This window comes from Solanum dulcamara, chromosome 6 (assembly GCF_947179165.1).
Source record: "Solanum dulcamara chromosome 6, daSolDulc1.2, whole genome shotgun sequence".
Taxonomy (NCBI): Eukaryota; Viridiplantae; Streptophyta; class Magnoliopsida; order Solanales; family Solanaceae; genus Solanum; species Solanum dulcamara.
The window spans coordinates 3,063,731-3,134,727 of NC_077242.1; the positions used below are offsets into that span (position 1 = coordinate 3,063,731).

The 70,997-nt window shown below is 34.2% G+C and overlaps 7 protein-coding genes and 1 pseudogene across 9 annotated transcripts in view; 1 reads left to right on the top strand and 7 right to left on the bottom strand.

The window, feature by feature from the left end:
* Positions 1-2,469: 2,469 nt before the first annotated feature.
* Positions 2,470-6,975, bottom strand: LOC129892367 (ubiquitin-conjugating enzyme E2 35-like). The gene is made up of 8 exons (XM_055967936.1): positions 6,817-6,975; positions 6,609-6,636; positions 6,296-6,382; positions 5,450-5,508; positions 3,416-3,457; positions 3,256-3,329; positions 3,014-3,111; positions 2,470-2,882 (listed from the first exon to the last, which is right to left on the bottom strand). The coding sequence occupies exons 1-8, from the start codon at positions 6,850-6,852 to the stop codon at positions 2,845-2,847; spliced, it is 462 nt and encodes a 153-aa protein (XP_055823911.1). The 5' UTR covers positions 6,853-6,975; the 3' UTR covers positions 2,470-2,844.
* A 2,122-nt stretch (positions 6,976-9,097) lies between these two features.
* Positions 9,098-10,414, bottom strand: LOC129892244 (anther-specific protein LAT52-like). Its single transcript, XM_055967806.1, has 2 exons — positions 10,168-10,414; positions 9,098-9,630 (listed from the first exon to the last, which is right to left on the bottom strand). Exons 1-2 carry the CDS (start codon positions 10,319-10,321, stop codon positions 9,275-9,277), a joined length of 510 nt encoding a protein of 169 aa, XP_055823781.1. The 5' UTR covers positions 10,322-10,414; the 3' UTR covers positions 9,098-9,274.
* A 7,869-nt stretch (positions 10,415-18,283) lies between these two features.
* LOC129893182 (uncharacterized) lies at positions 18,284-21,644 on the top strand. Of its 2 annotated transcripts, none has more exons than XR_008767400.1 (6): positions 18,284-18,875; positions 19,460-19,610; positions 19,730-20,017; positions 20,100-20,271; positions 20,375-20,519; positions 20,769-20,847. XR_008767400.1 is itself a non-coding variant. In XM_055968672.1 (6 exons), exons 1-6 carry the CDS (start codon positions 18,415-18,417, stop codon positions 21,109-21,111), a joined length of 1,335 nt encoding a protein of 444 aa, XP_055824647.1. In that variant the 5' UTR covers positions 18,293-18,414; the 3' UTR covers positions 21,112-21,644. The 2 variants fall into 2 exon arrangements, 1 of the variants encoding a protein (XP_055824647.1); XM_055968672.1 differs by lacking the exon at positions 20,375-20,519 and adding an exon at positions 20,928-21,644 and having other exon boundaries at positions 18,293-18,875.
* A 303-nt stretch (positions 21,645-21,947) lies between these two features.
* LOC129893183 (dol-P-Man:Man(6)GlcNAc(2)-PP-Dol alpha-1,2-mannosyltransferase) lies at positions 21,948-27,106 on the bottom strand. The gene is made up of 10 exons (XM_055968673.1): positions 26,692-27,106; positions 26,014-26,101; positions 25,730-25,889; positions 25,244-25,461; positions 24,472-24,767; positions 23,786-23,900; positions 23,569-23,707; positions 22,662-22,858; positions 22,461-22,550; positions 21,948-22,380 (listed from the first exon to the last, which is right to left on the bottom strand). The coding sequence occupies exons 1-10, from the start codon at positions 26,964-26,966 to the stop codon at positions 22,249-22,251; spliced, it is 1,710 nt and encodes a 569-aa protein (XP_055824648.1). The 5' UTR covers positions 26,967-27,106; the 3' UTR covers positions 21,948-22,248.
* A 983-nt stretch (positions 27,107-28,089) lies between these two features.
* On the bottom strand, positions 28,090-34,626 carry LOC129893184 (phosphoenolpyruvate carboxylase-like). Its single transcript, XM_055968674.1, has 11 exons — positions 34,440-34,626; positions 34,025-34,227; positions 32,751-33,142; positions 32,487-32,571; positions 31,561-31,783; positions 31,217-31,320; positions 31,018-31,105; positions 30,599-30,753; positions 29,210-30,208; positions 28,706-29,092; positions 28,090-28,607 (listed from the first exon to the last, which is right to left on the bottom strand). The coding sequence occupies exons 2-11, from the start codon at positions 34,190-34,192 to the stop codon at positions 28,314-28,316; spliced, it is 2,895 nt and encodes a 964-aa protein (XP_055824649.1). The 5' UTR covers positions 34,193-34,227; positions 34,440-34,626; the 3' UTR covers positions 28,090-28,313.
* A 4,189-nt stretch (positions 34,627-38,815) lies between these two features.
* LOC129893185 (cytochrome P450 CYP72A219-like) lies at positions 38,816-43,461 on the bottom strand. Its single transcript, XM_055968675.1, has 5 exons — positions 43,104-43,461; positions 41,493-41,710; positions 40,575-40,819; positions 39,922-40,306; positions 38,816-39,393 (listed from the first exon to the last, which is right to left on the bottom strand). Exons 1-5 carry the CDS (start codon positions 43,384-43,386, stop codon positions 38,968-38,970), a joined length of 1,557 nt encoding a protein of 518 aa, XP_055824650.1. The 5' UTR covers positions 43,387-43,461; the 3' UTR covers positions 38,816-38,967.
* A 1,751-nt stretch (positions 43,462-45,212) lies between these two features.
* LOC129893186 (cytochrome P450 CYP72A219-like) lies at positions 45,213-49,311 on the bottom strand (annotated as a pseudogene).
* Positions 49,312-67,982: 18,671 nt separating this feature from the next.
* Positions 67,983-70,997, bottom strand: part of LOC129891897 (cytochrome P450 CYP72A219-like) — a 3,589-nt gene continuing 574 nt past the window's right edge. Inside the window, exons 2-5 of one of the 2 annotated variants that reach the window (XM_055967374.1) lie at positions 70,294-70,511; positions 69,346-69,590; positions 68,858-69,242; positions 67,983-68,596 (exon numbers count right to left, since the gene is read on the bottom strand). In XM_055967374.1, coding sequence (XP_055823349.1) covers positions 68,171-68,596; positions 68,858-69,242; positions 69,346-69,590; positions 70,294-70,511 — 1,274 coding nt within the window. In that variant the 3' untranslated portion in view covers positions 67,983-68,170. The remainder of the gene's footprint in view (positions 68,597-68,857; positions 69,243-69,345; positions 69,591-70,293; positions 70,512-70,997) is intronic. The other variant, XM_055967375.1, reaches the window with a different exon arrangement.

The following is a 70,997-nucleotide window of genomic DNA, read 5'->3' on the forward strand; positions in this document are numbered from 1 at the left end:
TGACTTGCAAACGTTTTTTTTTTGGAGATTGGAGTTTTGAAATTTTAATCTTAGGATCAATTTATTTCATTTTTCAAGTGGGATAAAATAAAACAACATCAAATTTGATGTATAAATTTATTCAAAAATAAATTATATTATACCTTCAATCAAATAAAATATAAATAGAATCTCAAAACCTAATTTTGAGATATGGACTTCTAAAAGTATCCCATGTACTTGCAAATAGGATAGGGTTGGATAAAATTATTCCCATTTTAGTTGTCAATAAGTTTGGCTTTTTTAGGATGTGGGTGAGTAAAGAGCCCTCTTCTAGAGGGTTATACTTTTTAAGATTTCATCTTCTTCTTTTTTTCATTGTAAAAATCACATGTAAGCATTTAATTTGCCAACTTCCAAACAGTCCCCACTTCCCATAATAATAATAATGCCTTCCAATGAAATTATGCAATATTTGCGCCGACTTGCTGCCTTTGCCGACCTGTCAGTTGGAAGTTGATTTTTTAGGCTACTCTTTGTATTTTCTATGACTTGGGATTTGTTGACTTCGTAAGAGATTTAAATAAATATTCTATTCTTGAATATTACTCTAAAAAAATAGATATTAATAAATAAAATTTTAATTTTAAATAAATTAGAGTCTACAATATGAGTTTACTGAAAAGGCTAATACTAAAGTTAGAATGAATAGTTATGTATCTCTGCATCATCAAAGATTTTGATGAAATAATAAGTATTTCTTCATTTTTTTAAATAACAAGAAAACCGTCTTTTGCTAAGCTGATTGAAACCTTTGAAACTCAAGGATGGTGCTTACATTTTTACTCTTTTCTAATTAAATATTTTTGTCATTTCATATTAAGTGAATTTGTAAGTCAATGCACACATATTAAAAAAATATTTAAGGACATAATTTGAATTATACTTTTCACTATTGCCCTTTGTAAAATCATAAATATAACTTTGCAAATAAAGTGATTTATCTCCTAAAAAATATAAAACTTCAATAAATAAAAGGGCAAATATGGAAAAAGTTTCAAACTTCTATCTTGAACTTTGAACAATTCAATTATTTTGAACAATAAAAAATCTCTCAAAAATTCTCTTAATAAGGAATGGAGGGAGTATCAAAATTAGTTTGTTTGGTGTAAGATTCGAACTTGTGACCTAAGAGGTTAAGATACAAGTCCTCAATATTTGCCACTTGAGTTAGTGCCTAATTGGCTTAATTTATTTTAAGCGGCTTATAAGCTGAAAATGATTTCTAAGCCAAAAAAATAAGTTGGGCTACCCAACTTATTTTTTTTGGCTTATAAGTTGTTTTCAACTTATAAGCTGCTTTAGATAAGCTAAGTCAAACAAGACAGCCTGAAAAACTCCTCATATTCAGTGTAACTTGGGAGATATTGACATGACTTTGTGAGAGTTAATGCATGTATGAAGTACGTAAAAAAATAGAATTGGACCAAAATGTAACCGTTACTCTCATTGATAGTGCCGGAGCCAGAATTTTTAGTAAGGGGTTCAAAATTTGAAAAATTAGACACATGAACTAATCGAAGGGGGATCACATCTACTATTTATACACAAAAAATTATTTTAACCATGTATAAGCAGTATAAATTTTCGACCAAGGGAGTTCGGATCTCACAATAAGATGGCTCCGCCCCTGCTCATTGATGGCTCTTACTATGAATAACAACATATTTGATGTAGTTTTATAAGTGATGAAATCGGGAGAAAGTAGTGTGTATGCATAATTTTTGGGTCTAACTTAATATCTAAAGCTAGTTTGTGAGAGAATGATTGTACAAGCCATACATACGTGGGACTTAACAATCCATCTCGCGCCTAAAACTCTGATGCATGGATGATTTATTATGGGGCCAAATATCGATAAATCATAAATTGAAATGGGTCTGATTCAGTTATCATCTAAAAAATGATCTTGAACCTAACTCAACTTCAAAAGTTAGCTGGTGAGGGATATAGTGTCTGGATAAAATTTTATTTTACCCTACTGCAGGTCATAATCCTTCTCTTCTCTTTTCTTGCTTTTGATTTCTGTACTCTGATACTTGCAGCTGTAATTTTCCAAGGCAAAAGTAACTGACCTCTATTCACTGAACATACTTGACGTGACATGACTTGCACAAATTAGTGAACTTGAAGATTTTGATGGGGCATCCATCGTTTAGGCACGTAAAGAAAATCATTTTCTTATTGAAAAAGAATTAGAATAAGTAAAATTTTGCGAACATATTAACTATTCCTATTAGTTAAGTGATTATTTAAAAATTTAACCCCATTAAAATTACTCCTATCATATCATCAATATCCTATTAACCAAAATACTCTAATTGTTTCATATTTGATTGATCAAGGAGTTTAACAAGTTAATTTAAAAGGTCTTTTGAATCTTCTTATCTGATAAGACTAAATATAACGTTGCAGAATAGGGCGGGAAAGAAAGGGAAAAAGGGATCAAAATATAGATCTCCCTTTGGAAATTCATCTTGAAACAAATCTATGGAGATTGATACTGCAGCAACACTATTTTCCAATTCCAACCCACAGATCTGAATCATTAACTACTCTTGCAGTGACAAAATCCTTACCATATCCAGTTTTGTTGTAATAAGTTCATTCCTGAACATTAGAAAACGAAAGGGTGTCACGTTCAATTATACAATTTTAAGGGAAGGGAAGAGAAGGGAAGCAATTGTGGGGGAGATGATTGGAAGGGTTCAGCCATTAACAGCTATCCGGGTGTCATATTGATAAGCCAGTCAATAGATTACATTCCATGATTTTTGTTATTTTGAATATTTCGTTGCTATCTCTTCATGCACCACTAGCATATAGGCGTGTCCACTCCTTAGCTGGATCATTGAAGAAAAAAGAAAGTCAAATCAAGGATTGGACAAAAAATGTGTATGCAGATTTGCATAACGAGAAGATGTTAATGTTCTACTTTTGCAGCTGTACATTGGAAGACCAGAACACAACTTACCCGTTTCAACAGCTTCAACCTCATTTGACTTCCAGTGCTTTGCAATGTTTTCAGAGAGTGGATCATCCGGATTTGGAGCACTCAAAAGTGCTTGGATGCTGAAACAGGATTAAACTTTTTAAACTTCTGACACCTTAAAAGCTTAGTTTAGTTCTCATTTTCGTAGTATTCATCAGTCTTGCATCTTTTGAGGTACACGGAGATGAGCAAAATATTTCAAAGCACGATAAGTTATTTAATACCTCAAAAGTACAGTACGGATCTGAAGAGCAGGACTCCATTTGTCTTTAAGAATATCAAGGCATATCCTTCCAAGCTTCACATCAAAAGGCATAAATAAGCAGGGTATTTCATGGCTTATATCTATGTATGAATATGAAAGAGTTGATAAGGATAACAAACCTTATCAATGTTCGGATGGTAGATTTTGGTGAGGAATCGAACCTGTGAGGATGCAAATTGATCAATGACTATGCATAGCAAAACTTTGCAACATATTACATGCATAAAAAAAGAAACGTGCACAAACACATAACATCTGCAACTATTAAGATCAAGGATACATGTCATGTTTAAGTATTAGTCCACAATCATTTGAAAAGTAAGCTTTCTGTTCTAAGCAGCAGCACCAGGTACTACTTCATCTAGAAACCTACCATGAAAAGCACCCAGGAAAAATTGCAATATTTTACCCCAACAGTCTTTCCAGATTTAGAATCTTTATGCATCTACAAATAAAGGTATTGCCTTTGCTATAACTCCAAGCTTCTGCAGAAGAAGGGAACCCTAGCGTTTTACGGACTGAGTAACTATGTCCACGCCAGAATTCAGGTCATGACATCCTTTATCTTCAATTATCCAACAGACCATAAGTCTGAATACTAAGCATAAAAATCCAAGAAACCCTCGCACAGCACATGCCCATATGAACCACTGTCCTAAGTCATATTTAATTAAATATATCTAAATTAATCAACATAGAATTACAGCAGAAATCCAAATTTGACAAACTTCTTCTCAGCCACCACGATTCTAATTTTTTTGGTTGAAAAATCTACTCCTAAATAATAAATCTCATTACAGTTCTGTTTAATGACTGAATAGGGTTAGCAGAGTTCTCACTTATAAGTTCAATTGAAACCAAAGGTATAAACAACTGTGCCAAGCGGCTTGACTAAACCTTAACAATGAAAGTGAGATTTAAATTTGAGATCAGACAAGGCAGAAAATTAGAAGATGTCAACCATAAAGAGCAGTTCAGCAACAAAAATAATAGTCCATGAGAACACAAGCTACAATTTTCCTAATCACTATAGCAACCGGCTAATTTCCTTCAACAGCTGATATCCTGATCACGATGGACAATCAAATCATTTTCCAGAAGAAAAATCTAATCAGAGTCCTGAATCAAACTAGTCAATAATACAAAACAAATTGATCAGTTATATATATGGGTTCAAATCAAATTCTTAGATGAAGTTCCAATGGTATTTGCACATTGTCACTACTCACTACCACGTAGAACCAGACTTTAAACATCACAAAATTTTAATAATTTTGATCATTAGTACTTTGTTTATTCCAGCACTAACATGTATCTTGACTCATCGTCCCAGTAAAACCAATATCCAGGCAGCCCATGTGTACTATATTTTCACAACCCCACACTGCATATAAATGGAAGCAGTGTTGGGGAAACAGTCATCTAACCAGTACTCCAAGAAAAGAAACCTCAACATCTACAAAGTTGTGAAACATGATCCTGGATCGATAAGCCTGTCTCTTAGTTTTTCAGCTGTCATGAGCTTCTTTGTCATTGCATCTGACATCAAACTTGAGCATCTATTACTAAAAATCATGATCAAATTAATTTTACCTTCTTTTCTTTCTTTTTTTGATTAAGGCAACATTGTTTTACCTTCTTTTCCTTGTCAAGAAAAAAGTACAAACTGCATAAACACTTCACCTAACATGTATACTTAGGCAGCAGTAAATAACAGCTATTAACAGGGTAAAAGAAAGCAGCAAAGATTTAACAACTGAGAAGTTTCAAATCCAGAATGATACATCAGGAAGTTGAAATGTCGCAACATATTGCCAGACATAGAGACATCAGACTATAACTTCCAGCGAAAAGGCATATTCAAATTGAGATATAACACTCCACCAGGAGAGAGATGGTAATATCAACAAAAAAGAAAGAGCCACATATAACTAGCAAAGGGAGATCGGAACAAGGAAAAACACATAAGCAACAACAGCAACCGTCGTGTCGATTACAAGACATTTTAACCGTAGCTTGATATTTGCGTCCAGAAAATATCAGTCAAAAACAAATAAATCTTTATCCATTCCAAAGCTTTGAGATACCATTTCAAGAACCAAAAATCCAGAACATCAACTGGAATTTGTTAAATGCTTAATGCGTGTGTATACCTTAGGAGCAGCCATTGGGTACTCTTCAGGCAAAAATAGTTCGAGCTTGAAGACACCTCCTACACAAAAGAAGGTAAGCAGATTAGGTAACGGAGAAGCCAAGGGAAAAATGTGTGCTGCAGTCAGAACATATATTATTCAAAATACACCTCTAGCGGTATCCTCTGAATCATTATCCAACAAAACAAAGGAAAATCAGAAGACCTAAAATCATGCATTATCACAAAAACATTAGAAGGTGGTTGATGGGTGTATTGCAGCTGAATGCTAGCTATTAGCAACAGTTTCTACTAGAAAACAATATTCAACATTTTAAAATAAGATCAGCCAGCTTTCTGCTACGCTCCTGAGGATCCAAACAACATTAAGACATTCATAATAAACATGCATACAGTGATGCTCATATTACCGGTAATTACTGTAAAAAAATAATTCTGAATGCAGTACCAGATATCACCATCAGTAGTCTTATCAACTAGTCAGGTTAACTTCATATTCTGCAGGATTAAAGTCCAGTAAAATTAGCTGGTTTTTATATTTGGCCGATATAGTATGCAGCCACTGAAAAGGTACATAAGCACACCGGACTATACAAAGGATGAGAATAGAACAAATTAGAGGGAAAAGGTGATCAGTTTGGGCAAATTAATGCACAAGTAAAATGCTGGAACCAAAAAAAATAGCAACAAAGACAAACTTTGGCCAATAGAATACACCAGCCAAGAGACCATTTCAGTACAAAGGAATCAATTTAAACCACACAATATGAAGATCAACAAAAACAAGTAAACTCTGCAAGCATATATCCCTGCTTACTCAAATCTTATAATTGAGCTCATTCATTACCTTCATAAGGAGATTGTGTTGGACCAAGAATCATGACATTAAAGTATCGCATATTGTCTTCCGATGGCGACGCACTTATCCCAGGAGCTGCACCAGAGTTAAATCAGTATTAGATCATCCTAAACCTTTACTACCAACATAACTAATATACATCAACACTTATACTGAAAACTTCAATAAAAAAAACTCATACATACTGAAATCAACAATACAAGTCATATCACATAGCATTTCAAAACTCAGAAACGAAGCTCAAAATTCTATACGGCTAAAGGAAAAGAGCAATTCAAAACAAAAATTCGAGAAAATTTACCAGGTTCACTGAGAAGACGTTGAGTTTCCTGCAAGAGAATGAAAAAATTATCAGCTAAACCGAAGTTACAACAATTATCAATAGATCATAAACCCTACCGAATGAAGTGATCAAAGCTATCAGTTGGTTAGAAAAAATCAAAGTTTATGTATGAAATCTATATGGATCGAACGACGAATAGGAAGATCAACATGGAGAAAGAAGAAACCTTGATAATTCTTCGAGGAAGATTGCTGTTAGCCATTGAATTGAAAGCTTTTGGGGTTCTTCGGTTGCAGAGTTTACGCTAAGGGTTCTTTTTTCTAGAGAGAGAAAGGGTGAATGGGAGCAAGTGGAGAATAGTTTGTGAAAATTTGATAACTCTTTCTCACACTAACACTAAAATATATGTGATGAAAAGGACTCGGTTGAGAATCTTTAGGGGTGTCTTTTGTAGTTTTTACGTAATAGTGGGGGAGTGGTGCCAATAAGAAAAAGGTAAACCATACATTTAAGTAAGTCTCATGGTTCGGTTTGTATCGGTTATTGATTAAAATCATAACCAAATCAATTTAATCGGTTTTTAAATATCTAAAATCATAACCAAATTAAGTAAAATAATAAGCACCGGTTTGGTTATTGTCGGTTTGGTTCAATTTTTCGATTTATGATTAGCCGGGATAATTCAAATATTCTCTCTCCACATTCTTCAAATTTCTTATGAAACTCTTTTTTCCTCACGGCCCATAAGGGCGAACTTTGCTGCATATTGAGGGAAAGACATGCTAATGGCAAATCAAATGGACCAAACTTGCAACGCAGTTTAGATTTAAAAGAACAAGTCAAACAGAAGTTCCAAAATACAAACAATTTTGTCCATTAAAATGAAAAAATTACATATTTAAACTAAACTAACTAGAGAATCCATAATATAATCAATTTTATCTTTAATTAAATTATAAAAATTAATAATTAAAAGGTATAAAATATCTTAAATTATTTATGAAAAGCTAATATTATACATATAAATAATTATAAATCTTATGTATATAATTATCGGTTTGGTTCGGTTATTTATTCGGTTATTTTTTACTATAACCATAATCAAACCAAATATTATCAGTTTTTCAAATTTAAAATCAAACCAAACCAAACCAAACCAAATATCGGTTTTTTTATTCGGTTTGATTAAATTTTCGGTTTGATTTTGATTTTAACCAAAACTGTGAATAGCCCTACATTTAAGTATTTATTTTAAGTAAAAAAATATTTTTTTTGGTCTTGAATTTAGTTTTGTGGTACCTGTTTTGGTGTTTTGATTAATCTGAATTTGCGTAAAATTATTTTTTATTTTTTTGCAAAACTTATTTATTTTTGAAGTGGTATTTAGTGTAATTTACTTTGACCTATTCATTATTGTGACGCCTTTACCGTTACTATAATCACTCGGTCAATTCATACTACATATCAACTACATCCATCATCACGATTAACGCTGCCATTTATGGTTATCACCATCAACTATTAAAATCAACCAACTTTACCATTACAATCATTATCAACCGTCAACATCACGTTAGTCACTTCAACATCAGATCAAATAATAATTTTATTAAATTTATATACTTTTTAATATTTAATTACTTTTATTTGATAGTATATATTTATTGTGTTTATTAATTAATTAACTATACACATTCATATATTAAAAAATAAATATAATTAATCATTCAATATTCAAACTTAGAAATAACATTTTAATCATTTAGATTCATACGTCTTAATTTAAATAAAAATAAACAAAGCCTTAATATCGAATCTAGGATTTTAATATGATAATTTCAATTTCTTATTATGCTTTCAAAATTATCTTTTCAGAATCTAATAATTATTGGAATTTTAACGATTTTTCTCATATATCTATACTCTAGTCTCTATTTGTTTCTCAATATGCTACCTTCTGTGCACAACTTCATGAATGAATGAGAAAATTAATTGACACAAGAATCCAATTGAGGAACAACGTCAACGAAATCTACATTTGTGCAAAAAGGCTTAATTATATTTCCTAATTATGGGATTGATTCGTATGATGACCATTCAATTAATAATTAATTTTTTAAAATAATAATACTATTCGTTGAGTGGTGATCATTTAAGAAATCAACTTGATCAAGATCATGACATAGTAAGTATAGCAACAAAAAACATATTAGTCAGGTGAGTTCGAGTTCAAGTCTCATATAAAACGATCTCAGGAAAGTAATGTATATATGTTATATCTTAATTTTTACATACAAAATTATATATGTCTGTTAGACCGTGAGCGGCTGTACATTGTAAAAATACCAAAACTATTGTTAAGGAACGTTTTTCCCTTAAATAGACTTTAAGCGAATTCGAATTAGTTAGTCTCGATTCATATATCAAACATCGGGTGAAAAACCAAAAAAGAAAGTACATCCAAAAGAAAAAGAAGACAGAAAACTATGATCAAACACAAAAATTTCTAAGAAGCTATTATTGATCTTCTCATTCGAGAATCATGGAATTTCTTTTGTTTTTTGTTTTCCATGTTGAGTTACACATTCAGTAGAAATCACTATAGATTTATTCTTCTTCTTCTTTTTATAAATTGCGAAATGAATAAATTATGAAAGGTGCAAAAGCTATAATATTATTCTCTCTTAATTTTCTTCTTTGTCATTTTCGAGAATTGAGAGATCAACAAGCTCCATCTGCTCAACAAGTTCTTTGCAACCCTGGATAGGTTTGTCTTTTTGGAAGAAAAGTGGGTTAACAAAACGGACAGCATTGTGCATTCCAACATTTTTACTGCATACAACTCTGTTGTTAACCATATCAGGAACAATTTCCTTGCAATCATCTTTTGGGCTATTTACCAAAGTAACCTCACAAATGTCATTTTCATGGTCACCTTCAACTGTCAATGTGTATTTGCCAATGTAGTCTGTTTTCCCTTCAGTTGTGAAGGTCTCATTGTGTGTCTCCATGTCCCTGCATGTCAAGCGCACCGTGGCACCTATATACACACACACGCTAATATTAAATATCGTCAGAAAAACAGTAATTTTCAATTAATTGAAATGTGAATTTTTGAAAAAAACATGTATCGTAGTTAAGGGGTAGAAGACAATTGAACATGACACTAAACTCTGTACATGATTCAGAAAAGGGTGATCGACCATTTCAGGTCTATCATACACTACCTTATTTTGTATTTCTACAAAAATTTATGTGTTACTACTTCAAATTGTGTGATCTCATAATTATTAGACAATGATAATTCTTATTGTTGCGTCGAGACTCTAAATGTGCTTAGTCATTTATTAGTAAGATCAAAATTAGAAGTTATCAATAACTATAGGATCAAGAGCGATATTATGTGATTGAATTGAGAAATGACAATTCATGAACTAAACTTTCATAATGCCCGGAATTCAAAAAAGGGTGATCGATCATTTTAGGTTTTATCAGACGAAATCTTCTCTATGTATAAACCTATAATCTCAATTTTTACTGCTACTCCGAGACTCTCATATGGATAAAATGATAATACCTTCAATGGTATCGCTAAGGGAGGTGACGAATCCAAGACGGCATGTGTCACAAAAGACTTTGCCTTCGACATCGAAGATTTCAAAGTCGGCAACGGCGAAATTGGCAACGGCCAAAACGCAAAGGGCAGAGAGGAGAACAATAGCTTTTGCCATTTCTTATTTTTTGAATGTTTTTTTTTTTTTACTTTTGTGTTCTGTATGTATGTATTCTTTGTTTATTTATTCTCCTTCTCTGATGTGTGACTGCATTTTGATATACAATAAAATACCCTATTTATAACAAAATGATTTCTAGGGAAATATGGTTGAGCGTCATTTTTGGTTTTCTTGTTAGTTACTATATTGGATGGTCCTATTTTTTCTATGAGATTAAAGAAGTTAATGACCCGTTCGTTCTGTTTACACTTTTATTTTTGTGGCCAAGGAAGAAGCGGTCAATAATATTTTTAACTGCAAAAATGGAACAAATTGTGTACTCTAATTTGCATTGGAAAGGAGTCCATACAAACTTGTTTTCGTGAACTCATAAGTAGGTTTTAGATAATTTTGTAATTATTTTTAACAAAACCAACATATTAAGTGTACTCATACCTTAATCCTACCTCGCGAAGGTAAGAGAGGTTATTTCTAGAGGACCCTTGTTTTGAGCACAACAAACAAAGTTGGTATGAAAAGAAAAAATGACGGTGAAGAAAACATAGCAACTAAAAGAAAATAATAACAACAAAATAGTGCGATAAACGAAACACCATATTATGATATAAAACAAAAGCAAGACACTACAAGAATATGGCTAATACTATGATAGACGCCAGATCAAGCCTACATCTGTCGAAAAGCAAGATAACATTATACTACTTACTGTTGACACCCAATTTTGACCCTCCACAACGCAAATTAGCTATCGAGTTTCTTTAAATTTTGAATATTTTTGAAATAATTAGCTTTTATAAAAATAAAGATATTTTCATGTTATTCTTAACTATTTTTATCTTTTTATAAATTTTAGTATAACATACATTTCTATATAGTTATATCTTTGATTACTATTTATGTGGTTATTCAAAAATCATCTCAAAAAGATTTTATTTTTAACTAAATACAATGTTAGTTAGGTTAGTTTAATTATAGTTCTATTTTTGAAATTTTTAATTTTTTCTAAAAAAAATATATCTAATTCTCCACATTGAAAATTCATGAAGAATTTGAGATTTTTGGAGCCTATATGAAAGCTCATATTCTCATTAAGAAGAGGGAAGAAGTGGAGATTTTTTAGCCACCCTAAAGTTAAAAATTTTCCTTACTTGACTAGGATTTTGGACTCTTGTCCCCAGCCTAAAAGTTGTGAAATTTTTTAGCTTTTAATCTATATTTTCTTCAAGCAAAATAGGAGATCGAAGTTGAAATTTAGACTAATAACAGAGTTCTTATAACGTCTAACTCATGAAGGTTCGAGTCTAAATTTTCAATTCTTTTTTTTGGATTGGAGATCCATCAAGCTCTTGGATGGTGGTGCAGTCGTCTTTCACTCGTTGTCTTCAGTCTCGCTGCCCGGAAAGAGGTAAAAAAAATTCTTAGCTTTATTTTATTTAAGTATTTCATATTTTATATTTAGTTGATTCGTAATCTTATTTTTTTTTAGTTAGGATTAATGAGCTAGCATGTGTTAGGATTATTTTGTGAAAGTTCTTCATTTTGTTCATTATTTTTTCAAATAGTTTTCTTTGACAATATAGAGTTTCATGTTTTTAATTTCTTCTTTTAACATGATTTAGATAACAAAAATATTCTTAAATTATTATTTAGTTAGAACTTTCATGACCTAATTGATTTAATTCTTTCTTTAAAATTTGAGTTATTATAGCATGTATATTAATTTCATGTCCTTTAGTTATTTGAATACATTTCTTCTTTCCTTTCATTTTCTTTGTCTACATATATATATGTTGTTAGTCACCTCTAGGATGCCCATCAATTTGATACCTTAAAATATCATGACATATTTCTTGGTTTAGCTTAAAATGAGTAGATGCTTATGTAATTTTATTTTGGTGCATGAGCAAGCTAAATTCGTCCCAAAAGAGGGAAAATGAAATGTTATATTGGAACAACACAAGTCCGTGTTGCGGACTTCAGTGCGATTGCTTTAACAACGCATCTTCTGGTGCTATAAAGAGCACTTTTATATTTTTTATGAGAGCACATGTTCTTATCGGAGAGAGACTGAAGGAAGACGAGAGAAGACCTAGTTTGGTCATACTTTCTCCTTTCTTTTTCACATTAAATTCAAGTTTATGTTATAAATGTTTCATGTAATTGTCTCACAAGCTCTGAGGGGCTAAATTCCCTTGTTCTTGGGTTGTAGCCATAAGATGAAAGTTTAATTCTTGTTTGCTTTGGTTTAAAATGGGTTTCATATGAAGTTACTCTTATATTCTTGTTTTAATTATTTTAATGCTTGATCATCATTGAAATATATTTGTTTTCTATTCTTAACTCGGAAGATGAAAGGAAGATAGAACACTAGAATATAAGAAGCATGTTTGTTTTAGAGTTGTCTAGAATAGTTAGTGTATAGAATGATTGTGACACATATCTATACACCATATTTGGTTGCTAAACAGGATGAAAAGATTAATGCATTTTTGTTGGTTCATGCTTCTCCCCGCTCAACGATGTAGTTAAGCTGTTAACAAGAATAGGCAATTAGAGATTAGAAGATCATAATTGTAAAATCAATCCTGTAAATTAGTTATTGGGAACCCCTTGTATACCAAGGTAAAAAAGGTTAAGCCGGAAATCTTAAATTGCTACAACCCAAGGACTCTTCTTTAAATTGCTAACTCTATTTGACATCTTTTAAGTAGTTTTTACCTAGTTTTGGTATTATCATTCGTAAATATAAACACACTCAATTTTTTGAGACACACACTAATAATTCAATTCATTGCAAAGTTAACTATGCCTAGTTGCATATTTCCTGTGGGTTCGACATCCGACTCTCAAAAAAAGCCACTATATTACTTTTGAGACTACGTATACTTGTGTATGTGTTTGGAGAGAAACATTAGACTATGTGAAAGACTTAATAGATGGTGATGAACTTCATGTCTATGTGGTCCATGAAATTGATTAGTTAGAGAAATTGCTAACTCCAACTGGTCTTTTAGCATGGCTAGACTCTGTTGATGAATCTGTAGATGTAAATACTGATGGAAATGTGGAGAATGAGGTTGTTTCATATGTGAATGAGACTGAGGTTGTTTCAAATGTAAATGAGGCTCAAGCTGAGTCAGATTTATCGAGTAGTGACTTAGATGTAAATGTCATTCCTGATGAAGATGGTTCAGATGTTGATAAAGAATTGAGATCCTTTAGAGCTGAAAAGAGGAACAAAAGAAATTCTAATCCTAGGAGAAAAAAATACCTGAAGAAATATCAATAGGTGAAGCTGGTATTGATAGAGGATTTGAAGATATTGGAAGAAATAAGAAGAATAGATATGTTGGCAGATTAGGAGGAGATGAAAAGTATATTGATAGCTCAGACTATGATAGTGATGATAGCACAAATGTGCTAGATGTAGAAGCTGTTAGGGGTGTTGATCAACCAGGAAAAAGGAAGAGTAAAAAGGTCAGGTATGATTATGAATGTGAAGTTTATATTTTTGAACTTGGAATAATTTGTGAAAATGCTAAACAATTTAGAAAAACTTTGGCAAATTATACAGTAGATTACAATTATCAGATTAAGTTAAAGCCTAATAAATCTCAGAGAGTGAGGACTAAATACAAATTCAAAGAAAAATGCAAATGGTTGTGTTATGGTGCAATTGATAGAGATTCTGGTAACTTTTTAATCAAGAACTACCATTCTATACATAAGTGTTCTCCATCAAATAAGAACAAAATATGTACAAGTAAATTTCTAGCAAATAAATTCAAGGATGAAATAACTAAACAACCATCCTTAAAGATTTAGGAAATATAAGAATTGTGTAGGGAGAAGTTAGGATTGTATGTGGGTAGGACCATCTATTACAAGGCAAAGCTAATGATTCTAAGAGAATCCATGAGTGACTGAAATATGAAATTTGTAAGATTATGTAATTATGCTGAGGTTATAAAACAGATCAATCCTGATAGTTCTGTTTGGGTAAGAATGGATAGAGAAACTGCACCAGGAAAGAATTTATTTATATACTTCTATGTGTGCCTGGATGCATTGAAACTGGATGGAAGAAAGGATGTAGAAGAATAATAAGATTTGATGGATATTTCTTAAAGGGTGCTTGCAAAGGTGAACTTCTAGTAGCAGTTGACAAGAATGAAAACAATCAAATGTTTCCTATAGCCTGGACAGTTATAGATAAGGAAACGAAGCATAGTTGGAATTTTTTTATCAATTACTTGAAAGAGGACCTGCAGTTGGGTACTAGACAGGGTCTTACTGTGATGACAGATATGCAAAAGGTAATTACCTATTACATTTGCTAAAGCTGTTAAATTATCCATTAAGTATTGAATTGCATTTTATTTTCTTTGCAAGATTTTCATCCAATTATTGATGAACTGCTATCAAATGCTGAAGTTAGAAGGTGTGCTAGACATATTTGATCTAATTGGAATCAAATCTAGAAGGGAGAGGAAAGGAGAAAACAATTCTAGAGATGTTCAAAGGAAAGTTTTGAAGTGAAGTTCAAGGAAGAGCTTCATAAAATGAGCAAACTTGATAAGGATATTTGTGCCGATTTATTGCATTATCCAAAAGTGTCATGGGTTAGGGCATTTTTTCAAGAGCATTCCAAATGTGATGTGATTGAAAATAACATGTGTGAGACCTTTAACTCATGGATCATATCATGTAGATACAAATTTATAATAATCATATTAAAAAAAATTAGGAGAAAGATAATGACTAGAACTGTGAACATGACTAAGTTTGCCAACATTTGGATATCTGATATTGCACCTATGGCTAGACTTATCTTAGAGGAGAATAAGGATAAGTCCAGGACATGCAAGGTACTTTAGAATGCTGATTGGGTTTGAGATTGGAGAAGGAGAGTATAGGCATACAGTTAACTTGGCTGATAGAGTTTGTAGTTGTAGAACTTGGCAACTGAGAAACATTCCATGCCAACATGCTATTTCTGCTTTGTGCCACATAGAACAGGAGTCTGAACATCTTATGGAGCATTCGTATAAGAAAGATACATTCTTAAAGGCTTATAGTCATTTCATCCAACCAATTCCAAATATGAAGATGTGGCCTCAAACTAACAATCCAAGGATTGAACCTCCTGAACCTAAACCAATGCCTGACAGACCTGCAAGAAATAGAAGAAAGGGCAAAGACGAACCAAGAAAGAAGTATGGAAAAATATCCAAACAAGGGGTGAAACAAACTTGTTCCATGTGTAAACAACAAGGTCATAATAAGAGATATTGCAAGGTAACATAATTTATACTTGCTTGTGTCTTTTTTAATCATTTGTTGAATTTTTAATGAACATATATTTTGTGCTTAAATATTCAGGTTACTGATCAAAATTCAGAAGCAGCTAGCCATAATTCACAATTTACTGGTCAAATCTCACAAGGAAGTAGCCAACCTGAACCAACAACATTCAACCAATCTACATCAATAACATCAAGCAAGCATACTTCTTCAACAACAGTTTGTGCTGATACAAGTAGAGTTAAGAGGGTGAATGAATCTACAAGCTCAATCCAACCACTATTATATGTGGATACACGTATTCCTGTTACAAGAAGAATAACAAGTCAACTACCTCCGAGGAGAAAAAAGATAATTGGACAAAAAAGATAAGGAGTTGCAACTGGAGAAGATTCTGCAAAAGGGGGGGGGGTCAAAGAAGTCAACTAATGGTAGATCAAGTAATGTTGGATTTGGCATATTCACAAGTGTAAATGGAATCCAAATACTCAATGTATGTTATTTTCTCCTTTGGTTACGGTTACATACTAATCTTCACAACTACAACTTACTTACTAATTTTGGTTTCTCTTTTTTTGTAAAAACAGCCAGGGACTTCAAGTCAAAGAATTCTACCAGCAGATTCAAATTTTAGGGATGCAAATTCAACAGGAATAGACCTTGGTTTTAAGCCTAGAGTCTTGAGATGGAAAAACAGAGATGCTATCACTATCTCCCAGTTACAACAAATGGCAAACAAAAAGAAGAAGTAACAACTAAACGAGCTTTGAATACTTTTTGCTATGTAATGTAATCACCAAACAATTGTTATTTTTGCTTTATTCTGTTACATTAAACACTTTTGAGGGTTGTAACCTTGTTAAACTGCTCTATTGATCTTGATATTTAGCATAATGCTAACTTTGAGTTCATTATGGAGCATGTTTTTGAGTTACATTATGATATTAATAAATGTTTTTGGTATTAAATTATCACGAGTGTTGCTATGTTTTTAGAATATTTTTGTTTATATCTTGAGTGACAACAAAGTTGTGAATTGTATACAAAAATAACATCAAAATACATACAAATATGGCCTAGCTAGAAATTTACAGCAACAATAACAACATGAAGTTTCAGTTCACCCAAAACATAGATAACTTTACAGCAACAACAACATCAAAATAATACTAGACTACCACCTATACCTAATGATAGACCACCACCTATACCTGAACAACACAACACATTTTAACAATTATGTTTCAATGTCCATATTCCAAACATTACCAACCCAGTAGCGATGACACCAACAATAAATATATTTCTTGCTCGATTTATTTTTTCATCAAAAGCCTTGACTTTCTTCAACAAACCCCAGATCACCTTATTTGCTTGAGGAGGATGTCAATCTTCATACCAATAAAAATAATCACAGTCACCCATTTTCTACAAAATCAATTAGAAAAAAAAATTAGAAGCCACAATTAACTATATAATTAACTTTAAGAAAAATAAAGAATTACTTTACCTTTGAAATTTTACAAGTAAAAAATCTACGACTTGAATTTAATTGGGTCCAAGAAGTCTTTAATAATGCTTCATTACCACATTTACAATATCGACATTCATCCAAAGAGGCCATGGAATAGTTGGAGAAGCTCGACATAGAAGTGTAGGAGAAGCTCGATATGAAAGGGAGAGAAACAAAGAAGAAGAGAGAAAATTGATTTTATTTTCAAATCAGAGAAAGAAGCTAAGAAGCTAATTTAGGGCAAAATTAAAGAAGAAAGGGTATAAATACATAGATGAGAGAGATATTACCGTTATAGGCCAAGTGTGATGCCACATCAGATTAAAAAAGAGCTTCTATGCGCCTCAAATAGGTGCAAAACATGCGAGGTGCCAACTGTGTAAAAAGTGTCAAAATGACACAGCGGATTCCTCTATGAGGTGTCTAAAATGAACATCTCCTGGTTTAGGTGTCTAAGTGAAAGTTGGTGCCAACTTTAGAAAGCCATCGATGAATTTCGCCTAATAAGAAATAATCTCAGCATAATTTATCCATGATAACTAATTTCAACATAACCTATCCCATCATAACTTGTATTCAAACCAAACGGCCCCTTAATAACTAGATTTAATAGTAATAGAAGAAGTCCAGAAATTCGTTAGTGTGAATATATGCTTATTATGCTTTATCGCAATCCTTGACAAAGAGTCCGTTTGGATGTACTTAAAAAAATAACTTTTATGTATAAAGTGCTTTTAGAACTTTGAAGTGCTGAAAGTTATTTTTATAAATAAGCAGTTGAGTGTTTGGATAAAAATGCTTATGTTGAAAATAAGTGTTTGAATTTTAGGGTTAAAAGAATAAAAAGGGTAGTTTGGGATTTAGTTAAAATATAAGGAATATAAAAGTAATTTCCATGATCAAACAAAATGACTTTAAGTACTTAAAAAAAGTTAGAAATCCTAACTTTTCATTTTTGACTAATTTTAAGAACTTTATGACTTAAAGTTAGCATTAGACAAATACGTTCAAAAACTAAAAAAAGACTTTAATAAGCCCATCCGGGCTCAAAAGTTGCAATTTTTCAAAAAAAAATAGCAACTTTTGAGAAAAATGACAAATTTTCAAAAAAAAATCACAAACCTTCATCTTACACGTTTTAAAACCCAAGACACTGACAGTAACTCATAGACGTTCTCTTGAAACTTCAACTCCTCAATACCCCAGATCTTCTCTTTGGCTTTTCTCATTTTTTGCTGTAGCTCAATGTGTACATTTTGTTTTTTGTTCATCAATGACTTCAAAGTTCAATCTTCCCCAAGTTGTTCCACCTCCAGACCCAAAACTTGTTGTTAATGGTGGGTCCAGACTCTCTGGCCATGTCACTATTAGTGGGTCCAAGAACTCAGCTTTACCTATTCTTGCAGCAACCCTTTGCTGCTCTGGATCTTCAAACCTTAAAAATGTACCCTGTTTATCAGATACTAGAACAATGGCTTCAATCCTGGAGTCTTTGGGTGCTCAAGTTATGAGTTTTGGTGGAGATATTGTTGTTAACACAGATGGGATTGTGTCTGTGGAGCCTGATTTGAGTGATATTGGAAAACTTAGAGGTGGGTTTTTCGTAATAGGGCCATTACTGGCTCGATTTGGTGAAGCTACTGTCGGGTTGCCTGGCGGGTGTGACATTGGGGCCCGACCCGTTGATCTTTACATTCATGGTCTACGTGCTCTTGGTGCTACAGTTGAGTTGAGGTTAGTGAATTTCATTCGAGTGGAGGTGATTAGACACGATATGATGCATCTTGAGCTTATCGAGGACATCACCTTCTTAGATAAGAGGGTTCAGAGGTTGCGGATTAGGGTAGAATGTTAGTTGGTAGCTGAGTGTTCTCTCACTTTGATGTGGGATAAGATTGGTGATAGTATTTGGACTTTCTTTCCTCTGCATGTTGTGTGCATATCCCTTTTCACATTATTTCTTTGTTGTTACTGCTCTCATTTTATCTTCCCCGATCCCACTAGTTTACACTAGTTATGTTGTTGTATCTAACAGGGATAGGTGATTTTTTTGAATATCTCCTCTAAAAGTTTAAGCTATATATAATTCCCACAGTGGAAGCGTCCAATTAGGGACTGAGATTGGAACTCGTGACACTATAATTTGAAACTGTACTATCCTCCCTGAGGACGGTTGAAAGTCTATACGAGGAGTTTCCGTTTACCTTTTTTGACATGGTATTATGTCCATTGCTTCCAATTTTGTTTGCGCCATTACTGACAGAAAGTGAGTTGGTTCTTATAAATAAGTAGTGACTAACTTCTTAGAGTCCACATAGGGATGGAAAAGTGCAAGCACATGTATCAAATGGTAAAGGTTTGATTGGTGCAAGCTTCCGACTTGGCTACCCCAGTGTAGGAGCTACAGAAACTCTTATGATGGCGGCGTGTATGGCTAAGGGAACGACTGTAATCTCAAATGCAGCTCAAGTATGAAAGTGTACTGTCTTTTCAACTTATATGATAGTTACTTGAAGTGCCTCTTTGATAAATCTACAATCTTTGTAATTAACCCTCAGTAGTATGTACTTTGATATGTACAACAATAGGAACCCGAGATCATTGACCTTGCTGGCTTCCTAACAAATTGCGGGGCAGTTGTGAAAGGAGCAGGAACAGACATGCTCTATATTACTGGAAGGAGAAAGTTGTATGGTTCTGAGTATAGCATAATGCCAGACAGGATTGAAGTCGGCACCTATATGTTGGCTGCTGCAATTACTCGATCGTGTATCTCAATTTCACCTGTGTCGTCCCTCAGCAATTTAACTTGTTTAGTAGACAAGCTTTCAGGTGCTGGTTGCAAAATCTTACAGCTCAGTGATAACACTTTGGAGGTATACTAAATGTAGCTAATCTCTTGCTTTTCTTCCATTTCGTGCACTGTGTTCTTATGATTATTCTGGTTCACGAGACCAGCTTTCAGCTGTACCTCGGACAATTGGAGATGATTTGCGGGGGTTCAGTATAAAAACAAATCCATTTCCAGGATTTCCGACAGATCTCCAGCCTCTGACAATGGCATTGCTATCTACATGCAAGGGCGTCAGCGTCATTGAGGAATCTGTCTTTGAAAATCGTATGAGCCATGGTATGTGATAATCATAACGCCTGGCTACTTTTAGTTGTTCGTCTATAGTCTAGTTTCTTTCCAAATCGCTTTCATAGCTCATGTTGGACATTTATCCTCGTAGAAGTTATTCTACAACAACAACAACAACCCAGTGAAATTCCACAACGTGGGGTCTGGGGAGGGTAAAGTGTACGCAGAACTTACTCCTACCAAGGTAGGACGGCTGTTTCCGAGAGATCCTCGGCTCAAAAGAAGCATAAAAAGAGGTCAGATAAGTAGAAGTTATTCTACGAGTCTGGATTATTAACTTGCCATTCTAGTTGACTCTTTCCTAATGTACTACAAAATCTTAATAAGTTGACATTTTAGTGGCCAGATCTTTCATGATCAACTTAGTCTCACATAATTGCTAAAGAATATCTGGTCAGAATGCCTATAGAACTGTTTGTTGTTTTTTCCACTGATAATTGTATTCGATTTTTCTTTCAAAGGTTTCGTGATCTTCTTTTGTGCAGTAACTGAGCTACAGAAAATTGGAGCTGAAATTCAGGTCTGTGGAAGCAAAGCAATTGTTTCTGGGAAGGGAAATGCAAGGTTAGTTTATAGTCCTTGATTTCCTGAATGATCTATAAAAACGAGATCGTGTATTGATGTTGTTACGGATCTTTTGCTAGTCTATTACGTGGTTCTCAAGTTATCGCAACTGATTTGCGTGGGGGAATGTCATTGGTTTTGGCGGGTCTGGCTGCTGAAGGAATTACCGAGATCAGTGGAATCTCCCATGTTGATAGGGGTTATGAAAGTTTGGAAATGAAACTTCAGGGTCTAGGTGCCAATGTCAAAAGGATGACTACCTGATGATGGACTATATTGGGTATGTTGTTGTTGTTGTAGGATGTACAAGCAAACATCAAGTTACGAGAGTGCTTCAAAAGTTCAAACAACAAGTTTGAAGAATAGCTGAGAATGTTGAAATTGCGAGATTATTCACCACAATGGCCAAATTTTGCAGCTTTAAACAAGCCCCATTTGTCGATTTCTGTAACTAGCTTAATTGTCACTATAAATTGCCTCTCTACCTCCACGAGGTAGGGGTAAGGTCTGTTTTCACTCTACCCCTGCTTGTGAAATTACATTACTATGTTGTTGTTGTTGTCACTATAAATGGTAACAGGTAGGATCAATTTAGCTTAGTTTGTGATGAACGATAAATTGATGAATGCTCTTGTGAGCCTTAGGATTTAGGGTTAAACTTAGTTCTCTTTGCCCCTTTTGAATTACACCATGTATGGGTAATTCTTGCATGAGTTCTCTATCTGTATCTTTGCTCACTCCCACGTCCCAACCCTAATCCATTATTCAAGAAATCACTCGGGATAGTGTTGTTTTTATTCTTCTGTTTGCTTGTGGAAATACTTCAATTATCTTCAAAAAAGGTCTTGAAGTATCAATTTGATTTCTTAATAGGCATAATCCATAAACATGTTTTTTAACTTAACCTCAATTGACATCTACGTTCTTCAATTTTGGGTGTGCACAAATAAACACTGAACTTGTATAAAGTTGAACAATTCGACACACAATGGATCATAACTCGAATCACGCAGTGCCAAACTATTTTGTCTTGTTTGTTTTGTAGCGAGAGTCCACCCTCTACAATTTCAACTTCCCAGGAAAAGATGAAGATATAACACTACTGTAAAGCCTTCGGATTTTCAACTTTACCAAAGCAACAGGCGGTAAAAAATGATCGGTCCCAACGATAGCAATAAGAGACTTCGACCAGTTGCTTCCCAACAAAAAAAAAAGGTACAAAATCTCACTTCCAAATTAATGGAAGATTTGATCCAATAACTAAATTCAACTGGCTATCCTCGTAATAAGTGTAGGCAGTATCAAACTACAAAAACTAAGCTAGTCAACATCAGCGTACTAATATACTCTAGAGAGTCAAAAGTTGCTTGGCAACAGAAAATTCAGCGTGTACACCTGCAATCACTTATGTATTCTCCTAAGTAATCTGTACTGGCCAAAGACATTCTTCTGCTGCCATTGATTTGGAATATAGAATGACCGATACATTGGAGGAGATAGTTCCCTGTCTAGATATGGAAGTGCTGCAACAATCTGTAGGCAAAACTCTCACAAGTTAATAACATGCAGCACGGGGAGGAGAGAGAGATGAGCTTATGAGGATGAGCCAGTACCTCCCATGTAGACAAGTCACTTCCTCGAGTAGGATAAGGACGTTGAAGTTGCAGCTCTATCAGGAAAGTGCATTGCTCAGGATCCCTAAGCTATAACATTATTACCAAACGAAGCTAAGTGTCATCCTATAGTTTAATATATTGCACACTAAAATAAATGGACACTCTTTCTGGTTAAACATAACAGGAGAGTCTGCTTACATATTGCCTCTCTGATGCCTTGTTCTTATTATTGAAGTAAGATGGTGCTGCTGAGGTACCACCCAAGCTAGAATTGAACGGAATTGGGAGAAGGCCCGTGAATCCATCATCCAACCATCGAACTTGGCCCACATAATCAGGAATGAAGAAGGAAGAAGGGAACCGGTGCCACTCACTACCAACGCAAAGGACAGAACCTGAACCAATATGGGGACGTTTAAAATATACACGGAGAAATGGATACTGCATGAGTCTTTCAGAGCATGAAAAGATGATGTTGCATCCAGCCTCATATGCTAAACAAAGCACCAGAAATGCACCCATCTAGCAAGAACAGAATAAATGGAGAAGCAAGAACATAGCGGTAGCTGTAAAATGGGGGAAAAAATCACACAGTGCCCTGAGGAAACTTGTTGCTCACATTTGACAAATGCTCATATTATAGGGCGTTGATCTAAAGACCAGATAAACGGAGAACCACATGATAACAGCAAATCAACGTCTCATATGTCGACCTGGACACCTTTTTATTCCTTAATAAGTCCATCTAGGTTCAAATAATTAAAGCAGGTATTCACTTTGAAATTTCAACCCTATGCATTAAAGGCACATCTTCGGCTCCAAAATATCAGATTTTAAAAGAGAAATCATTTCACCTTCTCGGTTATCCACTATTGGCAAATGTTACCGGATAAAAGTACTCTTTACAACAAATTAAGTTCCAAGAAAAAATTATATGGTAATCGTACAAGTATCTCAATGCCGAGATCATACAATACATGTCATCCTCTGAAAAAAGACTAATTCATGCATCAAGATTCATAAACCATTAATCAGATTAAAAGTTCTGAAGATGAAAATTTAACAAGCAGATGTTGAGTTTGTCATTAAGTAGGCTAATCCTCACCTGTTCCAGCGTCATCATGGTAGTCCAAATGCTTGTAAATCTCAATAGGAGCTGAATAACCATTAATAAGTGAAAATGTCCGAGCGTGGGAGGCACATAGAATCAAACCAAGAGCTAGAGGTCTGACAATTTTCGCTATCTGCATAAACAAAGCAAGTGAAAACTATAGGTACTGCTATTGAAGCTTGCCAAATTCTCTTCGGACATAGGAAATTACCATAACTAGAGTGGATGTACCATTGGGATTATACTTATCCCTGAACAGGTCAGGAAAGCTCTCAATCACAGCAGAAGCAGCAACACAGATAAGTGGATATATTGGGTACAGAAATCTGCACAGGCAGTAAACAACGAGTTGTTATATCAGATTTTATTTGCAATTCATGTTACTTTCAATCTCAGATGCAGTAAAAAATAGCTTCATGTTTCTTGGCTACAGAAATGGTTGACCAAGGAGCCTTGTCATGAGCCTTATCCAATCGTTTTAGCAACGACACTAGCATCTTCCAGGCAATTGTCATTTCGAGTTTCGGGTAAAAAAAAAGCGCTAATACATCAGATATCAAGAACACTGCCCAAAATTCAAACGAAAATAGGTGGATTCCAGATAACCAGGACAGACATACAAATTCCTGACGGGGTCGAATTTCAATATAGCACTGCAAAAAAGATATCTGAAGAAGACAATTATAGCTTCACTTTTACTATATAAGGATTTTAGTAGAGCATGCCGACCAAAAATATCTTTCCAGCTAGCACACTTGTCATAGATGAGCCACTATAAAGGTCTTTTTTGGGTTGAGCTCAGAAAATCAGGAGTTTCGGCATAATATTCAAGTAGACATGTAATATATGAAATCTATATATTGTCGTGACAAGAAGAAAAACTCATAGAGGATTAACCTTTCTTCTTTGTGTGGCTGTAAGGACATAAAGGCAATCCAGAGATAGACAGGTGAAACAACAACGAGCAACTCAGGAGCATACTTCTTCTTAGCAATGGGTAGTATTGCTAAGAACAGCAGAGCAAACACAAAGCAGAAGTTGAAATTGTTAAAGCCATTCCTCAAATAAAACGATGCCCCTTCAGTACCATAGAGATGACTTTCACCACCTCCTAAAACATTGTACACCAGCAAGTTGATAACAGAGGATGTCCACTTCTTATAGTAGTCGTAGTCAACAAGAACTGAGAGTACCTAGAACAATTTGTACAACAAGTCGAGTCAATAGGCGGCATGAATAGGTGTTCCGGGGAGGGAAAAAAGCATGGCAGCAGCACTAAAACGGGTAAAAACCTATTAGGTTAAGTATTTTGAAATTTCAATATAGGAAGACAGACTTGCATATTAAATTTTAGCAACATGAACATTTGGTCGATGATCTTTGTGCATTACGGTAAGTATGAATAACTCTATATATTGGAAATTCAATACTTAATTTTTGTTCCCTTAGAGAAAACTTCCCAAATTTTAAGCTTGAACATGAAAACTCAACATGGCAGGAGACTTAATATAAAAAAAAAAGGGCAGCCCGGTGCACTTAAGCTCCCGCTATGCGCAGGGTCCGGGGAAGGGCCCGACCACAAGGGGTCTATTGTACGCAGCCTTACCTTGCATTTCTGCCAGAGGCTGTTTCCAAGGCTTGAGACTTAATATGATATGATTAAACTTACCATAAGGACGATAGAAGTGACAACACCTGTAAGAAACACAGGTTTGAAGCTCTTAATCAGTGAGTAAATTGTCAGTGGAAGAAAAGCAAGGATCGAAAATGGCCAGCCCAGAATCACTCCAGCGGCAGCAACAGAAACTGCCATGGCAGGCTTATTAAATAGAAATAGTGCTGAAGAAAGAGACATTGCATACATTGAAAATGAACTCGGAAGGAAACCTGCATAAAGGACACGTAATAGGCATTAGTATTATGAGAAAGTCGACACAGGGTATTGACAACCAACATTAAGGAGTCACCCACACATATCTAAATCACATAGTATGAATGCACAGAGAAAAACAGTGAAATTTAAAAATCATTAAATTGTTTACCACCGGTAAATAAAAACCTCAAATAGTTTAATGAAAGTAACACACTCGTGCTTCATTAATTGTTTACCACCAACAAGGAAAAGCCTCAAACATAGTTTAGTGAGAAAACATACTCGTGCTAGCAAAGAAACAACCACTTCCTAAGCATAGCATTGCGAGTGCATATGATGCAAGGCGCTTTCCATATTTCCGGGAAAGGGCTACAACTAGAGCAGCATCACTGATGACAGACAGCCCTGCAAGAAAAATTCTCACAGCATAAAATACTCTCACCTGTCACGTTGAAAAATGGAGAAATTAGAGAATGAATAACTGAAATGAGTAATGATAAGATTATTTCTTTAAAATATCAGTGAGTAATGATGAGAAATATCTGCGGGAATAAAAATAATATCACCTTTTCCTCTCCAAACCACCAAGCAGCAGGCCAACCCACCAGTTTGTGAAGCAGGATATACAGATACGACCGCAAGGCAAAGTGCGAACTGCAAAGACATGTAACCTAACTTTGTAAAGTAATATCATAACAAACTGAACTCTAGTTACTAAAAGGGAATCATACTAATATCATCAACCAGTCAACTGTGCTTCAATCCCAAACAAAATTCAGGTTGGCTATAAGATTCCTTCATAACCATTCCTCTCTATTCGACCCTAAATCATTCCAATACCAGTTTGCTAATAAATAATTCATCTAATATGGCAAATAATGGGTTCTCTAAATCACACACATACTCTCCACACTGGCACACAAGTCTCTAACCAAATTAGAGGCCCCTCACCACACATCGACCTAATTTATATGCAGCAATAATGACTAAACCTTAATCTCAACTAGTTAATACCCTCTAATGAATCGTTAGCTGCCAAATCTCAAAATATATGTCCAGGCACATGTACCGAAGGATGAAGCTGCAAGTAAAGATTAGTATCACTGGATACTGCACCAACTTTGTTTAATGGAGCAAAAAAATGATCATTTAGGGGAAATTAAAGCAAATGCTACATATCAGCTATTCCAAACCAACATTTGACTATGCAATCATTGTATATCATAGAATTGAAGATGGTGAACCTGTATTCCCAAGTTTGGAAGCCAGACTCGTAAAGCAAGTAGTGAAGAGGCTCCCAGTAATTGAACACCTCGTCACAATCGTGAATAATATTTGACGTAGCGCTCATGTGCCTCAACATCCCTAGGCAAATCAACGGCAGAAGCCAACCTAGTCCTCTATCGACGCCTTCATTTTCACCGTCCGATCTCTCTGGCTTATCTACCTTTGAATACGCCGGAGATGACGCCGTCTCCGGAGGATCCAACGGCAAGGCTCGTCTCTGTCTCGTCGCCATAGCTATTTCACTGCTTAGTCTCCTTTTTCTTCTGGAAATTTCTGTATTTTCTTCTCTACATTTGGCGGAGCGGTTTTTTTGCAGTTGAAAGGACTTTCCGGTTGGGGGAATCCGGTTCAGAGAGATCCTTTGCTTCTTCTTAAAGTTTTAAACTCATCTTTTAGCAGAAAGTTGGAGAAATTGACAAATATGGTCCCTTGTGTTTAGAAGTAGGTTCAAAATGATACTTAAAGATATTCTTGAGTAGCTTTGGTCCTTTAAGTTCGTTGAAAGTGAGTATTTTTATCAATCAAATACCAACAAACTTTGGTTGTTAAATTTTAAAAACAGTAACAAAAAAAGTTCTTTTTATTCTTTACAAAGTAGCTAGTGTTTTCTTATATTCTATTAAACTACATAGATAAATACCCTAAAACATTTGTTTGATTTGAGTGAGTTGAAGAGTTAACTCTTACATAAAAATCAACATAAACTTATACGATATTTAATTGGGAGATTTAGGGGTTCTAATCTGCACATAGCACTAGTTAATACAATATTTGGTTCCTCTCTTTTATGTTTCATATAAATAATACCTAGCATTAATTATGCGGACATCCATATATAGTTTTATGCTAATTGATAGAATGTGGAATAAATGTGGTATATTAACAATACATGGAGTAAATGTGCTAAATTGATAAAAGAAACCATCGTTACAGTGAGTAGGTCATATAACAACAAAAATGTATACGGTGTAATTTCACAAGTCTAGTCTGAAAAGAGTAAAATATACACAAACTTTACCTTTATATTTATGGTGTAGAGAAGTTATTTCCAATATAATCCTACCAAATGGAGTCTGAAAAAGATAAAATGTACGTAGACACTATCTCTATTTTTGTGAGATAAAAAAACTGTTTCCAATAGACCTCGATTTAAAAGAAATAGTGAGAAGATCATATTTTGTTAAAAAAACAAACAATGACATGAGTTTAAACGGAGATTCATGATCTTGTGAAGTTTCATATAGCCGATCCAGCTTGTTTAGGAATGAGATATTGTTCTTAAAATTTAAGTAAAACCTAGACCCATTGCAAAGCATAAGATGCTAAACTGAAGTCTGAAAGGTTGGAACTGAGAGTAATTGTAAAAAGAAGCATTTGGTAAATGAAGAAAAGTACTCTTTTGCAGCATAGTTTTATTCAAGAAGCTAGTAAACAAGGGGGGTATAATTATTCACCCATTAGATGGGGTAACTAAACTAGAAGTTGCAAACAAAATGAACTTGAGGATACATGATTCTTAATGTATACTTTAGGATGGGCAAGTACTTCACCAACCATCAAAACATAAAACAGAATAGATTTAACCAGTATTCTGCATTCCAGCAGCTATACCCTTCATGGTCAAGATGAGTGTGTCTTCCAAGCCGGGAGCATAATCACTTCGTGGATTCAGGCTCACGAGTTCAGCAGCAGGCTTCGATTCAATGTATTCCTTGGTAATGTGAGGCCTCAGAATGACGTTGTAGGTTGGATCACGAATTCTCTTTAGTGTGTAAGCTTGGCACACATTTAAGGTAGTAATATAGGAATCACGCAACCTGAGTCGTTGCTTTAAGTAGGGGTCTCCCTCCAGAAGATCCTTGTGTCCAGCAATCTATACAAAAGCAACATAAAGAACACGGATATCATGTGATCAAACATGATGAGTAACAACATGTGCCAAGTGCAAGAACTTGGTCAAAATTAATTTACCTGAAGCAGGAGGCTCTTTGTCTCCTCATAATTGGACCTCAAAAGCTCACCGAAGGACCACAAATCTTCAGAAACCAGAAGCTTGTCGTACAAAGCAGCAATGCCGGGGTCTCCCTTGGCAAACACCATCTCAATCAAATCAGCAGTAACTCTAAAGAATGGCCATTTTTTGTGCATGTCCTGCAGCATATGGAGGTTGTTTTTATCCTTGCTAAGTGCATACTTAAATGCTGCCCCAAAGCCAAGCCAGACTGGCAGATGAAACCTAGTCTGGGTCCATGCAAAGATCCATGGAATAGCTCTAAGTGTTTCAATGCCTCCACTTGGTTTACGCTTTGATGGACGGCTACCAATGTTCATTCGACCATACTCCAGCTCGGGTGTTGCCTACAATTGTGATCCAAAAGAAAAAATTAACTTATTAAAGTCAGAGAAATATTTGTTATCCTTTGCTAACACCTATTGTTTGAGAAGTAATATAATGCATTTTCCTAGCACACTGACCAGGCGGAAGTACTCGACAAATCGGGGTTCCTTGAATACTATTGACCTATACTTCTCTGTAGCAACGACAGCAATTTCATCCAGAAGTGCACGCCATTCTGGCTTTGGGGAGAGAGGTGGATTCATTCCATGTTCTAGGGTGGCAGAAGTGAAACGCTGGAGTGTCCTAAAACACAAGTGTTCCTCCCCAAATGATTGCTCAATAACCTCACCTTGAACTGTTACACGAAGAGATCCCTGAATTGTATCAGGTGGCTGAGATAATATAGCAAGATGGCTGGGACCACCTCCTCTTCCAACTGTACCACCTCTGCCATGGAACATAATTAGCTTCACGCCATATTGTTTGGCAACTTTTATAAGCTCCTCTTGAGCCTTATATAGCTGCCATGCTGCCGACAGCCGACCAGCATCCTTTCCAGAGTCTGAGTAGCCAATCATGACCTCTTGCTTCCCATTAATGCGGTTTTTGTACCACTCAATAGAAAAGAGACGTGCAACAGCAGCAGGAGCAGCCTCCAGATCATCCAATTTCTCAAAAAGTGGAACTACCCGTAAAGGTTGCTTCACGTGGCATTCACGCTGTAGAAGCTCAACAGCAAGCACATCAGATGGTGCAGTGGCCATTGAGATGATGTATGCCCCAAAGCAGTCTGATGGAAGTTCTGATATGACATGGAATGTATTCAAAACATCAGCAATTTCTTCAGTTTTTGGAAGATCGGGTCCAAATAGAGGTCGCTTGCCGCTGAGTTCAGAGAGAAGCCACTCTTGTCTATGTTCCTCAGACCACTCTCGATATGAACCAATTTCCAAGTGCTGGGTAATGGCATCAAGGACATCAGTGTGGCGATCCGACTCTTGTCTTATGTCAAGTCTCACAAGTGAGAGTCCAAAGGTGGAAACTTGTCGTAGAAAATCCAGAAGGCTTCCGTCAGCAATTGGTCCATCCCCACAAGCACAAAGAGATCTGTAGCAGAGCTCAAGAGGTTCCAAGAACTACACAAAATGTGCAACCACTTTAGTAACTTATCTATTCAGGCAAAAGAATCAGTTTGTGGGGAAGAAAATATAAATACAGACAATTTTGACAGAATACAAATGTGCATGCCAATGCTCACACAACAACAAAGAGACATGGCACATTCACTTCTCTAGTCCCTTTATCAGGAATAACATGTCAAGTTGAACAAAAAATAACAATGCTGCTTAATTATAGATGTTCCACTTTTACAAATGGGGCATGGTTAACAGAGAAGAAGAAAGATAACAAAATAATTAAGTGTTGCACAAGAGTAGAGGAGTGGACCCATCCTCCACAGAGAACCATGAGCCACTGACCCTTGGGGATTTCTAAAAAAATACTAACAATAATGAAGTGTTGCACACCTGCTCGATGTTAGTGTATGTTGCCTCCTCGGGAATTTCAGAGAACCCATTGGATAGCAGTTGGCGAGTACGCTCACGTGTATGATATAGCTTATCTCTCACATCACCAATAATTACACGATATGGTTCATTGGGTGGAACTTGTTTCCAGAATTCTACATCAAAAGTAAATTTTGAAGGTCAAGAGTTATGCAATTGCTCTGTTGGAGAGGTAGAGAGAAATTCATGCAGCTTCTGAAGACTGACTAAAGCACCAGATGCTGAAAATCTTTTCTTTTTAAATCAGAGACAACACCACACCTTTTTCTCACTTGAAATGGAGAACAGGCAAAAGGTTACCTTAAATCAGTACTCCGAGCAGTGCTATCAAATTTATTTGGAACTAGCAAGTTATTTTAATTAGCATTCATTCTAGTTACCTATATAGTGTTTTTCTTCTCTCTTTAATGAACGGTGTTGTTCATCTGCCCGAACGCGAAGCTCGTCATTGCAACGCCACATAGATAACTGAAACAACGTTCTAGTCAGAATCATCTATAGGGCGTAAAAAATGATAACTTTTCAAAATAGACAACCCAAGAGGAGAAGTCAGAAAATTATGCAAGTGTTGTAAATTACCTCAAACATTAGATCATCTATCTGAGAATAGTACAAATTAGCTGCCATCATTCGGGCCAATAAGCAAACATCTCTAGTGACCTCAGGAGTCACTCTTGGATTACCTGCATTTAGTGGCAGACATATCCTGAGTGACTGATGAAAGCAATATTTACATGATCTTCTATCAAAGAAATCTATGTAGCAATATCTTTAGAAGATATCTCGAGAGAAGAGCTTAGAGAGCTTTGCTTCTGTCCAATGCCCTTCTGAATGTATCATGATTCAAATTATCAAAGGTTAAAACTCTCTACTGCCAACTAAAGTAACTGTAAACAGCATTGTTAAAAGGAGAGGAAATGTACCATCACGGTCGCCACCCATCCAAGACGAGAACTGAATAAGAGGAGCATTATAAGGAACTCGCTCATTAATCCCAATGTTTTTAAGAGCTGTGTCTACACGTCGTAGAAACTTCGGAACACCGTTCCAAATTGTTTCATGGAAGTAGCTCATTCCAGCTCTCATTTCATCTTGTGGTGTTGGAGGAGTCCTTCTGATTTCATCAGTGCGGAAAGCAGCTTGAATCTGCGAGGTGGTAAGCAGGATGCATTGTGAGAAGAGAACATATCCATCTTATAGAAACATTATAATTCACAGAATGTTCAAGTTCGATGCTTGAATCCCATATAATTTCTTCTCAAGTGTCACTTGTAACGTGTGAGAAAGGAAAAAAATAAATTAGCAGTGCTTCAATTTTTTAACTTTATTGGATTCATGTAACATAGTATGACAAGAATTACTCAATATTTCCCAAGTAAAATTCAGTCACCCGTTACATATTCCACAAGTATCATGAAAAATGGAAAAAGTGAAGCAAATGGTGAAATCGTTGGACTAGAATATAGAAAGAGTATGAGTATATGTATGTATATACCAAATAAGAGAGGCTACGAAGCAGTTAAGCAACCCGTATAGATACATAGATATCATCCATATTCTGGAGAAAGACAAAAGTGGCATAAATTCTAATCAAAGACAAGGAATCCTTCTGTTCATATAAAGGCCATCTCATTTTTTAAAAGCGCAACTTCATCGTGATTGAATTTTGAGTGAAAAATAACAATGTCATATAAACTTCTCAAACCTAAAGTTCTATAGAATTATTTTGTGTGGAGATGAAATTTGACTTCCTAACGACTGAAACAACAGATTGGTTGCTATGTTTTTGGTCGAAGTGATGTCTCTCTGTTTGGAATAGACCAAATAAGGGGTGAACACCAATATTTACCTCCCTCTGTAAAGCTTCATCAAGTTCCTCTTTATCGTCAGGTGTAATGTCTTTACCATACAACTGAGCCAAGCAATTGCGGATTCTAAACAGCAGAAAAGTCAGCACTAAAGAAGTAAAAACAGCTGAACAAAAAGGGAAAAAGAAGACTTCCATGGGTTATGACTGATTATGATAGAATTAATAAATAAACAAAATTCAAACTTGTAAAAGAGGTGTAACAAAAGATGCCGATTTCTGAATTGTAAAATTTAAAGACCAGACCTTGCATGCTTCTGAAGCAAAGATCTCCGGGTAGATTGAGTCGGATGAGCAGTAAAGACCAAATCCACAGTCTGATTCTTCAGAGCATCAAAAACTTCTTGAGGAGACTTCTTCAAGTCCACTACAAGCCTCTTGAGCGTTTCTTCAATGTCGGATTCAGTCATCGCGTTGCTTTCATCTAAAAAGTCACCCTTTTTCGACTTTTGCCTCCGACGATAGGCGATCTGAACCTCCTCAGCCAAGTTGGCCATGTTAAGCATGTGAGAGATAGATTTAGCAACAACAATTGAATCCCCTGGATCCAAACTTGTCAACACACTGCCAAGCTCCTCCAGCTTCTTCTTATCACGCGTGTTTTCATACTCAGCAGAAAGCTCATAACATTGTTGGACCTAATCACATCCAGAAAATCCAGTATTGTCAAGGGCGAAAAACGTGAAAAAGCTCTCAAGTCTGTTGGGGCTTTCAGCACAAATAGAGAAAAAGAAAATACAAATATGTATGTGCAGTCTGGGAGTAATAATTATAAGCATGAATTTCAAATATATGAACAAAGAAATTGGATTTCGCTCATTGCCAAGGAAAAATATATGCCTTAGAGCATTGATGACCACACTAAAGCGCCCACTAAGCTTAGCGAGGCAAACCGCTTAACATGTTTTGCTCCTCGCTTCAGTAATTAATCGCATTTTAAGCGCACCTTTATAACACTAAGAAAATCTACTACTACAAAACTCGATCAGTTTTTCTTAGTATATCTCAATGAAGTAACAATAACTCAAGCAACTGTTAGTGAACTTTTTCTAATCCTCTAATACAATCAGACTACTCAAAACCAAGATACTTTATAATTCTTTCAAAATAGAGAATTCACAGTCACTATATAAATAAGTAACTTGTAAGATTACCATTATTGAAGACACAAAATGTTCAACTGAGACTATAGTACTATTTCTTTTATAACCATCATCCAGGCAAGCTTGCGTGTATCTCAACTAATTCCACGGATACTTTCCACCTCCCACTCAACTAATTCTATAGGATATCTTCCACCTCCCACCACCAACATGTTCTAGATCAGACAAGAAGAAATCACCTAATGTTTTGTCTCCATTGAAATTCAACCCCACTTCATCGACCACTAGGCTGCTACTATAGTACTATACACACATAAAAATCAAATCTAAAAGCTAATCTTTAGTTAAAACACAGTTCTTGAAAATCACAAAAATAATTAGAAAAAAACAATCGATTTTTGAAATGCATATACATACAGTTTCTTTGATACCCTCTCCATGCAAATCCTGAAGAATGTCAAGGAACCGATCCAAAAGCAAAGCATCATACTCCACAAGCTTATCATCTTCAGAAACCTTAGCAGGTACCAAAAGCCTTAACTGTGCATCTATAGATGCTAATTTCTCCAAATTACGATTTGCCATCAACCCCTTTATTCTACAACAACAAAATCAAGATCCTGCAAAAAAAAAAAAAAGTGGGGCATTACATGAAGATCATAAATTTTTAATACAAATTACTAGGGCCACAGTATCTTGATCATGACCCCATTAAAACAGAATTTTTAAAAAAGGGGTTTTGAGGGGTCCACATGAAACAAAAAAAAGCTCAAATTTTGAGCATTTGGCAATGGAAAAAAGATTGTTAACTGTAACATAAATAAGGAAATACCTGAATCTGATATATTTCAGATTACAGATGAAGAAGAACAGTAGGAAAAACAAAAAATCAAATCTTTTTTTTTTACACAGAATTTTTTTTTGGGGATTTTTTTTTTTTTTTTTTGAGGGAGGTATGATCTAAAGTGATGGAACTGGTTAAGCTTATATATAGAGAAAGAGTGGCCCTCTTTTTACTCTACTTTGTCTATTAATCTCTCACTTTTTCATTATTCATTTTTTATATGATATAGATTGCTTATATTATTTTTTATCCGTTATAAATATTCTTTTGGTTCACTTTACTCGTTTATAGTTTGAACTTTGCAGGTTTCTTAATAAATTAATTAGTGACCGACTTGAGTATTTTATCATAATAATTATATTAATTAATATTCAGTCTTAAATTTTAAAAAAATGCTTTGAAAAATAAATAAATAAATATAGGGTGAAGATTATTTTCAGCTTTTAATTTTGCTTTTAAAATTAAACTTTCTCCACAACTTCGAACAATAATCAAACTCCTTTCTACATCATTCCCTATTAGTATCTTTAAGGTAAAGGCATAAAAAAGTTCACTTACACTTAATATTTAAATAAAACAAATAGAATCAAGACATGTATATAATTATATAGATTTTTATCACCTAATCATGATTAAATAAGATTAAACTATTTTTAAAAAAAATTGTGACATGAAAGTATCACTAGTGGACCTGTGAACAAAGGTGGTATGAATTGTGTATGCCAATTGAACCATTATTATTATCTTAACTGTGACATTTATTTTTATTTTTCTCAAAGCGTGGTATTGCTTATCCCACTAAGCTAGTAATTAAGTGAGACAGCAGCAGGGAATAATGCATTAATTAAAACAAAAAAGAGGCACTTTTTCTGGTGTTTTGATGCTTTTTTTTCTCCCCTTTATTTAGTATCCGCATTAAAGTTTAATTTAATTCATTTATACATTGTATAAGCAATTTTTGAAGGCAACGACCCGAATAATTTTTTCCATTTGAGTTCGAACCCGAAACCTCAACCTAAGAATGTAGAAAACTCAAACCATCTCACTACAATTTATGAATTGGTTGATGCGGGCGGATCCAGGTAGGATCAAAGGAGGTCATCCAAACCTCTTTCAGCGGAAAAAATATATATTAGATGTTGGATCCCATTTAACTTTTTGTTTATATGTTTACTTCTTCATATTTTAAATCCCTTTAATGAAAATTTTGACTCAACATTTGTTATGCTTTCTTATCTAAACATGACATTGACCAATATGGGTTATGGTGCAGTGGTGGGACTGCTTCACCTTTGACCAGATGTTTGAGTTTGAGCCCTGAGTATGGAAAAAATTCCGTTGGGAGCGTCACCCCCGAATGAATCATACGGTGCGCAATCCAGATTTAGTCAAAATTTTGCGATCTTCGGACACCAAATGAAAAAATAATAATCTATGACAACCAAACCACCAATAAAATAAATTAGGTTTTCAATAGAATACAAAGTTTAAGCCAAGGAAAAACACTTTTAATTAAAGAATTATTGTTTATATATATGACCAAAAGAGAAACTGATTGTTTATTGATGTGAAAGTATAAGAATCTTGCAACCACCTAAGTTCTAAAGCACAAGTGACACAACTCCAACTACCTCACTTTTTTAAATTTTAGAATAGTACAATAATTTATAGACTAGTGCCGTGATCCAAACCCTTGTTCTGAAGTTTAGATGACGTGTGTCTATTTTTAAGGATTTTATGTTATATAATAATAGATCTGTATAAGATAAAAATCACAAGATATGTAGTCAAGTTAGTAGCAGACACATGAAAAGTCGAGTGTGCAACTGTCATAAAACACCGAAGGAAGAGGTATATTCTACCTCGAAGGAGTTAAATCGGATCAAGACTCGAACAGTCGGAGGAAAAGGCTAACTTACTTTCCTGAGTTAACCTTCTCTACCACGTTTTTATATGTTATTAGGAGAAGTCAGTCTGCACAATTCATAATTATGAACTTGAAATCCTTAAAATTTTAATAGCGTTTGTTGAAGTATTCCGTACTTTAGTTGAAAGTATTTTGTTCAAAAACTTTTTCCGTATTTAAAGATTAATAACTAAATATTAATAATGATCAAAGATAACTAAATCAAAATAGTGGAAAAGACATGAACCATATTGTTTGAAAAGCATTGAGAGATATTTGACATTTGCAGTAAAATACTGTTAAGTAAATGAATTACTTGCAATAATTGATGACTTATGTTTGATCATGTTATCAAATAGTAGTATCAACTTATCATTCGTCCTCGAAGCTAAAAAATTAGGCACATGAACCGTTGACCTCTAATGCTCCCTGACTCCATTTCAATTTATATCCGTTCGAATTTCGAGAGTTAAATAATTTAAATTTAATCGTAAATCTAAATATAGAATTTTTAAAATTTTTTAAAAATAACGTAAAAAGTACTATAAATTATTATAATTAACAATTAAATATATTTAAAAAATATATAGAATAATTACAGTTAAAATAAACTTTGTTTGAATTTCAAAATTTAAAAACACGTCATGTAAATTGAAAGTAAACTACTACTACTATTTTATTAGCAACACAGACAAGTGAATTGAATCTTGAACTCAGAACCTTTAAAATAAACAAAATAATGCAAAAAGAACATTTAAATCTGTTTATTGCAATGGCGGTTGATTTGATGGGAAATTGAATTATACTATATGTATTTTCACTATTTTAATTTGTACTTTCTCCCGTCCATATTATACGTTGTTTTCAAGTTAGGCACACTCTTTTATCCTTTTTTTTTCCTTTACCCCTTTTGGTTAGTTTATCTTCTTCTTCTTTGTCCCTTTCTCTATTTTTATTTTTTAAAAGATAAAGATATTAGCTAATTTTTAAAAAATTAATAAAAATATAGGACAATTAAATAATTAAACTACTGCAAGAAATAATTAAGAAAAATATTTAAAACACTAGTTTTAATTGACGAGAAATACAACGGAGTTAATGATAGTGAGAGGGTTGGAGGCGGATCCTAGAGTGTGAAGGGTTCAAGTTTAGCAAGACTAAGACAAAGAGTATTTTGAGTGCAAGTTCAGTGTCAGAACTCACAAGTGACAAGAGTGATGTAAAGGATGATTGATACATAAGTCATCTTCGAGGGAGGTAGTTTCAAGTATCTTGAGTCAATTATTCAAAGAAATTGGGAGATTGACGATGATATTACTCATCGTCTTGGAGTGGTTGGACGAAATGGAGACTTGATTTTGATGTCTTGTGTGATAAGATGTGTTAATAAGACTTAAAGGTAAATTTATAAAGTGATTGTTAAACCAACTATGTTATATGAGGCATAGTGTCAAGGACGATATGTAAGTCGAGGTTTATAATAGAAGGTTAGTAAGTAGTCGAGCGTTGTCGAATTTTCCTACTACCTTATTCTTCGTTCTATTTTTACCTGTTATTTTCTCTGTTTCATTTATCATATTATTTGTTGTCGGTACTATTCTTTTATCCATTATTTTCTATATGGTTTTTTTATTACTGTATTTCTTTTCTTACTTATTTTGGTATGCTTTGCTTGACTGAGTGTCTATCGAAAATAATCATCCTGCCTTCACAAGGTAGGGGTAAGATTGTGTATAATATATCACCCTCTCCAGACCCCAATCATGGAATATCACTTTTCTAAAAATGATATAAAATTAAAATAACAAAATTAAGCTTAAACTATATATATTTCTTGTATTTTTTTCCTATTGAAGGAATAAACCTATTATTTATGATACTTTGTCAGTATATGATATAGACAACGTGAATAGCATAGAAGACTGGAGAATACTTTTTAAAAAAAGTAATGAATCAGTCATCTATAATAGCTTGTTATATATATATATATATATATATATATATATATATATATATATATATATATATATATAATAGAGAATTAGGGATATTTTTTTTAAGAAATAAATCAGTCTTTTGTAATACCAATGTTGATATATGATATGAGTGTGAATATTATAAATGATTGAACTCTCTTTCGGAATGATAATGTTACATTGTGTTAGATGACAAATCAATTGGATGATATATTTACGAAGGTCTTAAATAGATCCCAATGAAATATTTTCATGACAAGTTGGGTATGATTTATATTCATACTGCAATTGATTCAGTCCCACGTGCAGGTTACTAATGATGATTATTCAATTAACTAATTAATGATAATTGAAATGTGCATAAGATAGTTCATACACCAATAATTATTGTATGTTTCTTGCCATGAAAATATTTTTCAAACCATCTTATATCTACGATGTTCTGCTAGCAATGATGACAGATGTAGAGTTCAGTCATCGAGTTCATTCAATTGTAGTACTTTTGATGCTAAACATAAATTTATATATAAGTTACTGAGTTCCTCGGAACCCATATTTAATATTGCAACTCCGCCCCTGATTTGAGTCTGAATAAACTCTTATTACATTACAAGACCTCTCACAAAATACCAAATTATAGTTTGTGCATAATAAGTGGAGCACCATACTGAGGCTGCATGGTTACTATGGATTTAGGAGCATGTGTGTAGGATGGAGACAATTCAAAAGAGAAGCTTTGTAGGATCATACACAAAGTCATTTTTGCTTCTAACATGGCAAAATTTTGTCCAATGCATATTCTTGGACCCCAGGAAAATGGAAAATATGTAACTTGACCCTTTGTTGCACTTGATATTCCTTCTCTAAATCTCTCTGGATTGAACTTGTTTGCATCTTCACCCCATACTTCTTTGTCATGATGCAATAAGATCACTGGCAATGAGACTAGTGCACCAGCTGGTAGAGACAATTCTCCAAGTACAATGTCTTCATTCACCTTCCGGTTAAGTGTTATTAATGGGGGATATAACCGTAATGACTCATACAAGATCATCGTCACCTGCAACAAAAATGCTTCTCCTTCAGTTATATCTTAGCATGAATGAGACATATAGTTACAGTTACAGACACCGTTCACTGGAGTACTCCACTAATTTGTAACCAACATAGAGAGAAGTTCTGGAAATGAGATCAACCCCGTAGTTAAATACATAAGTCTTTAATAGCTTAAACTCGTAAATGAGATGGTCACACAATTCAACATAGTGTCAAACCAAGCAAAAATTCTGAGTTCAAGTCTAACCCCACAAGTACAAAAACAACAACATTACCCAATGTATTCCTACTAGTGAGATTGGGGACGGTAGAGTGTACACTACGGCTTAAGTAACACATAACACAAAAGTTTGAAATAGACAACACAGAGGTAGAATAAAGAATAACAAATATGACAAAGCAAATAATAGAGAAACTGTAACAGATCGTTCAAAGCAGAATAATGATAAGCGAAGCACAAGAAACATGTATTAGCAGTAATTGAAGAACAAGAAACTACGCGAGACTGAACCAGCAAAACCTAAATACTCACAACTTTTAGATGATTTAATCCATCAAAATCTGGTTTTCGACTCCCAAACACTTGCAAGACTTCTTCTCTGGCCTGTGCCTGCCAATCTTGATACCTACTCAACAACACCATAGTCCACACGAGCAAGATTGATGTAGTTTCTTGGCCAGCAAAATAGAATAACTTGCATTCTTCGATGACTTCTTCGATGTTCATTCCAAAATCCTTGTTTCCGTGCTGTTCAATTTCTTTAAAATTTGATTCAAGCAATATGCCTAACAGATCCTCATTATCGGCATCCCCTGCTTTCATTGCCTTCATTCTTTTATCGATAATACCTTTAACTGAGGTCCGAACGTCCTTTTTTATTTCCTTCATTCTTCTGTTCCTCTTTGTTGGCAAAAATCTTAGAAATTGTATTATAAAACAGAAAACCAAAATGCATTAGATAAGAATGATGAAGTTGTGCATCTCCTAGTGAACTTTGTAGTTTGTAATAGAGTACTTTGGCTCTATGTTGTTCAGTCTCTCCAAAAAAGTTACGGCACCCATGTCGGATTCTCTAGAAATGCACTAATTTTGGAGGATCCAACATGCAACCGTCATCACTTTTTAAGAGTCCGAACAACATAGCTTTGACTAGAGTTTTCCCATTCCCAGGCAAATTTATTTACCTCCGTCCTGGGAAATAAATTGAGCGTACTGCATCGATAAAATTCTGAGCTTGTTCCCTTTGAAGTTCAAAAATCTTTCTACCTTCTTCGTAACTACTTCCAAAAGCTGTCCGAGAGATTACGTCACAAGTTAATTGCTGAAGGTGAGGCCATACATCTATCTCATGAGAGCCTTCAACTGGAACAATGTCTTCCCATTTGCTCAGCATCTCACTACAGCTCAAGTGAAATGCTGGAAGCATATGCTGTTCGAGAAAATGGTGAAAGGGGGACAAATGTCAATGACACAACACTTAAACAGAATTAGGAATACAGATATAGCGATACCGTCTCCATCTAGTTCAATCAAAAGAAAGAACGTTCAAATAACAATTAAGGTGAAACACATTCACTAATTACAAATCTCTTTATAATAAAGAAGATCCATTTTGTTGTAATATCTAAGAAATTATTCCACCAATGTAATCCTCTCTGAATAAAGAAAGAGAAACATGGTATAGATGAAACTCCAGACCGAAAAGTAAGGCAAGTCGAAGGCCAAAAAAACCTTTAGAAGGAACAGTAGCCAGAGAAGCAAGAGTGAGCATTTTATCTTCTAGTGGCTGAAGAATCTAGAACATTGAATGATTATGCAGATGAGATTCGACACTGTAGAACCATAAGACCCTTCTATGCTTGTCTAACTCAAGTCAGATAGCAGAATTTACGTGAAATAGTCATATGCAGAAGACATAAAAGTTTAGATTGAAAGATAAGGAAGGCAAATCAAAGGAGATAGAAAGACTAAGACGGAGCAGTAGCCAAAGAAGCAAGAGCCAGCATTATATCCATCGTGGACTAAAAATTGCAAACATAATAATTTATGGTTGACCAATCACAAAGTTTGAAGGAGGAAGAGCAGAAAGAGCAATGACAAACCTTTAGCTTCTCTAGATGGAAAGCGGGATTGATAATTTTTCTATGTTTGGCCCATTTGTCTTCTTCATAGGTTGCTAGTCCTTGTACCAATAATGCTGCAAATGGATTTCCACCAGGCTTTTGATACAAATAGGTTTTCGAGAGTACTTCCTTTATAAGCTCAGGGTCCATAATTAGTACTTGTGGGTTTGGACCCAACCATATAAAACATTTTTTCCCTGCAAGCATATGTCTCAGGATTAACTACTAGTACAAATTTGGAAATGAACATTTATACGACCAACTATTAGAAAGAAATGAACAAAGTGGTCTTCAAAAGATAACTATATGAGGAAAAGATGGCTCATTACAACTTCATCAAATTTGATCTTTTAAAACTCTTACCTTTCAAGTGGAAGAGGCAATCTCTTGTAACTAGAGTAAGGACATGTTTAATTTGGATTATGTTAGCTGATATGATCATTCTCTCATATATGTGCACCTTCACCAAATAAGATGTAAAATGACCACATGCCTCCTCACGTGCTGACTTGATTCATTTTTATGAACCAAATATGTGTTAATTCTTTTTGATAATAGGTGTGCGGCAGTGAGACTCGGATATGAAGTTGTGTGTAACCAACTCATCTAAAAACTTAAGTTATTAAAGAAAGCACACTTTTTTATTTACTTAATTATGTCTTCAACTCTTCAACAAATACTCCTCCTCGGCTCCTCCTCTACAGAAAAAGCATATCTGATTATACTCTGTACGTGTTATCCAGACAACTATACTTTACCCTTTGTTGAAGTGAACCATGGTTTTTTCACACAAGTAAAACAAAGTACTATAATTCAAAATCTTGACCAGCTCTTTATTGGTAAATTTCAAAGAAAAAGAGATGCATATTCAGGAATATGAAGGAGGGATTTGTGTAAACGGCTGATTTATGCAAATGTTCCCTTTTTAGGTCAAGTCTATGTACACTCCACCATGTCAAACCCCATAAGTGGGATCACACTGGGTATGTTGTTGTTCTTGTTGTATAGATTTTGTTCCTATTTATAAAAAAAGTGCGAATATAGTCCTTAAAAAAATTGTCTTTTCGCACAACATTAGACTCGGATGTAATGTTTGATTATACATTACCTAATATTACAGAGAAAACATAAAATTGTCTTCTTACTTTTGCAGTAACGTATAAAAATTTAGACCATGATCTAACGTTTTCTTATAAGATCTCCAATTTTCTCAAAAGTATCTAAGGTCAATGTATTGCAAGAGAAACAAAAGGATGGTCATTTACTAAACAACTATTCCGCAAAGGGACTTATTTTCTTTAAGTATAATCTCACGGAGTGGGATCTGGAGAGTTGTGGTGGAGCCAGAAATTTGGCGAGGGGTATACAATTTTCTTGTCAATTGTGTTAAGGGTGGACAAAATCAATCATACACTTATAATAGTTAACATTTAACCTCTGTACACCATAACATTTTCTAGTGAAGGGTATGAAGGGTGGCTCTCTGTAAATGCTGGAAAGGGTAGAGTTAAGGAAAACATCACAAAACATTCTGAAAAAAAGCAACAACAATAACTACAACAAAATAAAGTGATAAAGCAAAGTACATACCATATTTCTTGATGGTTTCAAGAAAGAAAGGCACCAATCTTGGTGCAATATCATCAGACAGATTCATAGGCTTTGAGGTAGCTTCCTTAATCATCCCAATAAAATCTTTCATGTCCCCATACAATATTTTGTAAGAATTCCCTTTTAGACCTTGTTTTCTCAACATATTCTCCATCTTCTTTGGATTGAACCAAATCCAGTTCAACACTCTCCATAGACACACAAACAGAGTAATTGCTATGGCACAACAACATACTGTTACTACTATTTGAATTTTGTCCATTTTGTTTGAGTTAAATTTATGTGTCCCTATAAACTACTATTTATCTCTACCATGTCTGTGGGAATTAAGAAATGACGTCGTCATCAATGATGAGCAAAGGAAAATATCTGAGGGTGTTTTCGTAATTATACTAAGACACCATGAGTGGCTCTGATTTTGCATTATTTTTTCACTCTCTTCCTCCACTTATACTTGTCCTTTTATAATGTCTATATTAATTGGTATATAGTCCCAAGCCATATTCCATAAGGTAAAAAATGTTTTTAAATTTTTTTTATATTTGATTAGTCAAAAATTTTAAAAAATTATATATATAGTAGATATTAAATTCTCTCGATTTTTTCATGTATTTACTTTTTCATTTTTTTTGAACTTCCTTAATAAAAATGTTGGCTCCATCACTGCAAGTGACATTCTACATTGATTGTGTCGTTCTCATCCTCCAAGCTCCCACATATCCCATCAATGTGAAACGAAGACACACTTAGGCACTGAAAAAACTATTTCATATAACACATGCCTACGTTCTGAAGTCTTGCTTGAAGTATGTGGACGTGCAATTCGAGGTTGATTTTTGGACTTCTAAGGATCATTGTGACTGCTTGAGGCAGTCTTCCCCTAGTTAGGCTTCTCTTGGAGGTCTGGTCACGTACCAACGCTATACGAGTGAGCATTCGAGTTTATCGGGAATGATCTTCTTCAAACTCTCCAGGTTGCTTATAGTCATTCCTTAGAGTTTGATTTAGCCACATGTCGTGGTGTAGTTTGCTCCTTTCACTAGATTTGATTTCGCCATATAAATACACAAGTTGTGGAAATTAAAAGAGGATCAATTGACGAGTAAATTTCTCAAACAATCACTTATTTATGTAGAATTATTTAGTGATATTACTTAACTTAATTTTGAATCAATAGAATCACTCACCTTTTATATTTTCTCTTACATACTCACAAGATAAAATCTCAAATGCTCTCTCAACTATAAACTTTTCTCTCAGAAAGTCTCTCAATTTTGATTTTTAACCCCAAAATCACTCAATTATGGACTTACAAAGTCATTCAACCTATTTAATTGATTTTTTTATTAAAATTTGCTAACATGAAATTTTTATTTAAAACCAAAATTTTAAGAAATAAAAAGATATTTATTTAAATAATTATGACCCGCCATACTTGATCTAACCCTCTAAATATATAATATTGATCCTTTAATTTATTTTTAAAAATACTTTTTTTGAAAAATAAATAGTTATATTTTTTTTTTGAAAAATAAATAGTTATATATATTTTTTTGTTACTCCTTTTGATTATATTAATTAATACAGTATTTGACCTTTTCTCCCGTGTACAAGTGTATTTAGTGGTTTCATTGGCCAAAAGGGCCGGCTGTGCTTACTACCATGTTTTTTTATTGTGACAAAAGGCTAACTACTTTATTCACAACCTCTTTAGCTTCCGTGTTGTTTGTAGAATATCCCAAGGGCTCTTTCTAAATTTGTCATAACAATAAGCTTTTCATTGGTTCTTGAGCTGATTTATTGATAACAACTTCTACAGAGTAACTATAGATAAAAACTAAATCTTAAACACTAAAAAGACAGTGAGAGAGAAGAGGAGGAAGTTAGAGATCCAGCGGCAAACTAATGTCATTCAGGATTTGAAGTTTATGAATTCTGAACTTGCAACTGAATTTATAACTTGTTTTCTTGCAAATAAAATATATATATGGTGGATTTCCTTATACAAATACAAGGTTTAAACATGAGTTATTCTGAACAACATACCTAGAATAACCCCATAAGTGAGGTCTGGAGAGGGTAGGGTGTAAGCACATCTCACAAAATATCAAATTATAGTTTGTGGAAAATAAGAGGAGCACCATACTGAGGCTGGACGGTTAGAGAGGGTTGAGGAGCATGTGTGTAGGATGGAGACAATTCGAAAGAGAAGCTTTATAGGACCCCAGGAAAATGGAAAATATGTAACTTGACCCTTTGTTACACTTGATATTCCTTCTCTAAATCTCTCTGGATTGAACTTGTTTGCATCTTCACCCCATATATCTTTGTCATGATGCAATAAGGTCACTGGCAATGAGACTAGCATACCAGCTGGTAGAGACAATTCTCCTAATACAATGTCTTCATTCACCTGTCGGTTATGTGTTATCAATGGGGGATATAGCCTTAATGACTCGTATAAGATCATCGTTACCTGCAAAAAAAATGCTTATCCTTCAGTTATATCTTAGCATGAATGAGACATGTAGAAATTTAATGTTACAGTTACGGACACCGTTCCCCACTCCTCTATCATCATGTCACCAACTTCCTTGACCTTCTAGAGCGAGCAAACGTTAGCTCCCATACATTTGTTATCAGGGACTGGTCACTGAGACTCCCTTTGTGAGGAGACACCCCTTATCCCGAATTTACGAGGCAATTTTGCCGAGTTCCTTAAATTTTTAAGGTTAAACTGATTCCTATAGGTGGAGTACTCTACTAGCTTGTAACCAACATAGATCGAAGTTCTGGAAATGAGATCAACTCCATTGTTAAAGACATGAGTCTTTCATAGCTTAAATTCGTAGATGAGATGGTCACACAATTCACCATAGTGTCAAACCGAACAAAAATCCTGAGTTCAAGTCTCACCCCACAATTACAACAACAACAACACCATACCCAATGTATACCCACAAGTGGGTTTGGGGAGAGTAGAGTGTACGCTACTCCTACCTTGTGGAGATAGAGAGACTGTTTTCGAAAGACTCTCCGCTCAAGTAACACATAACACGACAGTTTGAAAAGGCATTACAGAGGTAGAATAAGGCATAGCAAATAAGACAAAGCAAATAATAGAGAAAGGGTAACAGATCATTCAAAGCAGAATAATGTGATATGCAAAGCACAAGAAACAACATGCATTAGCAGTAACTAAAGAACAAGAAACTATGCGAGATTGAACCAACAAAACCAGAATACTCACAACTTTAAGATGATTTAATCCATCAAAATCTGGTTTCCGACTCCTAAACACTTGCAAGACTTCTTCTATGGCCTGTGTCTGCCAATCTTGACACCTACTCAACAACACCATAGTCCACACGAGCAAGACTGATGTAGTTTCTTGGCCAGCAAAATAGAATAACTTGCATTCTTCGATGACTTCTTCGATGCTCATTCCAAAATCCTTGTTTCTGTGCTGTTCAATTTCTTTAAAATTTGATTCAAGCAATATGCCTAACAGATCCTCATTATAGGCATCCCCTGCTTTAACAGATCCTCATTCAAGCAATTGCCTTCATTCTTTTATCGATAATACCTTTAATTGAGGTCCGAGTGTCCTTTATTATTTCCTTCATTCTTCTGTTCCTCTTTGTTGGCAAAATTTTTAGAAATTGTATTATAAAACAGAAAAACAAAATGCATTAGATAAGAAAGATGAAGTTCTGCATCTCCTAGTGAACTTTGTAGTTTGTAATAGAGTACTTTGGCTCTATGTTGTTCAGTCTCTCCAAAAAAGTTACTGCACCCATGTCGGATCCTTCAGAAATGCACTAATTTTGGAGGATCCAACATGCAACCGTCATCATTTTTGAAGAGTCCGAAAAGCATAGCTTTGACTACACTTCTCCGATTCCTAGGCAAATTAATTTACCGCTGTCCTGGGATATAAGCTGAGCGTCTAGTGTCGATAAAATGCTGAGCTTGTTCCCTTTGAAGTTCAAAAAGTTTTCTACCTTCTTCGTAACTACTTCCAAAAGCTGTCCAAGAGATTATATCACAAGTTAATTGCTGAAAGTGAGGCCATACATCTATCTCATGAGAGCCTTCAACTGGAACAACGTCTTCCCATTTGCTCAGCATCTTACTACAGCTCAAGTGAAATGCTGGAAGCATATGCTGTTCGAGAAAATGGTGAAAGGGGGACAAATGTCAATGACACAACACTTAAACAGAATTAGGAATACAGATAGAGTGATACCATCACCATCTAGTTCAATCAAAAGAGGAATACTACAAATCTCTTTATAATAAAAAAGATCCATTTTGCTGTAATATATCTGAGACATTATTCAACCCATGTAATCCTCTCTGAATAAAGGAAGAGAAACATGGACTAAATGCCCCGTCCAAGCCTATGAACTTATGCAGACCAGTCTTGACAAATGATGATCCAGACAAGATTCGACATTTTTGAACCATAAAATATGTAGCAGAAATCACTCAAAATAAACATGTGGTATACATGCAAGTCCAGACCGAAAAATAAGGCAAGTCAAAGCGGAAAAAAGATCTTTAGATTAAACAGTAAGCCGAGAAGCAAGAGCGGGCATTTTATCCTTTAGTGGATAAAGAATCTAGAACATTGAATGACGATGCAGACGAGATTCGACAATGTAGAACCATAGGACCCTTCTATGCTCGTCTAACTCATGTCAGATAGAGGAATTTACTCGAAATAGTCATAACAGAACACATAAAAGTTTAGATTGAAAGATAAGGAAGGCGAATCAAAGGAGATAGAAAGACTTAGAGGGAGCAGTAGCCAAAGAAGCAAGAGCCAGCATTTTATCCACCGTGGACTAAAATTGCGAACATAATAATTTCTTGTTGACCAATCACAAAGTTGAACGAGGAAGAGCGAAGAAAAGCAATGACAAACCTTTATCTTCTCTAGATGAAAAGAGGGATTGATAATTTTCCTATGTTTGGCCCATTTGTCTTCTTCATAGGCTGCTAATCCTTGTACGAATAATGCTGCAAATGGATCTCCACCAGGCTTTTGATACAAATAGATTTTTGAGAATACTTCCTTTAGAAGATCAGGGTCCATGATTAGTACTTGTGGTCTTGGACCCAACCATATAAAACAGTTTTTCCCTGCAAGCATATGTCTCAGGATTTAGTAGTACACATTTGGGATAACTAAATTAGTAGAAGTGCTCATTACAACTTTATCACAACCAAGCACGCTATATTCTTTTTTATAATAGGTGTGTGGTGGTGAGATTCAAACTAGAACCTCTGTAAAGATACGACACTTGGGTCTAACTCAACTCCACAGGCTAGCTCATGAGAGAAGGATTGCCCAAGTCCATATAAACAGACCACTAGTTCATTCCCCAACCAGTGTGGGACTTTGACCTACTCTAACAACCTCTACTTGCTAGAATATCATGTTTTGAGTGATCGTCTCATCTAAAAGTTTAAGGTATTAAAAAAAGTACACTTTTAATTTACTTAATTATGTCTTCAACTCTTCAACAAATACTTCTTTTCCTCTATCTAAGAAGCGTCTTTGAGTACATTCCGTGCCTGATTTGCTTATATATTACCTAATCTTTAAGACAACATAAAATTAACTTCTAACATTTGCATTAACGTACAAAATTTTAGACCGTGATCTAACATTTTCTTATAAGATCTTCAGTTTTCTCCAAAGAATCTAAATTGCAATTTGCAAGAGAAACAAAAAGATGGTCATTTACTAAACAACTATTCCATAACATACTCGTTGTAATCCTATAAGTGGGGTCTGAAGGAGAGCATGTGAAAACTTTACCTCACTCTTAGGTTAGAGAGATTGTTTCTCATAGACTTTGGCTCAAGAAAAAACATATAAAAGCATATAATAAGGAAAGCATGATAAAACATTCTGAAAAAACAACAACAATAACTACAACAAAATAGAGGGATAAGCAAAGTACATACCATATTTCTTGATGGTTTCAAGAAAAAAAAGGCACCAATCTTGGAGCTATATCATCAGACAGATTCATAGGCTTTGAGGTAGCTTCTTAATCATGCCAGAAAAATCTTTCATGTCCCTATACAATATTCTGTATGAATTTCCTTTTAGACCTTGTTTCCTCAACAATTTCTCCAACTTCTTTGGATTGAACCAAATCCAGTTCAGCATTCTCCATAGACACACAAACAGAGTTACTGTCACTAATATTTGAATTTTGTCCATTTTGTTTGAGTTAAATTTCTGTGTCCCTGTTTAATTATTTATCTGTAGGGAATTAAGAAATCGTCATCAATGATAGGCAAATACTATGACCTCTTCAAATTAATACTTGCTAAATTAATAAACTCTGTAAGATGATTTTTTTTTTCTCCTATGGGAACTTGGATCAATGGAAAAAATTACTAATTTTGATAAGACAGTAAGATAATATATTTCCGGAAGACCTATAAAAATATATGGTCCCATTAATATTATAAATTAATAATTATTTAAAATTATAAAAATATTTAAGACAATTTAGTGAAATAATAATTCTAGTATTTTTTGTTAAAATTTAAATCTAATTAAAGTTATCTTTAACTTTTCTTATTGCATCCAAAAGTTTTGATGTTCTCATCTCGAACTGCACCAAAAAAATGTAAAGAGTTTAGACGCGATAAGCGGTTCTTTATGCGTAACTAGTTCCAAAGATATTGTATCATCTTCAACTTTATCATCAATATTGTTTTTTCTAATGGTATCCACAATTTCTTCTAAGCTCATGACCTTTAACATATAGCATCAATTTTTTATCAGATGACATAGATGAACATTTTTGAGAAAATAGCCAAATGACCACCGAACCTATTGCCGAATTTTCAACTACGCACTTATACTTCACAGGAGTCTTATTATCCCCCTGGACTATTTAAAAGTGAAATTAATTATACCCTAAAATGTTATTACCATTCACGTGACTTTTGGTGAAATACACGCGTTTGACACATGTATTTCACCAATTAATAAAAAAAAATTAAAAAAATTCTCCTCCTTTCTTCCTCAATCATTTCTTCAACCTTAATCACAATAAAACACCATTTTTACCTCAAAAATTATTTATGTCTCCAACAATTTATAAGAACAATATTCCCAATCAAATCTTTCATTCAATAAATTCAACAATATTTTCATATTCTTTTATATTTTGTACTATTTTCTTTATTAAAAATTATAGATACACATCAAATGGGTCATGGAAATTCGAGACCAATTTATAATACCAATTTGAGAAACTTCTCTCTCTTCCCCCATTCTTTCTCTCTCTAAAATTTTCTTGAATAATTTATAATTTGAGTTTGATGTTGATATTTCATAGGTTTTAGGAGAAAATGAAGAATCCATCTTAAAAGATGTAGAAGAAATTATTTTGTTTTAGTTTCTTCTAATAAGTTCGAAAATGAAAACACAATTACATCTCTTTGATTTTGTTACTCTTGAGTGCATGACTTAAAAAATAAAACAATTAATGGATATATTTTTTAAAAATAAATTTCATTTGTTAGATGTATACTAAACAAGTCTATTGAAAAATTATTTGTTCAAAAAATGCATTAATTGTTGATAATTTTTATACCAAATATCCATTGATTAAGCTTCAATAATGATAGTGGTGAAGAAGGTATAGTAATATAGATAAATAACAAGTGATAAAGAAAAAGGAAAAGAGAAAAAACGAAAAGAGAAAATAAAATAGGCAACTCACTCTCTCAAAGAGAGTGAAATACACTCTCTATGCCAACTCAGCACTTAAGGGATTATTTATTCCATTTAAAAGTAATCCAGGGTGTAATAGGAACCCCTAAAGTATAAGTGTGTAGTTGAAAATCTGACAATACGTTAGGGGCTCATTTGATTGTTTTCTCAATATTTTTTCAAAGTTTGATGACATATTTGAGCATTTTCTCTTTATTTTATTTTCTAATATAATCTCTCGTTTCACTTTTACTTATCCACTTTGCAATCCCCTTTTCCACGATGTATATTAATTAATGTATAGTCACAGAATATGACTGGTAGAGTGAAAAATGTTTTTCACTTTTTTTTTATTCGATTAGTTCAAAAAAATTGAAAATATTTTCCTCTAAAAAACAAGTTTCTTAAATTTGAGAAAAATAAATTTCCTAATTAAATAAGAAAAACAAAATTCTCAAATGGTATTTCCATATTGATTGTGTCCCCCACCATCCAACACACTCCATCAATATAAAACAAGGACACAATTAGATATTGAAAAACTATCTCATATAACATATGCCTATGTTGTGACACGTTACTTGAAGCAGGTGTGTGCGGCTCAAGATTGATTATATGGGGTCCAGTCCCACTTTTGCTTTTGACAAAAGTGACTGCTTTTTTTTTGTCAAAAGTAACTGTTTTTGTTTATTATAGTAGCAAAATTGACAATATGCAGCTGCCCATTTTTTCTTTTCACCAAAGTGAGCGATAGTAGGTGGAAGAGCTCCTATAACATCAATTCACAAAGAGAAAAATATTTTGAAAGCTGTGAGAATTCTATAGACTATAAGAAAATAGTTTGTAAAGAAAAAATAAAGTGTGAGCGATATTTTTAGTAAGGTGGTAGATCAAAAGAGTGTTATTCATTTTAAGTGTGTGGTAGTCGTTTTTGAATATTGTACTCGGTACTATCCAGTGTAAAATTTCTTACTATAGTGATATCAGTTGCCCCTCTTAGCCCGTGATTTTTTCCTTATTTAAAAGAGTTTCTACTTAAAATTCTTTGTATCATTATTTTCCCATTTTATTTCTACTATTTTTCACCATATATATTTTTTGTGTTAATTCATTTCTTCCAATAAACTGGTATCAGAGAAAGATTTTATCTGAGTATGCTCTGTGGTTGCAGCATAGTCTGAACTTCCACATCAGAAAATATTTACTTTGATTTATATATTTTTTTGGAGGAAAAACGATAAAAGTCAATACCAATAGAATGGTTACTTTGAATGGTTTTAATTATATCATTTGAAAGGGGGGAAATAGAAGACTTGTTTTATGTTACACCCCAGAAAATTCCGGGTTACTAAGGCTACAGATGGCTTAATGTAAGCCAGAGGGGGAGAAAATATTACAAGTATAAAGAATAAAATTCTACCATAGAAGCATGAGTATAATATTTGGATTTCATATAATACAATTGGAATGATATGTTAAAAGATATATTGCCTCGTAATCGTGATGTTATTAACATGGGGCCCACATGATGGTTTTTTGTAAAGGGACATACGATAAGTTATATGGATAATATATGTGAAGTTAAACACAACTCAAGAAGGAACCTTGAGCCAGATCCAAGTGTAAGCCATCCAAAAAAAAAAAGGTGTTTTTACGCTACGTCTTCGGGCGATCTGATTTGGGGAGAGATTAACGCCATCATAATTTTGGAATTTGAGAAAATATATAAATTGAAAGTCGTAGATAATTGGATTATCTTTCTAACCATAGTTCGTAGAAATTTATTCGATATCGGAATCAAAAGATATGACTGTTTTATTGAAAAAAGGCATTGGCCGCAAGTAGAGAGTCTGACACGTGGTGGCTTCAAGGACTTTTAATCCCAAATTTTAAAATGGCTCGACTCGATTATAAATTTTAATCAGTGTGGGAATATTAATTGATATTATGGATTAATTAACCATGGTTGGATTATTATGTGGAAATTTAGGATTAATTAAGATGAATTAAGCTAATAGTGGGATAAAAAAATGATCCCCACTATCACATGGTCAATTTCTATTGGTCCACGTTTTAGTAGGGGGCAACTAGGCATATTGGGCAGCACATATGTCTTCTTGTTGACCAATGTTTTATCCCAAAAACGTTTTTAAGGTCTAGAACATTCAAGAGAAGACTTCATGTCCAAATAGAGAAGAGAGAAGCTCTCATCTTCTCCAAATAAAGAGAGAGAGGCTCGGCCATGGTTGATGGAGCAGCTCCAAGTGTGGCGTTTTTCTTTAAGGTCATGGCAGCAAGATGAAGTCTTTAGGGCAACAAAAGCATTGATGAACCAAGCCTCAAGTTCAAAGAAAGTTGGGTCACTATAACCTAAGGTAAGATTCTATATTTTTCCTCATCTTGGAAGCAATTTAATCTCTTATAAGTTGATGAATGAAATTATGGGTCTTGATGTTGAGGTATTGTTGAGCCGTGTTAGGGGGCTGCTTGGTTGAAATTGATGAATTAAATTCAAGTAGTATTTTGGTACTTGTCATCATGAATTATGTGACAAGAAGAAAGGAAATTAAATGGTTAAAGTGGAAATCATTCTTGTTCAATTAGTGGGCTGTTTTGGGTGTGTTATTGTTTTTGTTGGTTGGAGGGATTAAGAGTTAAAATTTGTATTGTGTTGGTTGAAAATAATGGGTTGCTTTAATCTGAAAATGATGTAATTAATTATAACTAGTGTTGATATTATTGTTGTGGTTGATTATATATTGGAAATGGAAGAATTTGATATTTCGAGTTGGAGTGGTAATTGGTTGTGGGATGTTGCGGAACTTGTGGTGACATTAACATAGTTTTCTTGCATATGAATGAATAATATTGTGGTTGTGTGTGGGCTGGTATAAATCACGAAAATTTGATAAAGAGATAGTACGAAATAAGGTATAAAATCGTATGTAGTTTCCTTGGTGTTTTCACAAGTAATCGCAAGGTTTTGAGCCTCTGTATGTTGTGAGTTAGGGGTTGTTTTGATAGGTTGTTGTTATTCTTGTTGATCTTGGAAAATTAATGATAATTTAGGTTATATGTTGCATTATATGTTGGTTGGGCTGTTTTAGGATTGTTTCGATAAAACGTCAAGACTACGAATTATTAAGGATAATTGAAAGATGTAGTAGTTATATGTGGATTGGAATTGTTGTTGAGTGTTTTGAATGTGGGTTGTCTTAACTTACCAATACCGTTATAATGAAGATATTAACTTGTATTAAATGGAATTGGAAGCTAGAAAACCCCATGATTAGTGTTGGTATTAAAATGGACAGATTTGGAGTTGTTTGAATTAGATTGGGTCGATTGTCATTGTTGCTATTATTGTCATGAATTATGTGTTAAAAGTTAAGGGATTGTACATGTTAATGTTTGGGACATATTGGGTATGTTCTAAACTAAAATTAATGGATGAACATCGATTAATATGGTGGTTGTTATTGTTGCTTGTTACAAAACGAAAATGAAACATACGACATGTCAAGTTAAAGTTGTAATTGATTTAAGGATGGCTTATAGTGTGTGGCTGCTTGTGTTAAATTGAAGTTATGATTATGCATTGTATAGTTGCTTGTTGGGCTGTTATAGATCATTTTAATAAGGTGTAATGGCTGCAACTTATTAGAAGTAATTTGATGGCATTGTAGTCGTCATGTTGGTAATAAACGAAAGTTAAATGTTATGTGGGCTGTTTGGAGTATTTTTGAATATCGTCTTGGATTGTCTTGACATGACATTTGAATGTGTGATTATTGATGTTTCTTGGTGATTGTATGGCTGATTTGGGAAGTGAGGAAAGTGGGTAGTATAAGGGAGTTGCTGCCCAGAATTTTGTGTTTTGCAAATCCATTTTTGAATGGGACTACTGTTAGTAATTTTAGCATAACTTCTTGTGTAAAGATCCGTTTTGAGTGATTCAAGATGTTCTGGAAAGCTATTTCATAGAGGTAAGACTTTTATGTAGGATCTAAAATTCAGTTTTGCTTTTATATACTCGAAAAATAGTGATGAAGTTCAGGGGAGGTGCTGTCCAAATTTTCAGAAATAACCTACTAACGACGAAGTACGTTGTATGATTTTCCATAGCCTAATCATAGTTCTTAACCTATTAATATAGGTTGAGATCCTATGAGGCAGCATATACATGTTGTGTGCAGATAAATGCTAAAGGTATGTAAAGCCTATCCCTTCTTTTCTTTGGCATGATCCATATGAAATCAAAGGACGACGAATGTATAAATTCCAAAGAAACTCATATTCTTAGAGACACTAGGATGGCTATTGTTCTTAATTCCTAGAAATTATATCATTATGTTTTGATACATGTGTATGATTCCAGCCGTCCTATTTTGGTATAATTTATATTTTGAGATAATTCATGCTTGGTATAATTCATAATGGCAAACGAAGATTACTTGAAATAACTATTTTCTTGATTTTTAAATGATGGTTCATTTTAATTATTCTTTAGAGTCCCAAATGATGATTTAAATGCGTATAGTTTCTCACTACCATGCCTTAATGTATTTTTCACCGAGTCCCGGGCTGAGTATGTATTCGTGCATAGTTTTACTGCATTTTTCACCGAGTCCCTCACTAGAGGGCCGAGTAAGGTATATATATATATAATGATATGATATGATGACATGGTGATATGATAATGGTGCCGAGACCCATGATGGGCTGAATATAATATACATGTATATGACAGATTCATCGAGTCCATAATGGGCCGGATATGATATATGATATGATCATGCATGATTTTATTTCATAAGGCACATGTACAGTGATTTCTTGATTATCGGTATTATACTTGTCTCCTGATTGCCTATTTCAAATGTGATCTTCCTTATGGTATTTTATGCTTTATATACTCAGTACATATGTCGTACTGACCCCCTCTCTTTGGGGGCTGCGTTTCATGTCCGCAGGTACAAATATTAATTTCGGGGATCCACCAGCTTAGTATTTCCACTCAGCTATTTTGGAAGTGCTCCATTGTCCTAGAGCCTAGAATTTCGATATAGATATTTTGATGTATATATTTATTTATCCATGGGTATGGTGGGGTCCTGTCCCATCATATGTTACTGTTGATATTCTTAGAGATCTATAGACATATATGTGGGTGGTATATAGATGTTTTCCAGTTGTACTAGTATGACATATATATATGAAAACCACCTGTCTTTTGGGAAGTCACAATCATCAAATGATAACATAGTACATAAGCCGACAAGGCTGCCACTGCACATCACATTCCAAAATATACATGTATATATGCAAGCCGACAAGGCTATCACTATAAATAGGAAGATTCTAAAATATAAGTCATACTAGTACAACTGGAAAACATCTATATACCACCCACATATATGTCTATAGATCTCTAAGAATATCAACAGTAACATATGATGGGACAGGACCCCACCATACCCATGGATAAATAAATATATACATCAAAATATCTATATCAAAATTCTAGGCTCTAGGACAATGGAGCACTTCCAAAATAGCTGAGTGGAAATACTAAGCTGGCGGATCCCCGAAATTAATATTTGTACCTGCGGGCATGAAACGCAGCCCCCCGAAGAGAGGGGGTCAGTAAGACATATGTACTGAGTATATAAAGCATAAAATACCATAAGGAAGATCACATTTGAAATAGGCAATCAGGAGACAAGTATAATACCGATAATCAAGAAATCACTGTACATGTGCCTTATGAAATAAAATCATGCATAATCATATCATAGATCATATCCGGCCCATTATGGACTCGATGAATCTGTCATATACATGTATATTATATTCAGCCCATCATGGGTCTCGGCACCATTATCATATCACCATGTCATCATATCATATCATTATATATATATATATACCGTACTCGGCCCTCTAGTGAGGGACTCGGTGAAAAATGCAGTAAAACTATGCACGAATACATACTCAGCCCGGGACTCGATGAAAAATACATTAAGGCATGGTAGTGAGAAACTATATGCATTTAAATCATCATTTGGGACTCTAAAGAATAATTAAAATGAACCATCATTTAAAAATCAAGACAATAGTTATTTCAAGTAATCTTCGTTTGCCATTATGAATTATACCAAGCATGAATTATCTCAAAATATAAATTATACCAAAATAGGACGGCTGGAATCATACACATGTATCAAAACATAATGATATAATTTCTAGGAATTAAGAACAATAGCCATCCTAGTGTCTCTAAGAATATGAGTTTCTTTGGAATTTATACATTCGTCGTCCTTTGATTTCATATGGATCATGCCAAAGAAAAGAAGGGATAGGCTTTACATACCTTTAGCATTTATCTGCACACAACATGTATATGCTGCCTCATAGGATCTCAACCTATATTAATAGGTTAAGAACTATGATTAGGCTATGGAAAATCATACAACGTACTTCGTCGTTAGTAGGTTATTTCTGAAAATTTGGACAGCACCTCCCCTGAACTTCATCACCATTTTTCGAGTATATAAAAGCAAAACTGAATTTTAGATCCTACATGAAAGTCTTACCTCTATAAAATATCTTTCCAAAACATCTTTAATTAATTAAAACGGAGCTTTACACAAGGAGTTATGTTAAATTTACTAACAACAGTCCCATCCCAAAACCGGATTTGCCAAACAAAAGTCTAGGCAACAACTCCCTTATACGTGTCACTTTCCCACTTCCAAATCAGTTATACAATCACCAAGAAACATCAATAATCACACATTCAAATGCCATGTCAAGACAATCCAAGACGATATTCAAAAATTCTCCAAACAACCTGCCTAACATTTAACTTCTGTTTATTACCAACATAACGACTACAATGCCATCAAATTACTTCTAATAAGTTACAGCCATCACACCTTAATAAAATGATCTATATCAGCCCAACGATCAACCATACAATGCATAATCATAACTTCCACTTAACACAAACCGCCACACACTATAAGCCCCCCTTAAATCAATTAAAACTTTAACTTGACATGTCGTATACTTTCATTTTTGTTTTGTAATAAGCAACAATAACAACCACCACATTAATCGATGTTCATCCATTGTTTTTAGTTTAGAACAACCCCAATATGTCCCAAACATTAACATATACAATTCCTTCACTTTTAATACATAATTCATTACAATAATAGCAACAACGACAATCAACCCAATCTAATTTAAACAACTCTAAATCTGTCCATTTTAATACCAAAACTAATCATGGGGTTTTCTTGCTTCCAATTCCATTTAATACAAGTTAATATATTCATTATAACATTATTGGTAAGTTAAGGCAGCCCACATTCATAACACTCAACAACAATTCCAATCCACATGCAACTACTACATCTTCCACTTATCCTTAAAGATCCATAGTCTTGTCATTTTATTGAAATAATCCTAAAACAACCCAACCAACATATAATGTAACATAAAACCTTAATTATCATTAATCTTCCAATATCAACAAGAACAATAATAACCTATTAAAACAGTCCCTAACTCACAATATAAAGAGGCTCAAAACCTTGCGATTACTAGTGAACACACCAAGGAAACTACATATGATTTTACACCTTATTTCGTACATATCTTTACATCAATTTTCATGGGACATAGTAACAGCCACACATGACCAAAACATCATTCGTTCATATGCAAGAAAACCATGTTAATATCACCACAAGTTCTACAACAACCCTCAACACAAATTCAACCTCAACTTTAACCATTTAATTCTTTCATTCTCATCACATAATTCATGATAATAACAACCAAAATACTACTTAAAATTAATTCATCATTTTCACACTAAAACAGCCCCCAACACGGCTCAACAACACCTCAACATCAACACCCATAGTTTCATACATTCATCAATTTATAAAAGTTAAATTGCCTCCAAGATGAGGAAAAAGAGATGGAATCTTACCTTAGAATATAATGATCCAATTTGCTTAGAAGCTATAGGACTTGCTCAACAATGTTTTTGAAGCCCTAATACCTCATTCTTGCTGCCATCCACATAAAGAATAACCACACATGATCCTTTAATTTATCCCTCAAACCTTCTCTTGGCCGAGAGTCTCCCTCTCTAAATTTCTCACTTCTCTCTCTAAGTTGATTTGGTCAAAAAGAAGGGAATGAAGTGTATTTTCAGCTTTGAGCCTTTAAGTGTTATCTTAATGCTTTCAATAATTAGCCCATAGCTTCCACGTGACATCCTCTACATATCCTCAACTACTTTACTAATTAACTAAAATCTATCCATCTTTTATTAATTAACTAATTTAGGAGGGGACCACACAAGTACCTAGGTTAATTATTTTAATCAATCACTAATTTTTTTACCTAGTCATTTAATCTCAATTAAATGAATTCCTAGTCTCCAAAATATATTCTAATTAGAATTGGGAATTAAAGACTTCTACTTCGTGTCCGAAAAGGATCCCGTCTTTAACTTGAGTCAATTCTCTTGCGAATGACTCGATATATGAAAATATGGAATATAAAAATTAACATGCTATTTATGATCCATTTTGATCCTACTTATAGTGATAAAGAGCGATGGAGTGATCCTGCCACGTGTCCACCACTTGTCAAGCTCTCTATTTGCAGCCGGCACCTTTGTTCAGTAAAACGGTCATATCTTTTGATCTCGATATCAAAAAAATTCCCACGAATATGGTTGGACAGATAATCCAACTATCTACAAATTTATTTTATAGGTTTTCCCAAATTCCCAAACCAAGAGGGTGTTATGGTCTCCCCAAGTCAGATCGCTCGAAAACATAACTTAAAAACTTCTTTTTGGAGGGCTTATACTTGGATTTGGCTTAAGGGTCCTTCTTGAGTTGTGCTTAACTTTACATACATTATTGATATAACTTATCATATGTTATTTTTATAAAAATTCCATTATGTGGGCTCCACCTCAGCTCACGGTTAAGCCATCTATAGCCATAGTAAAATAATATTTTTTGGGGGTGTAACAGCTGGGCCCCATGATGGGTCAAATATGATACATGTATATGACAGATTCACTGAGTTCATAATGGACCGGATATGATATATGATATAATTATGCATGATTTTATTTCATAAGGCACAGGTACAGTGACTTCTTGAGTATCATACTTGTATCCTGAATCTCTACTTCAAATGTGATCTCGTTTATGATATATTATGTTTTATATACTCAGTACATATATCGTACTGACCCTCTTTCTTTGGAGGGCTGCGTTTTATGTCCGCAGGTACAAATATTAATTTCGGGAATCCGCCAGCTTAGGATTTCCACTCAGCTATTTTGGAAGTGTTCCATTATTCCGGAGCCTAGAATTTTGATATAGATATTTTGATGTATATATTTATTTATCCATAGGTACAACGGGGCCTTGTCCCGTCATATGTTACTATTGATATTCGTAGAGGTCTGTAGACATATATGTGGGTGGTATATAGATGTTATCCAATTGTACTAGTATGACTTATATTTTGGGAATATTTCTATTCATAGTGGGGGCCTTGTCGGCTTACATATATGTATATGATATATAGTGGGACGTTCCTATAATCATAGCCTTGTCGGCTTACGTACTATATTACCTTTGATGTTATAATTCCTCAGGAGACAGGTCAATTAATATATATAAATATGGGACAGTCTTGAGATAACATCCTATTTTCTTAAGTCACATATCATGTTTAGTTCTTGATTGATTATAGATAACAGGTGTGTATACGAGAGTCCAGTTTGAGCTATAGTCACGGCCATGGGGTTGAGTCATCATATTTTATATCAAGAATTTTTATCAATCAGTGTTTACCACTATAAAGCCTGATAATAAAACAGATAAAAAGTGAAATCTGTTGCACAGATAGGTATATGAATTTATTAGGCAATGGATTGACAATAATGTGTTGAATCATATTTTTTGGGAGACACATGCTTGTATCCTATGGGAGCATCTTGAAAACTTGTTTGCTCAGAAGACTGGGAAGAATAAAATATTCTTAAAAAAGCAAGTGGTAAGTTTAAAATAGCATGATAGTTTTCCGATGACAGATCACCTAAATAATTTTTAGGGAATCATGAACCAATTGTCTGCTATGGACATTAAATTTGACGAAGAAATTCAAGGATTGCTTCTATTTGGTTCTCTACCAAACTCTTGGTAAACATTTAGAACTTTATTGTCAAATTCTACTCCGGATGGTGTGATCTCTATGAATTCCGCCAAGAATAGTGTCTTGAACGAATAAATGAGAAAACAATCTCAAGGTTCTTCTTCTTCTTCTTCATCGGATATCCTGGTAAATGCCTTTATGGGGAGAAATAAAAATCCTGGTTCTCAAAATAGAGAACATTAAGCAAATCCAGAGTCAGACTTAGAGATACTGAGTGCTATTACTATCATTGTGGTATAAAAAGGCACACAAAGAGGTTTTTCCGAAAATTGAAAAGGGAGAACAAAGAAAAAGAGAAAAATAAATAAGATGACATTGAAAATTGCCTAGCCACCATCTCCACTGAAGATTTTGTTATAGTCCTTGATGCAGATCTGATAAATATTGCTTGTGATGAGTCAAGGAAGGAATTTTTCTCTTCCTATACTCTTGGTGAGTTTGGAACCTTGAGTATGGATAATGAGACTGTATCTAGGGTGGTTGGTGTTGGTAAAATCTATTTGGAAAGTAGTATTGGAACTAAACTAGTTTTAAACAATGTAAAACATGCACCTGATGTTTGTCTGCACCTAATTTCTATTGGTGTTATAGATGATGAAGGATATGTTAGTACCAATGGTGCTGGAAAATGAAAACTTATTAAGAGTTCCTTAGTTGTGGCTCATGGTAACAAATATCGTGATTTATAATGGACTACGACCATTACTTGTGCCAATATGGTAAATGCAGTTGAGAGCGATAACTCTTCAATGTTGTGGCACAAGAGGCTTAGCCACATCAATAAGAAAGGATTCAATGTTTTGGCCAAGAAAAAATATTTGTCTGATTTCCAAATGTAAATTAAAAAAAGTGTGAGCACTTCTTGACGGGAAAATAAAATAGGGTCTTCGTTAAGTCCGACCCTCCTTCAAGAAAGACAGAGTTGCTTGAGTTTGTGCACTCTGATTTATGCAGTCAAATGAAGGCAAATACTCTAGGTGGTGCACTCTACTTTTCCACTTTCATTAATGACTGCTCAAGAAAATTTTGGGTCTATGTCTTAAAGACTAAAGACCAAGTGTTGGGTGTCTTTAAACAGTTTCAGGCTTCAGTTGAAACAAAAACAAGAAGGAAATTGAAATGTATTCATATTGATAATGGTGGTGAATATTGTGGACAATTTGACGAATACTACAAGCATCAAGGTATAAGTACACCAAAAAACTCCTCAGCTTAATGGGTTGGCGAAGAGGATAAACAGGACCTTGTTGGAAAGAGTTCGATGTTTGTTTTATGAAGTAAAGTTGCCGAACTCTTTTTGGGGTAAGGCCTATTGACCGTTGCACAGGTTATTAGCTTATCTCCTGCAGTTGCTTTGCAAAGTGATGTTCCAAATAAAGTTTGGTATGAAAATGATGTTTCTATGACCATTTGAAAGTATTTAACTGCAAAGCTTTTATACATGTGCCGAAAGATGAAAGGTCAAAGTTTGATGCCAAGACAAGACAGTGCATCTTTGTTGGATATGGCCTTGATGAATTTGGTTCTAGGCTATATGATTAAATTGAGAAGAAGCTTGTGAGAAGTCGCGATTTCGTCTTTATGGAAAATCAAATCATTGAAGATATTGACAAAGCGGAGAAGCTAAAATATTCAAGTTCTGATGGCGTAGTCCATCTTAATCAAGTTCCTCATACAAATGTGTATGATGTTGATGGGATTGATGATCATGGTAATGCTCAGAACCAAGTCCCAGATCAAAATATTGATACTGATAATAACAATGATGTTGTTGTTGATGATGCTCCTGGTCATAAAGTTGTGGAAGGAGAAAATATTCTTATTAGGAGGTCCACAAGACAGCGTATTCCTTCCTTTTGTTATTCACCTAATGAATATGTGCTACTCACTGACGGAGGTGAATTTGAGTGTTATGAGGAGGCCATGGAAGATAAGCATAAGTATAAATGGATTGAAGTCATGCAAGATTAGATGAAATAAAATCTTTGCATGAGAATCACACTTATGAGTTGGTGAAATTGCCTAAGGGCATGAGAACTTTGAAGAACAAGTGGGTGTTCAAAGTTAAAGTTGAAGAACACAGTTTTAAGCCCAGATACAAAGCTAGATTAGTTGTTAAAGGATTTGATCAAAGAAAGGGTATTGACTTTGACGAAATATTTTCTCTTATTGTGAAAATGTTCTCCATTCGTACAGTTCTTGATTTGGCTGCTAGTCTTAATTTAGACATTAAGCAGATGGATATGAAGATGGTTTTTCTTTATGGTGACCTAGAAGAGGAGATTTATATGGAACAACATGAGGGCTTCAAAGTAAATAGTAGAGAAAATTTTGTGTGCAAACTCAAAAAGAGTCTCTACGGGCTAAAGCAAACTTCTAGACAATGGTACAAAAAGTTTGAATCTGTTATGGGGAGCAAGGCTACAAGAAGACCTTTTCAGATCATTATGTATTTGTACAAAAAAAATTGAAGATGATTTTATCATCCTCCTACTATATGTGGATGATATGTTTATTGTGGGCAAGAATACTTCCAAGATTGACGAGCTGAAGAAAGAGTTGTGTAAGTCTTTTGCTATGAAAGACTTGGGTCATGCTAAGTAAATTTGGGCATGAGAATTACTTGTCTCAAGGATGAAAGGAAGGTTTATTTGTCACAAGAGAATTACATTGAATGTGTACTGGAGCGCTTCAACATGAAGAATGTTGAGTCTGTTAGCACACCTCTTGTTGGTCATATGAAGTTGAGCAAGAAGATGTGTCCTACAGCTATGGAGGAAAAAGAGAACATGGTCAAAGTTCCATATTCCTCCGTCGTCGAAAGTCTAATGTATGCAATGGTATGCACTAGACCTGATATTGCTCACGCAGCTGGTATTGTCAGCAGGTTTCTCGACAATACAGGAAAACAACATTGGAAAGTTATAAAATAGATACTAAAGTATCTAAGAGGAAGATCAGATAAATATTTATGTTTTGGAGGATCAAATCTAATCTTGAAGGGCTATACAAATGCTAATATGGCAGGTGACCTTGATAACAGAAAATTCATTACTGGATATTTGCTTACTTTTTCAGGGGGAGCTATATCATGGCAGTCAAAGTTGCAGAAGTGTGTTTCATTATATACAACTGAAGCTGAGTATATTGCGGCTACTGAAGCTGGTAAGGAGATTTTATGGCTCAAGCAATTTCTTCAAGAGCTGGGCTTGCATCAAAATGAGTATGTCGTTTATTGCGGCAGTCAAAATGCAATAGACTTGATCAAGAACTCTATGTACCATACAAGGACAAAACACATAGATTTGAGATATCACTAGATTCAAGAAAAGCTAGAAGACGAATCTATGCAGGTTGAAAAGATCTTTACAAATGAGAAGCCTATAGACATGCTGACTAAAGTGGTAACACGGGACAAGTTCCAATTGTGCAAAGAATTTGTTGGCATGAGTTCTCTCTAAGAATATGAAGATACCTCCTTCCAGTAAATGTGACTGAAGGGGGGAATTTGTGGGGTCTAGTCCCACTTTTGCTTTTGACAAAAATGGTTGCTTTTGCTTTTGTCAAAAATAGTCGCTTTTGTTTATTGTGGCGGCAAAATTGACAATATGCAGCTGTCCATTTTTTCTTTTCAACAAAGTGGGCGATGGTAGGTGGGATAGGAGCTCTTCAGCTTCTCATTTTATAACACCAATTCACAGAGAAAAAGATATTTTGAGAGCTGTGAGAATTTCATAGACTATAAGAAAATAGTCTGTGAAGAAAAAAATAGAGTGTGAGTGATATTTTTAGTAAGATGGAGATTAAAAGAGTGTTATTCCTTTTGAGTATGTGGTAGTCATTTTTGAGTATTGTACTCGGTACTACCTAGTGTAAAATTTCTTACTGTAGTGATATTAGTTGCTCCTCTTGGCCTGTGGTTTTTCCCTTATTTAAAGGGATTTTCATGTAAAATTCTTGGTGTCATTATTTTTCCATTTTATTTCTACTATTTTGACAATATATATTTTTGTGTTAATCCATTTTTTCCAACAAATTATTAGGCTTCCGAGGATCACAATGATTGCTATTAGTTGTAAGGAAGTCTTCCCTGGATAAAGCTTCTCTCGGAGGTCCGGTCACATACCAAAACTATACGAGCAAGCGTTCAAGGTTTACCTGGGATGACCCTTCTTCGCTCTCACCAGTTTGCTTATCGCCATTTCTTAGAAATTAGTATTTTCTTAAGGGATGTGCTAAAGGCTAAATGGACGTTTATTTTGAATAGGTGAAAATATTAAATTTTGAAAAGGAAAATTATTATTACTTTTACCTAAAAAGTTAAGAACATGATCCCTAATGATCCCATATCTAATCAAAATGGTGCTTTAAGTGAAGAAGATGGCCCCATGTCTAATCTAAATGGTCAAGTTAAGAAAATGGTCCTATGTTTTATCAAACTAGTCCTTTAATGTATAGGGGGTTGGTTTATTTTGATTATTATACTTATTAACCAATATAATATTTGATATAAATAAGGAAACAGGTCTGATATATCATTTGACTTTGTTATATAGAGTTGATATATCTTCATTATAAAATTAGTTCATATATATTCTTATCGTTATAAAAATGGCTCACATATATACTATTGTTACAGAATTAGCTCACATATATCATTTTCATCTAATAGAAGTGAAAAAAATAATTTTTAATTTCTTTTTTAAACATTAAAGTTTAAAAATCCATGTAGGGGTATATATGATCTTTTTCACACATGAATTATTTTTTGAATTATTTAATTATTATTATTTGAGTTTATAATTCTTATTTCATTTTTTTCTTTCATTCTTTAGTGTAAAAATATGATAAATAAAAAGAAAAAAATGTGATGGAAAAAGAGAAAAAAAACTAGGAGAAGTTTAAAACTAATATTTTTTTGTGGCTATATTGTAATTTAAAATTATTTTTTCGGCTATATTTTAATTTAATTTTTATATTTGTAAAAATGATTCGGGGAATCTATAATAAATTTTACAAGAAAATTAGTGAAAAAATAAATTTGACCATCAAAATAATTAAGGGACAATTTCAAATATATATACAGTAAATTAATTAGTTTACAACAAATATAGTCATGTTTTATTTACATAAAAAATAGCAAAATCATAGAAAATATACAATGACTATACAATATAGTTTGCCAAAAGTCATAGAAAGTATATATTGACTATACAATATAAATTACTTATACATGAGTTATACACTGAATATACATTATGATACACTAAAAAGTGACTACACATGATATATACATTATGATACACTAAAAACTGACTATACATAAAATATACATTGACTATACATGCAAATACAACTATTGACCATTTTTTTGGTAATTACTTTTGCTGGCCATGTGACGTAATTATCCCAATAATAATTTCAAATTAGTTGTTGGATCAAAGAAGTAAAAAAAAAATGTATGAGAAGGATCAAATATACTCCTACATGGATTGTTTTTTTCAAATAAAAATAATTTTAAAAAATAAATTTAAATATTTTTTTCACTTTCATTAGAAGAAAAAGGTATATATAAGCCACTTTTATAACAAAGATTACATCAGTTCTAAATGACAAAATGAAGGGTATATCACCCTTTTCCCCGTAATGAAAATGTGGTCAATTTAGTCTGAAATCTTAATTCTAGCAAAATTTTCAAAACAAATTGTTCAGTTTAACCATTCATGAAACAATTCTCTTTGATGGATTTCCTGATATATTTATATATATATATATATATATATATATATATATATATATATATATATATATATATATATATAATGGATTTTCTGATACAAATACAAAATTTAAACAAGAACTATTAAATTCATCTAAACAATAACATATTCAATATTGTGCTACAAGTGAAATCTGTGAGCGTAGTGCTTAAATAAACCTTCCTTTTATCCTTGTGAAGTGGAAAAATAGTTTCTGAAACCGTATCTTAAGTTGTAACTCCAACCCTGAACCGAGGCTGAATAAACTCTCTTTATATTAGAAGACAACGTAACTCTCACAAAATATCAAATTATAGTTTATGACAAATAAGTGGAGTACCATACTGAGGCTGCATGGTAAGTATGGATTGAAGAGCATGTGTGTAGGATGTACATAATTCGAAAGAGAAGCTTTGTAAGTGATTTCAAGAAAGAAAGGCACCATCCTTTGGGCTAAATCATGGTCAGACATATTCATAGGCTTTGAATTAGCTTCCTTAATTATCCCAAAAATCTTCTTTACTTTCTTAATTTTTTTGCCAAGTCAAAACAATTCACTCAATTTAAAACGGAGGAGTAATTTCTACCACTCATTTTCCTGGGGATTAAGAGAACAACGTCGTCGTCAATGATGAGCATAAAGGAAAATATCTGAAAAAACGGAAGCCGTGGTACCACTATAGCAACAAAAACAGAAAAGTTTTTCAAAATATATATTTCTAAAGTACTCCTTCCGTTTCATATTCGTTTACTTTGAAGTGAAAACAACTAACTCTGCAGCAAGATATTAATCAAGTGAATCTGGAACACAAAGAAAAAAGGAAAAAAAAAAGAAGGCGAATTAAAACAAAGACCAACAGTGGATGAAAGATCATTGAAGGCTAGAAAGTTTACATGTAAATGTAATCCAGAATTCACGTATTAGAGGACTTGCAGAGTACCTAAACAAAAAAAAATAATCTGAACACTGGAAAAGACACAGAGAGAAGAGGAGGAAGTTAGAGATTCTATGATATATAATTTGAAATTTATGGTTTCAGAACCTGCCACTGAATCCATAGCTCGTTTTAGTTATTGGGTCTGCAATTGAAATATAAATATAATGGATTTCCTGAAACAAATACAAGGTTTAAACAAGAGTTACCGAGTTTGTCCGAACAACAACATATCCAGTATAGGGGTGAGGGGAGGGTGGGGAGTACACACACATAACCCCTATCTTTATGAGGCAGAGAAACTGTTTCTGAACCGAATCTGAATAAACTCTTATCAAATTATAGTTTGTGGAAAATAAGAGGTGCACCATATTGAGGCTGAACGGTTACTGAGGGTTGAGGAGCATGTGTGTAGGATGGAGACAATTCAAAAGAGAAGCTTTGTAGGATCATACACAAAGCCATTTTTGCTTCTAACATGGCAAAATTTTGTCCAATGCATATTCTTGGACCCCAGGAAAATGGAAAATATGTAACTTGACCCTTTGTTGCACTTGATATTCCTTCTCTAAATCTCTCTGGATTGAACTTGTTTGCATCTTCACCCCATATCTCTTTATCATGATGCAATAACACCATTGGCAATAAGACTAGCACACCAGCTGGTAGAGATAGTTCTCCTAGCGTAATGTCTTCATAAATCCTCCGGGAAAGTGTTGATATCGGGGAATATAGCCTTAATGACTCGTACAAGATCATCGGTACCTGTAACAGAAATACTCCTCCATCAGTTATATCAAGCATGAATGAGACCTGTAAAAATTTACCATTATATGTGGCCGCCATTTATTGGAGCTTCAGTTGTTGGCTCTCCTAACATCAGGTTACCAACTTCCTTGTTACCATTCCTTCTACTTCTAGTCCAGTATTATCAAAGTCCTTTTGAAATTCAAGCACTCAAGTAATAGAAATAACAATGAGAGTACCCATGGCACAGAAATTGAACCAAACAACAAGAATACTTACAACTTTTAGACGACTTAAACCATCAAAATCTGGTTTCTGACTTCCAAAGACTTGCAAGACTTCTTCTCTAGCCTGTGCCTGCCAATCTTGATATCTGCTCAACAACACCAGAGTCCATAGGAGCCACACCGATGTCGTTTCTGCGCCAGCAAAATAGAATAGCTTGCATTCTTCAATGACTTCTTCGATGCTCATTCCAAAGTCCTTGCTTCCCTGCTGTTCAATTTCTTTAAAATTTGATTCCAGCAATATGCCCAATAGATCCTCATTATCGGCCTCCTCAGCTTCCATTGCCTTCAATCTTTTATCAATAATACCTCTAATCAAGGACCGAACATCCTGTTTTATTTCCTTCATTCTTCTGTTCCTCTTCGTTGGCAAAAATCTTTCACAAAACAGAAAACCAACATGCATTCACAAAAATCAGAACTAATCAATTTACACTTCCTACAGCTACATTTTCCAAATTCTTAGGAAAATTAATTTACCTCCATCCTGGGATATAAACTGAGCGTATAGCTTCGAGAAAATGCTGAGCTTGTTCCTTTTGAAGTTCAAATATCTTTCTACCTTCTTCGTAACTACTGCCAAAAGCTGTCCGAGAGATAACATCACAAGTCAATTGCTGCAGGTGATGCCATACATCTATCTCATGAGAGCCTTCAACTGAAACGTCGTCTTCCCATTTGCTCAGCATCTCACTGCAGCTCAAGTAAAAAGCTGGAAGCATATGCTGTTGGAGAAAATGGTGAACAAGGAAAAATGTCAATGACACTAACACTTGAACAGAATTAGGAATACTTATATCAGTGCCATCACCATCTAGTAAATACATCTAAGAAATTATTCCACCAAACATAGTCATCTCTGGATGCACAAAGAGCAACATGGACTAAATGCCCTGTCCAAGAAGCCAAGGAACTTACGCAAAGAGAGTTCTGACAAATGATGATCCAGACAAGATTCGACTTTTTTGAACCATAAAATCATTCTCTGATTGTCTAACTCAAGCTAGGTAGCAGAAATCATTCAATATAGTCATTTGTGGAATACATGCAAGTTAAGTTTGAAATATAAAGAGGAAAGTCAAAGCGGAAACAAATCTTTAGCCGGAACATTATCCAGAGAAGCACGAGCCAGCATATTATCGATCGCTGGATAAACAATCTAGAACATTAAATGATGATCCAAATGAGATATGTCACTATAGAACCACAATGCTTGTCTACTTCAAGTCAGATAGCAGAAATTACTCGAAATAGTCATATGACATAAAAGTTTAGACTGAACAATGAGGAAGGCAAATCAAAGGAGATAGAAATACTTAGCCAGAGCAGTACGAGGGAAGCAAGAGCACACATTTTAATCATCGATAGATTAAGAATTGCCCAACAGAATAATTTCTAGTTGACCAATAATGAAGTTGAATGACAAACCTTTAACTTCTCTAGATGGAAGGCGGGATTGATGATTTTTCTATGTTTTGCCCATTTGTCTTTCTCATAGCTTACTAATCCTTGTACAAATAAGGTGCCTAATGGATTTCCATGAGGCTTTTGATACAAATAGGTTTTCGTGAATACTTCCTTTATAAGCTCAGGGTCCATGATCAATACTTGTGGTCTTGGACCCATCCATATAAAAGATTTTTTCCCTGCAAGCATATATATATATCATGATTAACTACTACTAGTACAAATTTTGAAATAAAACATTTATACAACCAAAAAGAAAGAAATGAACAGAGTGATCTTCGTAAGATAAACATAATCAGGAGAACAGGCTCATTACAATTTCATTGAATTCGAAGAAAGTTGAAACAAACTACATACACCCTGCAAAAGTTTCCTACACATAAAGGTAAAGAAAATTGAGTAAAATCTTGCAAGGAAACTTTTTTTTTTCACACGACTAAACAACAACAACATACCCAAAATCCCACTAGTAGGCTCCGAGGAGGGTAGGATGTAGGCGGACCTTAACACTACCTTATTGACAGACATAGAAAGGTTGTTTTTGAAAATTCATCAGAAACTGTGATTTCAATACAGGGCAATCTTATCCTACATTTCTATAAATGATTGTTTCTACCCTTTGAACCCGTGATAAATCACATGCCGTCAACTTTACCAATTACTCA

Bases quoted from the DNA above. Each gene is read 5' to 3' on its own strand.
- LOC129893184 (XM_055968674.1), bottom strand. From the start codon at position 34,192: ATGGCAAATCGTAATTTGGAGAAATTAGCATCTATAGATGCACAGTTA. The intron at 31,321-31,560 runs GTACATTTCCTC...CACTAAATGCAG, and splicing joins GATGGGTGGCGACCGTGATG to GTAATCCAAGAGTGACTCCT. The intron at 28,608-28,705 runs GTAAATTAATTT...GCTTTTGTATAG, and splicing joins CAAAGAGCCTCCTGCTTCAG to ATTGCTGGACACAAGGATCT.
- LOC129892367 (XM_055967936.1), bottom strand. From the start codon at position 6,852: ATGGCTAACAGCAATCTTCCTCGAAGAATTATCAAG. The intron at 6,383-6,608 runs GTAAATTTTCTC...ACTCTGGTGCAG, and splicing joins ACGTCTTCTCAGTGAACCTG to CTCCTGGGATAAGTGCGTCG. The intron at 2,883-3,013 runs GTAAGTTGTGTT...TCAATGATCCAG, and splicing joins GGTTGAAGCTGTTGAAACGG to CTAAGGAGTGGACACGCCTA.
- LOC129892244 (XM_055967806.1), bottom strand. From the start codon at position 10,321: ATGGCAAAAGCTATTGTTCTCCTCTCTGCCCTTTGCGTTTTGGCCGTT. The intron at 9,631-10,167 runs GTATTATCATTT...GTGTGTATATAG, and splicing joins CCTTAGCGATACCATTGAAG to GTGCCACGGTGCGCTTGACA.
- LOC129893183 (XM_055968673.1), bottom strand. From the start codon at position 26,966: ATGGCGACGAGACAGAGACGAGCCTTGCCGTTGGATCCTCCGGAGACG. The intron at 26,102-26,691 runs GTTCACCATCTT...ATGTCTTTGCAG, and splicing joins TTCCAAACTTGGGAATACAG to TTCGCACTTTGCCTTGCGGT. The intron at 22,551-22,661 runs GTAAGCAGACTC...ATAATGTTATAG, and splicing joins AGGCATCAGAGAGGCAATAT to CTTAGGGATCCTGAGCAATG.
- LOC129893182 (XM_055968672.1), top strand. From the start codon at position 18,415: ATGACTTCAAAGTTCAATCTTCCCCAAGTTGTTCCACCTCCAGACCCA. The intron at 19,611-19,729 runs GTATGAAAGTGT...GTACAACAATAG, and splicing joins TAATCTCAAATGCAGCTCAA to GAACCCGAGATCATTGACCT. The intron at 20,018-20,099 runs GTATACTAAATG...TCACGAGACCAG, and splicing joins TCAGTGATAACACTTTGGAG to CTTTCAGCTGTACCTCGGAC.
- LOC129893185 (XM_055968675.1), bottom strand. From the start codon at position 43,386: ATGGACAAAATTCAAATAGTAGTAACAGTATGTTGTTGTGCCATAGCA. The intron at 41,711-43,103 runs GTATGTACTTTG...ATATGCTTGCAG, and splicing joins TGAAACCATCAAGAAATATG to GGAAAAAATGTTTTATATGG. The intron at 40,820-41,492 runs GTTTGTCATTGC...TTTCTCGAACAG, and splicing joins TCCATCTAGAGAAGCTAAAG to CATATGCTTCCAGCATTTCA.